This window comes from Lathyrus oleraceus, chromosome 5, assembly GCF_024323335.1.
Source record: "Lathyrus oleraceus cultivar Zhongwan6 chromosome 5, CAAS_Psat_ZW6_1.0, whole genome shotgun sequence".
Taxonomy (NCBI): Eukaryota; Viridiplantae; Streptophyta; class Magnoliopsida; order Fabales; family Fabaceae; genus Lathyrus; species Lathyrus oleraceus.
Genome location: NC_066583.1, coordinates 70,479,761 through 70,551,849, shown reverse-complemented (window position 1 = coordinate 70,551,849; position 72,089 = coordinate 70,479,761).

Here is a 72,089-nt window from a genome sequence, read left to right as displayed (position 1 = left end):
TAAATTATATAATATTTTAAAATGATTTAAAAGATTAATAATTTTTCATTAAAATTTCATCTTATTTTAAAAAAAGAAAATTTAATATTAAGTTAAATATGAAATGTTATAATTTAAAGTAAATTAAATAATTTTTTCTTGAAATAAGTTGAATTCATATATATATATATATATATATATATATATATATATATATATATATATATATATATACTATTTGATTAATCTCCCTGAGACGAGTTAGCTGACACTATCGTATTGTATGTAGAATGGTATTTTATTGTTTGCCCTTTCTTCTTCGCTAGGAAGTCTTTTATACATATCATACCTTCAAGGGCCACTTAAGAAATGTCCATTTGAATCCTATGTTTCAATGATGCTGATAACGCCCACCGTCCTCTTTTACTATCATGTGACACCTCCTTCATCATTTTCTATAACTCTCATATAATCATGAAGCTACCATGTAAATGTTATGTGTGACCATTCATATCGTCTACCAGCACTCTTATGAGACCATGTTCGACCTGTTCAAGTCGTCTACCAACACTCTCATGGTAGGGATTCAACTTGTTCCTCTTTTACAACTCAGCATTTGTCATACTTGACATGCTGTCTCTTCATACTCGGTCTCAATAACTTGACCTCGGGAATTCCGGGATGTACATAAAATGAAGTGTTCAGACAGAAAGTCCAGGAATTCCTTCTCCCCTTGATTCAGCCACCTCTATAGTAAGTTACCGTATGATAGTGGATTTTTAAAAGAGTAATAATGACAATCGTTTTCTCTCTCCTTGTCATGATGATTTTTATGGGGAACCAAATTGCCACTGTAGCGGTAAATTCATGACCATTAATCTATGGATAAACTTAATGTCAATAAAATCAGAGTCGCCACCGCGCTTTTATTGTTTCCAAGGGAAAAGGGAAAAGTACGAACAAAACCCAAAGATAAGAAGTTTTCAAATAAAAACTAATAAAATGCCAGAGATTACGGGTAAGGGGGTGAGTTACACAGAGGGAAGGTGTTAGCACCCAAAGTGTCCTAGGTACTCCTAGGGAGCCCTTTTTTGTGTGCACATGTTTTGGTATAAAAATATGTTTGCAATAAATAGAGTGTGGGGATGAGAAAAGAATTCATTAATTATATTTTTGTGTTTAACAAGACCTTCAGACTTGTGCCTACGTACCAACATAAAATAAGGGATCAAAACCTCGTAGTTCATGGTATCAATTTCAAAGTGAGTGAATTGCTTTTAATAAAAATTTAAATTTGAAAGAGGCATAAAAGGCCTAAAAGAGTTTGAATAAGTGTTAGTTCTTTTTATCTTTTGAAATTTAAGTCAAGTATAGTTAAGCTCAATTAAAAGTTTGATTAAGGAAAAGAAGTTTAAAAATGCAATGGCATAAGGCCAAAGATTCTAATTTGCAATAAAGAGTCTAAGTTTGAAAATCACAAGCAAAGAAGATTTTGAAAGAGGGGAGATATTTGAAATTAAAGAAGTGGGAGGAGATGAAGAGAGTAATCCTAAGCAAAAATTTAAAATTTAAGAGTTGAAAAGATCTGACCAATGGGATGCAATCCAAGAGACAAGAATGTCATATAGAAACCCAATTTTTGCTTGGACTTTAGAATCAAGCAATATTAATACACAAATAGCAAGATGAAGAGCAAGACATCAAATAAAGATAGTCATATCAAAGCTAGCAACTCCATGGTCTTCTTCATAATCTTCCCCATGTATCAGATGACACACTCCTTGAATGGCTCAGAATAAGACATTAAACACAGGTTCAAAGTAACATTTGCATCAATACTATGTAGCAGATGAACTCAGATGGATCTCAACACTTGCATCACATGGAAATTCAATTCACAAGCACTTGGTTTCAGAAAAGTTGACATTGGTTAAGTCCTTTTGCATAAGGAATGTTGCCTAGTTCTAAGTCTAAGTCTCAGATCAAATCCAACAGTCCACACAAACATTTTTTAAGAGTTTTTGTTGTTATTATGTACATTAAGGTCAAAAGGTCACAAACACAAACAAAGTACACAAACAAGTATATACAATCACAATATATGGCTCAAGTGAGCAAAGTAAAAATGACATTAAAATAAACAAGTTAAATGGTATGAATAATGGCAAATGATAAATGACTTGAATTTAAAGTGCATAAAGTAAATGACTTGAAATTAAAAGTTAGTCAAATGTTAGTTGATTAGAAGTTAGTATTGCTTTTGCTTTTCAATATTTAAGTCATTCTTTGGAGAACACTCAACCCTCTATTCACAAGCATGGATCCTTGAACCAAGTCATCTTCCAAAGGAAGGAAAAAAGGCTAAGTTCCCACACAATACCATGAAAGGGGGGAGACTTACAATCTCACTTACTAGAATGCTATGCTTTTGGGTCAAAATTTAGCGCTATGTTAAGCAATCGTAATTGGACTTATGTAGAAGTTACAACTATCTGAGGTCGGGCAATAGAAATTTTAGTGTTAATGCATGTTAGAGATATGGTATTATTAACCATACTCCTAAAACATACCACACTTAAAAGAAAATGGCAAAAGGGTGAACCTAATCTCATCCATACTTATATTGGTTTATGAACCAATTAGCCTTATGATATAGAGATATCATAGGTCAATGAAATGTATGGGATAGAAAGGGATTGAAAATGAAGAGGGAGGGGAAATGAGACAAACACAAATTGACCATAGGAGGACTTTTACCAAATTAAAATCATTCGTTCATTTTGGGAGATGAAATGTACATTTCATCAATCCCCTAAATCCAATGATTTTAATCCAACAAAGTCAAATCAACATTGACCAAGGCCCAAGCAATATAGTCAAACTCAACAAGTCAATGGAAATAGCTCAACACAATTTATTCACAATTAAACACATTAAAATCAATTAAAAATGCATTAAATTAAATTATGGTTGATCAAAAACCTAAAACCTCTTCAAAACATCAAATAAATGGCAAAGAGATTTATCATAGGTCAAACAAGGTCAAAGGACCTTGGAGAAAAAATTTCAATATTTTTGGAAACTTAAAAGTATTTTTAAACAATTAAAAGTATGCACATAAACAATTAAATTATGAAAAATGTTAATATTGATCCAAAAAATAATTTAATTCAGAAAATGAAAGAGAAAAATATTTGATTTTTTTTGGTGAAAGAACCATATTTTTTTGATCAATATTAAAATTAATATGAATGAATGAAAATAAGGCAATAAAAATAAAAATATGAAATTACAAAAAAACATGGACCACTTGATCTCTTTCATTAATTGAGGTGACATATCAAGTGGATCTGAGCGCGCGTTCCACCATACACCAAGTCAAATGTCCCACATGTGTGGTAATCACTTTGGACCCCCCAGATTAAAACAAATTGAAAGGATCATGTGGTTCAGAAGGATACCAACATATCGCCGGAGCCAGAGCTCCGGTCTTCTTCTCCGGTGGACCTCACCGGACTGGTCCACCCTCAACCATCACCAAAATAAAAAAGGAGGATATGAATTTAAAGAAAAAATGTCCAGGAACTCGAATCTGACCTCAATTTTATCTAACTCCAAGTATATAGAAAGATACAGGGAGTTGAAATTTGAGGATCATGATCTGAGTTGCTTCGATTTGACCTCTAAGCAACTCAATCTTGTTGCCTACATTGGTAGGAATTCAGACAACCAAAAATCAACAAGCATAATGGAGAATTGAGTGAGAATCGAAGAGATGGAAAATTCTGAAAATCACCTTCAATGTAGCTTCAGATTGGCACGATCTTGCTTTCAATTATGCTTGACCTACCTTCAGATGCTTGATAGAGTGGAAATGGATCCAAGAGAAGGAATGACTCTTGGAGTTTCAATCTCGTTTCAAACTTGATTTTCAAAGAAAATATTCAAGCTTATCCTTTGAATGTGAGGGTTTAGGGTTGCTGATTCAAAGCTTGCGCGCCAGGGTCCTCAATTCTGAGCAAGAGGACCTCTATTTATAACCAAGGAGATTGATAATTGGACACTTCCATATTTGGCCAAAAAATGGAATCTCACTTGCATGCTTACATGGGCGTGTGATAGGCCCATCAAATGATGCATTTAGGTCCAAAATCATGTGTAAGCAATGCTGACATCACGTGGAAAGGCCATGCATTCGTGTATGAGAAGTGGAACTTCAAATCTTCCAAATGGTCCTTCAACTTTAAGCCATGCAAAAGTCATTTATACTTTGTTCAAATGATATAAATTTGGACTTTTTGGAAAGGTTATATCAATAGGAACAACTTTTATGTTGAACACTTTTTCGTTTGAAGCTTGGATCATGATGAATTTTGAGGTGGAAGTTTGGAAAATTAAACATATCAAACTTTTTTCTAAGTATCAAGCCATATGTTCACTTCTTCCACCTTGAGTAACTTTTTCTATGGACTTCAAATGAAAAACGTTCCTTCATCAAAGTTGTATCTCTCTCAAATTCCTTCAAATTGGTCACAAATTTGACCTTATTTGGATTTAACATGAAGGAGTTATCCATTTTAGAAGTTGAGGAAAATCACTTGTTCAATGGTATTGGCCTAAAATGACCTATAATGCTTCCCTTTATCACATGTACTTGCAAGTTGAATTTGCACTTTCTACAAGCATAAAATTTGAAGTATACATCTTGAATTTAATCATGAAATTTGAATGGATTTCATCTCATAAAAATTAAGAAAGTTGTGGTCTTGGAAGTTGACCTCCAAATTAGGGTTTAGACAAAATGACCTATAATCTTTCACCATAAAAAATGACTTTCCGAGCAAAACTAGCTTTTGACCTCAACATGAAAGTTGTTTGGGATGTGATTTAGAGTAACTTTTCTCTTGGAATCATTTTCATATGACAAAAATTGTAGGATATAGGATCTAGGGAACCCTAGTTTTGACTAGTTGAATTCCTCTGGTCAACCACCATGAACCAACTTGCTAACTTGATATTCTTTTGACTTTTGGGACTCCTGGAGGGTCATATATGCATAAGGTGATGAAATTTGAAGTATCCATTGAAATATTTGATCAATTGGTAAAGAAACTTGTTGAAGAAGTCACATAAGATACCCAGATGAATTAGGGTTTCCAAAGCAAACCAACTCCAGACTCTTGATGATTTCTTGATCAAAATAACATGTGAAGATAATAGGGATCCATATATGATACCTAGAGCCATATTAAACCAATTCTTGATTGAGCTCCTTGCAATGAGGGTCTTAAACCCTAGATGTGAGCTTGATGGAGCATAAGTGAGCATGTGGGCTACCTACAAAAAGAGTTAAACTACACAATGACATATTTTTGGTATTTTGGTTAGTAAACAAATAAAAATGAAGTATGATACACTTAAGTATGCTTGGTGATCTCTCCCAATGCAAACCCAATGAATGAGAGGTAAGGAGGATGCCAAGGTGTGATCCCAATGCTAAGGCATATGATGAGAATAGCATGAGGGATCTTAGGGTAAAAATTAGGGTCTTATAACTGCCCCTATTTAAGGACGTTCTAGTTGAGGAGATGAAGGTTAAAATCTTCGCATCGACTCAGTAGAATGGGCTTAAATAACAACATATAGAAACAAATTTTGGTCCCTAAGAGACCTCATGATGCATATGATATGAATGTAAAAAATAATCTCTATGGAGAAGATGTTGCTACAAAGGAAAAGAATCTGGAGACACCGAAAGTCCGCAGGAGTATAACGCATTCCGTAAGGAAAGCTCACTGGGGAGACAGAGACTCTGGGGGAAAAAAGGTTGTGCGTAGGCCATGCTACGACTTTAAAACTGCTAGGGGGACTCGAGGGATTCCATGAAAATAAATCAATGGAAAGACTTAGTAGGGGAATAGAAGGAACATCTGCAGGAGCAATGGGTAGGTCAGAACAAAGCTGAAATACTCGAACCAAACAGAAATGGCGATCTCACTGAGGAAATACGCACTCAGACTCAACTGGGGAAGAAATGATCTTCAACAGAGGAGTAACAGAAGTATATTATCCACTATCGGTTACTGGTTAAGGAGATAACATAGTCGAACAGGGAGGACATCCGTTACCTGTTAGGGTAAACATATCAAGGATGATTCGCTAGGGGCAACAAAAGGTGTATTCATTACCAGTTACTGGGTAAGAATAACCTGCTGGGGAAAAGCCAAATAAGATTTACAACCACCAGTTACTGGGTAAGAATAACTTGCTGGGGAAAAGCAAAATAGGATATACAACCACTGGTTACTGGGCAGAAGACCACAAAGAAAGAGAATATCCGTCACTGATTAAAGTGAACATATCAAGGATAGACTCAAAGGGGAAGAATATCCGTCATCGGTTAGGATGAACATATCAAAGATAGACTCACCTGGGGATATTAGGAAGGATATCCGTCACTGGTTAAGATGAACATATCAAGGATAAACTGCCTGAAAAAGTAGGAATTATATATATCGGCTATTGGATAGAAAACCGGAAAGAGAATATCCGTCATCGGTTAAGATGAACATATCAAGGATAGACTCCGAGGGGAAACATGATTTACAACTACCGGTTATTGGGCAGAAGACTGCAAAGAAGAGGAAATTCGTCATCGGTTAGGATGAACATATCAAGGATCAACTCTCTGGGGCAAGAAAATAGGGATTACGACTACCTTTTACTGGGTAGAATACCAAAACGAGAATATCCATCATCGGTCAAGATGAACATATCAAGGATAAACTCATAAGGGAAAGAGTATCCGTCATCGGTTAAGATGAACATATCAAGGATAAACTTCATGGGAGATGTGAAAATGAATCCGCTGGGTAGAAAAAGGTTACTTTTGCCGGGTATTGGGGCAAAAGTGAAATACTTGCAAATTGAGAAGAATATTACCAATTACTGGGTAATAGACTCTCAGGGGACCAAAAGCATTTATCTAGGTAAGATCTAGAAATAAACGGTCAATCAAAGACTCAACCCAATGAGGATACAACTCAAGGGGAGTGATTCCATCTAGATAATCAACTAGGGAGGAAGCTAAAATAATGATCATTCACGAGGAAATAACTCAGTGGGGAATGAGAAAGGTTAAATTCTTTCTGCTTAAGGGGCTGACACTCTACAATTGAAAGAGGACAAATATACCAATACCAAATCTGCATGGGGGAAAAAGGATACCACCGTAGTAGAGGATCAGAGAAACTTCACAAAGTGCGTTATTAATGAAATGATGAAATCTATGAATGTATATGTATATGTATATGTATATATGATGATTATGCTGACAAAATGATCACAAAGGATACAAATGTCGCTGGTCTGAATCATCAATACAATTCTCAACCAATCCCCACAAGAGGGAAGCATCTGCTAGAGAGAGTCAGGTGCAATGGGATGCACAAGAATCATCCACCTCAAAGGCTTAAGCCTGGCTGAGGAAAGGGAAGAGGTTTGTCGAAAATCTGCACCACCAACTCTGCGGGGAATTTTAGGTCAACACCATATCAAATGGGAGACAACCTTACAGAGGATCGGAAATACTACTCAAGAGTCGGGGCTAACAGAGGTTAGGGATAACTCTAATGGCGACTTGCGGGGAACAGAATTTGCTGAATCTATGCAACTTGCTGCGATAATGCGCCTACAACTCAAGGGAGGCAATTACAAACTCAGTTGGGAAAACCAACAAAACTCGGCTGGAGATGTTGAAAAGTTGCTGAGGAAAGGGCAGAAATCACAACAACTGCTTAGGGATAAAACCAACAATGCTTCGCTTTTTAGGGCTTACCTATCCTTGGGCCGTTGTGGTCATCCTTTAGTGAAATCGATTGCTCTTTTAAAAAGTAATTGTTTTATTATTTAAGAAAACATGATTTTTTTAAAAACTTTTCAAAATGATCATAATAAAATTGAATTCTATTTAGCTGAATAAATAAGAGTAGCAACAATTGGATAAAAAGCTCAACTTTATTTAATAAAATGGTAGTCTGTAAATGACAAGACTCCATAAATCTTTACAAAAGTTGAAAAATGGTAATTTACATGGAAAAGGGTTACATTGAATACAATGACCACTACTCCTTCTACCGCCTTTAATATCCATTGTGCTCTTGGCTTTGGCTGAAGATGAATCATAACCAACCATTATGCTCAAGAAAGTCTTCATGACTGAAGATCAACAAGATGGAGTTACTTTCCACAATCCCTTATTTTTGCATAAATTTCCCTAGGGTGGGGTAATCAATTTATCGGGATAACTTTTCTGTTTTATGTCTCTAACTTTTGCCTGGATCGCCCTTTCGGGTTTTCAATCCACCGAGACGCTCATTTTTGCCTAAGCCGCCCTTTCGGGTTTTCAACTTTGCGAGTTATTCTTTTCTTTTTAGGAGAATTATTTCTTGACTGTATCGGCGTTCATAGGACACGTGAACTCTTCACCATCCATAGTTGTAAGAATCAAAGTGCCGCCTGAAAAGGCTCTCTTAACAACATATGGGCCTTCATACTTAGGAGTCCATTTCCCCCTAGAATCTGGTTTGAAAGATAGAATTTTCTTGAGCACCAGGTCACCTTCTCTGAACACGCGAGGTCTGACCTTGTCAAAAGCTTTCTTCATTCTTTGCTAATATAACTGACCATGGCACATGGCAGTTAACCTCTTCTCTTCAATTAAATTCAAGTGGTCAAACCTGGTCTGACACCATTCAGCTTCTGTCAACTTGGCTTCCATCAGCACATGTAATGATGGGATCTCAACATCTATCGGGAGCATAACTTCCATGCCATAAACAAGTGAGAAAGGGGTTGCCCCTGTTGAAGTGCGGATGAATGTATGATACCCATGCAAAGCAAATGGGAACATCTCATGCCAATCCTTGTATGTCACAACCATATTCTAAATGACCTTCTTGATGTTCTTGTTTGCAGCTTCAACAACCCCATTCATCTTAGGTCTGTAGGGAGAAGAATTATGGTGTGCAATCTTGAAGTCTTTGTAAAGAGTTCCCACCATATTGTTATTCAAGTTCGATCCATTACCAATAATGATCTTGCTTGGCACACCATACCGACATATAATCCGATTCTTGATAAACCTCACAACAACTTTCTTGGTTACATTCGCATATGATGTCCCTTCAACCCACTTTGTAAAGTAGTCAATAGCCACCAAAATGAAACGATGTCCGTTCGAAGCTTTGGGCTCAATCATGCCAATCATATCAATTCCCCACATGGAGAAGGGCCATGGAGAGGAAATGACATTCGACAGTGTTGGAGGAACATGAATCTTATTTTCATATATTTGACACTTGTGGCATTTCTTCACAAACTTGCAACAGTCATATTCCATTGTTAGCCAATAGTAACCTGCTCTCAACATCTTCTTAGCCATAACATATCCATTGGAATGAGTACCAAAGGAACCTTCATGGACTTCTGTCATCAATAAGTCTACTTTGTGTCTATCTACGTATCTAAGCAGAACCATATCAAAGTTTATCTTATAAAGTACATCATCATTCAGGTAGAAGTTGCCAGCTAATCTCCTCAAAGTCTTCTTATCTTTCAAAGATGCCCCTGACGGGTATATCTGACTTTGGAGAAAACATTTGATATAAAAATACCACGGCTTCTCATCCTTGATCTCTTCAACAGCAAACACATGCTTTGGCCTATCAAGACGCATCACAGTCAAATTGGGAACTTCATTCCAATATTTCACCACAATCATTAAAGTCAACGTTGCAAGAGCATCTACCATCCGGTTCTCATCTCGAGGGATATGATGAAACTCAACCTTTGTAAAGAAAGTTGAAATCCTCCTCTCATAATCCCTATATGGTATCAATCCGGGTTGATTCGTCTCCCATTCACCTTTGATTTAATTCACAACCAAAGCTGAATCTCCATGGACGTCCAAATACTTGATTCTAAGATCAATGGCCCCTGCAAGCCTCATAATGCAAGCTTCATATTCAGCCATATTATTTATGCACTTGAAAGCCAATCTAGCTGTAAACGGAAAATGCGTGCCTTGAGGAGTAATAATCACTACCCCAATGCCATTACCATACTGATTAACAACTTCATCGAATACCATGCCCCAACGGGAACCAGGTTCTGGCTCTTCTTCAAGCAATAGTTCATCACAATCTTTCATTTTCAAGTACAAGATCTCTTCATCAGGAAAATCATACTGCACTGACTGGTAATCTTCAATTGGTTGGTGAGCCAAATGGTCATCCAAGACACTACCTTTGATTGCGTTTTTAGATCGGTATTCAATATCATACTCTGATAACAACATCTGCCAACGGGAGATCTTCCCAGTTAAAGCAGGCACCACAAAAATATACTTGATTGGATCCATTTTGGATATCAACCAAGTGGTATGATTCAACATATACTGACGCAGACGCTTAGCAGCCCAAGCCAATACACAACAAGTCTTCTCAAGCATAGAATGCCGAGTATCACAGTTGGTGAATTTCTTACTGAGGTAGTAAATATCATATTCTTTCTTTCCAGTTTCGTCTTGCTGACGAAGAACACAACCCATACTTTCATCAAGCATAGTCCAATACATGATCAATGGTCTTCCTTCAATAGGTGGAGACAGAATCAGAGGCTCAAGCATATATTCCTTGATAATGCCGAAAGCTTTCTGGAAATCCTTGGTCCAATCACAAGACTGATTTTTCCAAAGAAGCTTGAATATAGGCGCACATGTGGTAGCCATGTGGGAAATGAATCTTGAGATATAATTCAAGCGGCCGAGAAAACCTCTAACTTGCTTCTCAATTTTGGGCGCAGGCATCTCTTGTATTACTTTGACCTTGGCAGGGTTAACCTCAATACCCTTCTCGCTGACAATAAAGCCCAACAACTTACCAGAACGACCACCAAAAGTACATTTATTGGGATTCAAGCGGAGTTTGTACTTCCTCAAACGTTGGAATAGCTTCAACAAATGCTCAACATGCTCTTTTTCATCAGTGGATTTAGCAATCATATCATAAACATAGACTTCGATCTCTTTGTGCATTATATCATGGAAAAGAGTGGTCATTGCTCTCTGGTAAGTTGCACCAGCATTCTTTAAACAGAAAGGCATCACTCTATAACAGAATGTTCCCCAAGGTGTAATGAATGCAGTCTTCTCCATATCTTCGTGTGCCATTTTAATCTGATTATAACTGGAAAATCTGTCCATAAACAAAAATACTTTCAATTTAGCTGTATTGTCTACCAACATATCAATGCGTGGCAGAGGAAAATCATCTTCCAGACTAGCTTTATTCAAATCTCTGTAATCAACACACATGCAAACTTTTCCATCTTTCTTAGGAACATGCATAATATTGGCCACCCATTGCGGATACTCAGCAATAACAAGGAAATCAACATCGATATGCTTTTGCACTTCTTCTTTGATCTTCACTTCCATATCAGGATGAGTTCTCCTCAACTTCTGCTTGACTGGTGGGTATTTTGGCTTCAACGGCAATCTATGTTCCACAATCTCAGAATCCAAACCAGGCATGTCTTGATAGGACCAGGCAAATACATATGAATATTGTCAAAGAAGATCAATCAACCCCTTCTTAACCTCTGGACACAATCGAGACCCAATCCTGACTTCCTTCACATCATCTTCGGAATCCAAGTTGACTAGCTCAATCTGCTCTTCGAACAGCTGAATGGCTTTTTCCTCGTGCTCAAGTAGACAAGATAATTCATCAGACACTTCTTCATCACTTTCTTCCTCAGCCTCAAACACAGGGAATTCAAAGTTTGGAGAAGGATTATGATCATTGTATTCAATGGGTTTAGAAACCAACCTGCATAATGATTTGATATTTTGATTTTAGAGACGTGAATTGCGACCAAATATAATGCAGATGGACAATTATTATTTACTTATTTATGTTTTTTTTTTGTGATTACCATTTTTCAAAAAAGCAAAAAGTAAAAATAAAACATCATAGATGTGGGCGAATCGAATTGCATTTTATTAATGATCAATTGAAAGATGCCAAACAATGTTCACTTCTCCCTTAGGCATAAGATAAGTATTTTCAAAAAATAATAAAAACAATTACTTAGAGCGATGAACAATAACAGGAACATCGACAACGGTCCAATAGTTGCAAGCTTTTCCATGCGTCACAAAATTGGTGCAATCTTCATCTTCATCATCCTCTATTACAGCAGCTCAGTGTTGCTCATTGCCATGAATGAACCCCCCGCTATTGAAACTGGGTTGTACATCTTCTACTTTAACCACAGACGACCCTTGTTGGAATCCCAAACCAGCACGATTCTTGTTCTCGGCACCTCTACCATCCAGCCCTACTGATCATAACTGCCATCTTCAACAACTTTTTGCGCGTCCTTAAAAGAGGTCATAGGTGCCTCAACTCTCTTTTCTTCAGCAATATATAGAGCTTGGAAGCTTCAACATATGAGAAAGACGACAGGTGGCTTACCAACAAAGCTTTCTCTCCACCAACGATAACGAGCTTTCCATTCTTCACAAATTTCAACTTCTGATGCAGAGTTGACGTAACAGCTCCTGCCTCATGTATCCATGGCCTTCCTAACAAGCACTTGTAGGCTGGGTGGATGTCCATTACTTGAAAATTAATTTGGAAGTCACTCGGACCTATCTTCACTGGAAGGTCCACCTCGCCAATAACAGTCTTGCGAGAACCATCAAAAGCTTTGACGATCACGCCACTGTATCTCATCGGAGCTTCTTGATACGACAATCTGGACAGAGTTGACTTCGGGAGTACATCCAATGAAGAACCGGTATCAACCAACACATTTGACAATGCATCCTCCTTACAATTCATTGATATGTGTAGTGCCAGGTTGTGATTTCTGCCTTCTTTGGGAAGTTCTTCGTTACAAAAGCTCAAATTATTACAGGAAGTGATATTAGCCACAATATGGTCAAACTGATCTACTGTCACATCATGTTCCACATAAGCTTGCTCCAATACCTTTTGCAATTCTTCTCTGTGCGCTTCAGAGACAACACCAAAATCTTGGAAGGAGTTTGGAGCGGCTGCTCCACCACATTAAATTCACTCTTCTTAATCAAACGAAGCACCTCATCATCATCCTTAGGCTTCAAATTGTTGGATTCACCAGACTGACACTTTGGAGCACTAACCAGATTTGCTACAGGCACCTCAACCTTCTTACTGACATCCTCTATATCCTTCGGGAAAACAAGCCCAAAAACACGACCGCTACGGGTCACCTTTGCTATGTCGGCAATATTCACAACAGAATTAGTCATAGGCAAAGGAACCTCTTGACCATTCTCTACCATTGTCGCATTATACTGATACGAAACAACTCTATCAAATGCATACGGGACTAGACCCGCTAACCGTATTACCAACGGCGATACCAATCTATTGCTGCTGCTACTGTTGCTGTTATCAAACTGAATTACCACCCGCTCAGGGGTCTTAAACACTGGCACTATCATATTGACATCATCTATATCCCTTGATTATTGAATCTGGATTACATTCTCATCCATCAACTTCTGGATATCTCTCTTGACAACCGAACACCCACAGGAGTTCACACTACAGATTGCACAACCGTCGTGATCATGTTCATAATCACTAATAGTGCACTGGGTCTTGTGCATCTCAACCAAAGATTGACGAATACGTCGCACATCAAATACTCGGAAACTCCCTGGACAACCATCTACCATATTAACAGAGGAATTACTATGAGTCGACAATGGGTTTGCTTTAACATTTGGCGCACGGTCCTCAAAGGACACCATCCCACTCTTTACTATCTTCTGGACCTCATATTTCAGCGGGTAGCAATTCTCGATATCATGGACGGGAGCCCCTTGATGAAAGGCACAATGAAGCTCTGGCCTATACCACATGGAAGTGGTTCTGGAATTTGTGGCAGATTTCTTGGTTGTAGTAGGTTCTTGAGAACCAAAGATGGATAAAGTTTGACATACGACATAGGAATCGGGTTGAAAGAGACCTTTTTCCTCTCAAAGTTCTATTGTTGTTGTTGATTATTGTTGGTGTTGTTGTTGTAGTTGTTTGTTCTTTGTTATGGTTGTTGTTGATGTTGTTGTTGAACTGGAATTGATTGATTGTTGGAAAATACTGGAATAACATACGATACTTGATGATGGTGTTGAAGGCGTTGCGTACTTCTTTTAAAATGAGGCCTCCTCTGCCTCCCCACTGATACTGCATTGGTTTCGCCTTCCTTCTTCCTAGTGAAACTGTTACCATACTTCTTGCTTGAAGATACCTCTTCCTTAGACAACCATCCCTCACGGACACCTTCTTCTAATCTCATCCCCATATTTACCATTTCGATAAAGTCACTAGGGGCACTAGCAATCATTCGCTCGTAGTAAAACGAGCTCAGGGTCCTTGAGAAAAATCTTGGTCATCTTCTTTTCTTCCAATGGAGGGTTGATCTGAGCATCAAGCTCTCTCCATCTCTGGGCGTACTCTTTAAACGTCTCTTTGTCCTTCTGAGACATCAACCTCAACTGGTCCCTATCCGGTGCCATATCCATATTATATTTATACCGCTTCACGAAAGCCTCACCCAAATCATTGAACGTGCGGACACTCACACTATCCATACCCATGTACCACCTCATAGCGGCACCAGTCAGACTGTCTTTAAAGTAATGAATCAATAACTGATCATTATCAGTTTGAGTCGACATTTTCCTGGCATACATGACAAGATGGCTAAGTGGGCAGGTGTTTCCCTTATACTTTTCAAAGTCGGGGACTTTGAACTTCATCGGGATCTTGACGTTGGGAACCAAGCAAAGTTCCGTAGCGCTCTTACCGAATAAATCTTTTCCCCTCAAGGTCTTCAACTCCTTTCGTAGCTCAAGGAATTGGTCTTTCATCTCGTCCATTTTCTCATAAACATTCGGACCCTCAGACGACTCAGAATGGTAGATGGTGTCCTCAACACGAGGCAGGGTGTGAACAACTGGAGGCGGAATAGACATTATCAGGCTAGATGCCGACATGGAAGCAAAAGTAGGCGCAGAACCTTCAGACACAAAGTTCTGCGACATCCCCCAAGGGAAACCGGTAGGCATAGTAGGCGTAAACTGAGTGGCAGACACGGTTGCAACTTCTCTGACTCTTCACTACTCGGTCTTCAAGAAGTTCAATAAGAGCATCTTTGTCCTTAGACTCAAGCTGCAACTCCTCATGCTTTCTGCTCAAAGCATGGAACCGCTCTTTCCACATATCCTTCTCTTGCTTCATCTTAGAGAGTGCGTCTTCCAACTCCTCTACATCTTGGTTAGGGAGAGTTAATGGCTCAACCACAACCATAGACACAGGTCTCTCATAAGCATACAACATCTTCAACTCCAAAGCTCTCTTCTTCAGCCAAGTAGTGTAAGCTTCCAAAGCTACACTGTTGCGCGGCGCAAGCTCGGATCTTCTTTTCCTATGCACATTATGCCAAGTGTGTATCATCTTCTGCTTCAAATGTTAGGGATCTTTACCCTCTTGATAGAAAAGACCTTCTAACTGAGTGTTATTAGGTTTGTCTCTCAAGGGGAACCCAAGTTGACGACGAGCCAAAGTAGGGTTATAGTTAATTCCTCCTTGTGTACCAATGAGAGGCACATTAGAGAATTCACCACAACTATCAATAATATCCAAGCTACTCAATGAAGAATCATACCAAACTATATCATCATTAGTGAGAGACATAAGTCTCTGAGACCACCTTAGACATTGTTTGTTCTCCACAAAAGCAGGCGTCTGAGGCAAGTGCAAAATAAACCACTTGTACAGAAGAGGAACACATCACACAATAACTCCATCACCTTTAGAATTCCTTATATGCAAAGAGAAATACATATCACCCAACAAAGTAGGCACGTGATTTCCAATCAAGAAGATTCTAATGGTATTAACATCAAGAAAACCGTCAATGTTAGGGAACAAAGCTAAATCATAAATGAGCAATACAAAGATAGCTTCAAAAGCATCCACACTACCGGCTTGAGCAAAGGCAGTAACTTTCCCAATAAGGAACTCAAAATTCAACCCAAAGATTCCTCCTTTCTTCACCCAATGAGCCTCAATCTCAGACTTCTTCAGATGAAGAGCTTCAGCTATAAGATGAGATCTGGGAATCTCCTCCAATCCACTAAAAGGCACTTTGTTAGAAACAGGTATTCCCAAAAGATGGGCATACTCCTCTAATGTAGGCACAAACTGATAATCGGGAAAAGTGAAGCAACGGTAGAGAGGGTTGTAGCACCTCAAATTTGCACCTACCTTTTGTACATACATTCTCATATTAGGTCATTAACATAATATAGTCCATTGCATAACATTGCATTGTCCTTTGCCCAAGTGCAAGTCCTCTGACAAAATTAGGTCAAACTGGTCAGGAGATCAGTCAATCAAGCAATCAAGTGCAATTTCCATTGAGACAAGGCCCTAGGGTTGGTCCAACATGTTCACATGACCTAGGGGTCCTTTTGAAGTGTTTTGGTCAAGGATTGGGTGCTCAGAAGTCTTCAGTCATTGCTCAATCCACCAGAAACCCTAGAAAGTCAACTATGGTCAACTGTGGTCAACTGTGCTTGATTTTATGGATTTCAAGGTGGGAGATGGTTTGAAAGGCTTAATTCATGTTCATATAAGTCTCATTTGTCATTTCAAAGATCAAGATTGGAGAAAATAAAGTCAGACAAAAAGTTTCCTAAAATAGTAAGTTGACTTGTAATTGGAAATTGCCAAAAATAGAAAGTTTTGCTCCTCAAATTTACATCATCATACAAGCTTCAAATGAAATTTTGTCCAACATGAAATTTGAAGATCTTGCTCTCACCTTTCCAAAAAGTCCAATAACACTCATTTATCATTTATGGTTGGCAAGTTATGATCAAATCATTTTCAGAAATTTTTGAACTTCAAAGTGGCATATCTTCCAAACCATTTGGCCAAATTGAGTGAGGTTTTTTGCTACAAGTCATATTTGATATTCTCTATCCAAATCCTTCATCAAAATTCACCAAAAATCATCCAAGCAAAATGGCCTTTTTCAAGTGGCATGAATTAAAAAGGAGAGGGGTGAAAAATGAGCTTTTAAAATAATCATTTCCAATGCATTATACCAATTACAATTGTTCAGAAAGTGAATTTTGGATGTGCTTAAGGCCCAATTTCGTGCATTAACATACACCCCATGCATTTTTGGTTGGTTTTTAGCAAAATGACCAAAACACTCCGTTAAGCTAATTTCACTTGACCAATTCATTAATCAAGCTTAACAATGTTAAACAGAATATATATTGATCACTTTCAGTCTGAAAACCCTAGCCACTATTCACCAAACCAGAAAAAATACATTTTCTCTCAAAAAACTCTCATTCTTCACTTGGAATTTTGGTTGAAAATTGTCAAAGGATTCTTGTTCTGGGCTTTGGTTCATCATTCACAAACCTCTTTGAAGCTTTTGCAAGCATCAAATCACGACTGTAAAGCCTTTTTGCAGCACTGTTCCATTGAGATCCTTTCATGGCAGCTGGGGATTTGGCCGTAACCAAGCAAGATTGAGCCACGATTCATCATCCATACACCTTCTGGAGCTTGAAGGAGCATCTGTTTCAGCTCAACACAGCCAAACAACCACTATTCCATCACTGTCCTTCAACCAAGGTAAAAGTTCGAATCACATCTTTGTCCAAATCATGCTATGCTTCTTGAAGGTCTTGCTATGCTGAGTACAATGCAATTTGAATCGTGGCAAATGGTTGATTATTGAGAGAGATACGTTGAATTTAAGTTTGGTTGTCAAATGTGTTTTTGCTTGGTTCTTCTTTGTTAGCTTGAATTGATGAAAACTAGGTTTAGATTAGGATTGTACATGGTTGGATGGTTCGAATGGTATGCTCTTTTCCAGATTCTGAGAAAATTGTTCATCGTGTGGATGAACAAGTTACTGTTGCATTAAACCCTAGTTTATGAACCCAGGCATCGTATTTGATCTCCAGATTTTCGCTTTGCATGTTTTTACTCGTTTCTGGGCCATGAAGCGTATGACTGAGCGCCACCTCACTAAGTGAAACGCGGCGTTTCACTTAGTGAGTCCTATTATTACAATTATGCCATTCCCGTTTCATTATTTTAATTAATTCATTTTCTTTTTCAATATTTATTTCATTTTGCATGGCCAAATTCAAAAAATCATAAGTCACTCAATTTTAATCCAAATTTGATGGGATTTTTTGTGAAATGCTCCTCTTGACCTCTAGTCTTTTATGGTCTTTTTTACAAATTTTTTGCACGTGTAGATTTTAAAAATGCCTAGGGTTTGTTCATGTGTGTGCACTTTGTGTATGCTTTGCCAAATTGCTTGTGAAATGATGATACATTATCCAATGCTTCTCAAATTGTTTGTGCTTAAACTAGACATGTTCATGGTGATTTTGGTGTAGAGTTTGTAATTTTATCATTGCTGGTTGTGGAGATATGAGTTTTTGAATAGGGGTGTGACAATTTGTGTCACACCATGCATGTCCAACTTCATGATTTTAATTACCCTGCTTATTGAACTCAAAATGGTCTGGATTTATGCATGAAGACACTTGTGCATGTTGAGAATGTGTGTGAATTTTTCTGGAATTTTTGAATGCATTTCCTATTTGATTGTTAATTTCTCCCCTGTTTGACCAAATTGTTGACTTTTGTGACACATGATGCCATATGATTTGTGAAATTCTAATGCTTAATTGGATGGACTTGAAATTTGATATGTGAATTGTAGACATCTTATAGTTTTTCATGGTTTTAGTCCCATTCATTTATCATGTGTTGTCTCTGTTTTATGATTAATTGAAGTTGGTGCATGTTTTGATGCTTTGTATGAGGATGCTTGACCTTGCTTTGACTTTCTGATTTTGATTGACCTACTTCCTTTGACCCAAATGAGCTGAAATTTGGTATGCTTATCATGTTGTGGATGATGATTGGTCATGATTTATTTGAGGATTTATTGAAATGTTTGTAATTGAATTTGAGTTGAGACATTCTGTTGACTTCTTTGAGGTTCTATATGCCATGCTTTGACCTAATTTGCTTGTGAAATGATAATGATGAATGATGTGAATGTGAAACCACTTGGGTTTGCTTCTTGATTGATTTGTCTTGACTTTGGACAATTATACCTTGCTTTTTTAAATTTTTTATCCCCTTTTGACCCTAGGCTTGTCCTAGTGGTCTTGTTGCTCATGTTTAAGCTTGGTTTTTCAGGTTAAGCAACAAATGCTTCAAAGAGATCAATACAAGTTGAATGAGTTTGATTGTTTATCATGAACTAACTTGTTTGTTTTGTAGGTTGCTTAGCTCACTTGTTATGAGCTTGTGCTTTGCACATATGCTTGACTGTGTTGTCTGTTGGCTTATGCTGTTTATTTTAACTTTGTGTCTAGTATACTAATTGTGTTTGACTGATTTCAGGTACATTAGTTGCTATTAGTTCTTTGAGAACTTTGCTTTGCTTTGCTTGATAGCAATTTGCATTGAGGTATAATTTCCTTACATCATGTAGTCTGGAAGACCTGGCCTATTACTTGGCCAGGCACCTGTCTGAAGTCCTCCTTAAGAGGCAATGTTTGTGACTGTTTACTTTTGTTCTTGCACATATTCAAAGACCTCCTAAGCGAAGAGGCATTGGCAGATATAAGGGATGTGCAATCCATCCCCTGCTATTCTGTGTGTCATCTGCTTTGCTCACACCACTGTGTTGATGCATTGCAGATATTAACCCAAGATCATTGTACATTGAGTCAGTGTCATATGTGTAGAAGGGTTCCCGCTTTCTGAACCCACACATTCTTGTCTTAAGCTCTCCCAGGCCAGGGATAAGAGCTGTGAAGTCTCATCTTCACTCACCTTTCATCAACTTCACCCTAACTCTCAATGTTAGGGTTAAGAGCTAACATTGCCCTGTTACAGTGGTTTGTTTGTTGAGGTTGATATGACCCCTCGACTAAAACTTAACCTTGATTGAGCCCGTTGATTGCATATAGTGTGTGCTATTTGTGCTTGTGTGTTTTCTTTAGCTTGCTTCCTGTGCAAGTTAGGTTTAGTTTGGCTTGCTTCCTGTGCAAGTCATGTTTAGGATAGGCTTGCTTCCTGTGAAAGTTAGCTAGAAACCTTGACTTAGGGATGATTTGCATGATAACATCTAGGCTCGAGTCGTAGTCTCCCTAGTTGTGTCTCCCTCTGTTATCTGGTTAGGCTAGTCCTGTGTCCCTCCGTAGGGGAACTACGTCGCCCTGATCCTCATACCAGATGAGGTACGTAGGCAGGAGATGAGCTGATCTCTCCGGGCGCCTGTGTCTTTGTTTTGTCTTTGCGTGTGTCAGGAGATGGATGTAAGCCCAACGATTGGCATTCTGTATCCTAGTGTTTGTTGTGTGCTTGGAAGCTGATGTAAGTCCATCGAGTGGCATTCGGGTTCCAGTTTTGGTGTGTGTTTCGGTTCGGATGCTGATGTAAGTCCAGTGATTGGCATTCGGGCTCCACGTTTGCCTTTGCCTGTGTCTGTTTTGTTTGCGCGCGTGTTAGTCGAGCTATGAATGCTCTGATTCTCTTTCGTCCAAAGGAGATACGTATGCATAGGATGCGATATCCTAGCGAGCATGTGTCGTTTCCCCAGTCCGAACTACTTTGACTCTGATGTCTATGCCTGATAGACTAAGTAGGCCCAGGATGCGATATCCTGCCGAGTCAGTCTTGTTTGTTTTCTTGTGTCTCTTTCAGCCAGTGTGTGTGTGTGTGAGCAGTGTTGTAGCAACCATTTTCCTTCCTATTGTGCGTGGATCCCGTCGAGTACGACGGATGCGTAGGGGTGCTAATACCTTCCCTTCGCATAACCGACTCCCGATCCCATTCTCTTTGGTCGCGAGACCATGCTTTTTCCAGGTTTACTCTGAGCGTTTCCTTTCCCTCTTTTGGGATAAATAACGCACGGTGGCGGCTCTGTTGTTCTTGTTTTCCCGCCGGTTTTTCGCGTAATGCGACAAGGGTCATAGAACTGAACCAACACACTCAAGAGTACTTCCACTACATCAGCAGATAACACAGATAAAAGCTTCATATAACGTTGTTTGAAGTCCAAGGGATCTAATACAAAAGATGATAACTTCCTTAACTCTTTCAAATCCGGACATCTAAAACTGTACTTCTTAGTGTTCCTTCGTCCACAATCCATGGTATAAAAATATTTGCAAATAAAACCTTATTTCCTTGAATCTATTTTTGGTGTGATGAATGTTAAGATGCGCATGAATGCATGAATGTAACAATCACAAATAAGGGATCACACACAAGGCAAATAGAGGTTAAGGGATGAATCAAGTCATTGTCAAGATCAATCATCCATTTTGGTGGATGATGATTTTCACCTTATCAACACCCAAGTTCCATTGATATTGACAAGACTTGATTGGATCAACCAAGAATCAAGGGTTTGTTGTGAGTCACGAGCATGGAGTCAGGTTAAGAACCATCCCAAAGGAGTGTACTAAGGATAAAACCTGTAGATCATGTTCTAAAAAGTTCCCAGAGTCTTAATTCCATCTATATGATATTATAGGTTAGGATGACTAACTCAACAACCCAGAATATTCTCAAGAGAAACTCGTCTGAGTGTAGTATCGCGTAACAACTGTTATCAAGTCTACACTTGAACAGTCTTCACACTACATCCTAAATAGGCCAAGTTGGGTTAAATGTTCTACGGTCTTCAGCTTCTCGGACCCCAAATCAGAGAAAGTAATGCCTAACCACAAATAACTTGTGTGACATCAATAGCTCCAAAAGGGTCCCCATTGAGTAGATGGGTCTCAAGCCAACTTGTTAAGGACTACTCCACACAAGTCGAACATGACTATACCATCTTCCTATCTTAATTGCACTCAAGTTCTGGTTAGAACTTATCTCACCACTCAGAGATCACCAAGCACAACAAGCAGATTATATCACACAAACAAATATACAAACATCAAATATACAATTATATACATATAAAAAAGTAGGCTAAACCCACTGGAGACTACTCCCCATCAGAGTCGCCACTTAATTTCTGTAGCGGTAAATTCATGACCATTAAGCTATGGATAAACTTAATGTCAATAAAACCAGAGTTGCCACCGCGCTTTTATTGTTTCAAAGGGAAAAGGAAAAAGTACGAACAAAACCCAAATATAAGAAGTTTTCAAATCAAAACTAATAAAATTCCAGAGATTACAGGTAAGGGAGTTGGTTACACAAAGGGAAGGTGTTAGCACCCAAAGTGTCACAGGTACTCCTAGGGAGCCCTTTTTTGTGTGTACATGTTTTGGTATAAAAAGATGTTTGCAATAAATAAAGTGTAGGGATGAGAAAAGAATTCATTAATTATATTTTTGTGTTTGACAAGACCTTCGAACTTGTGCCTACGTACCAACATAAAATGAGGGATCAAAACCTCGTAGTTCGTGGTATCAATTACAAAGTGAGTGGATTGCTTTTAATAAAAATTTAAGTTTGAAAGAGGCATAAAAGGCCTAAAAGAGTTTGAATGAGTGTTATTTCTTTTTGTCTTTTGAAATTTAAGTCAAGTATAGTTAAGTTCATTTACAAGCTTGATTAAGGAAAATAAGTTTAAAAATGCAATGACATAAGACCAAAGTCTCTAATTTGCAATAAAGAGTCTAAGTTTGAAAATCACAAGCAAAGAAGATTTTGAAAGAAGGGAGAGATTTGAAATTAAAGAAGTGGGAGGAGATGAAGAGACCAATCCTAAGCAAAAATTTAAAAGTTAAGAGTTGAAAAGGTCTGACCAATGGAATGCAATCCAATAGACAAGAATGTCATACAGAAACCCAATTTTCCCTTGGACTTTAGAATCAAACAATATCAAGACACAAATAGCAAGATGAAGAGAAAGACATCAAATAAAGATAGCCACATCCAAGCTAGCAACTCCATGATATTCTTCATAATCTTCCCCATGTATCAGATGACACACTCCTTAAATGGCTCAGAATAAGGCATTAGACACAGGTTCAAAGTAACATTTGCATCAAGACCATGTAGCAGATGAACTCAGATGGATCTCAACACTTGCATAAGATGGAAGTTCAATTCACAAGCATTTGGTTTCAGAAAAGTTGGCATTGGCCAAGTCCTTTTGCATAGGGAATGTTTCCTAGTTCTAAGTCCAAGTCTCAGATCAAATCCAATAGTCCACACAAACATTTTTTAAGAGTTTTTGTTGTTATTATGTACATTAAAGTCAAAAGGTCTCAAACACAAACAAAGTACACAAACAAGTATATACCATCACAATATATGGCTCAAGTGAGCAAAGTAAAAATGACATTAAAATAAACAAGTTAAATGGTATGAATAATGGCAAATGATAAATGACTTAAATTTAAAGTGCATAAAGTAAATGACTTGAAATTAAAAGTTAGTCAAATGTTAGTTGATTAGAAGTTAGTATTGCTTTTGCTTTTCAATGTTTAAGTCATTCTTTGGAGAACACTCAACCCTCTATTCACAAGCATGGATCCTTTAACCAAAACATCTTCCAATGGAAAGAAAAAAGGCCAAGTACAATACCATGAAAGGGGGGAGACTTACAATCTCACTTACTAGAATGCTATGCTTTTGGGTCAAAATTTAGCGCTATGTTAAGCAATCGTAATTGGACTTATGTAGAAGTCACAACTATCTGAGGTCGGGCAATAAATTTTTTAGTGTTAATGCATGTTAGAGATATGGTATTATTAACCATACTCCTAAAACATACCACACTTAAAAGAAAATGGCAAAAGGGTGGACCTAATCTCATCCATACTTATATTGATTTATGAACCAATTAGCCTTAGGATATAGAGATATCATAGGTCAATAAAATGGATGAGATAAAAAGGGATTGAAGATGAAGAGGGATGGGAAATGAGACAAACACAAATTTACCATGGGAGGACTTTTACCAAATTAAAATCAGTTATTCATTTTGGGAGATGAAATGTACATTTCACCAATCCCCTAAATCCAATGATTTTAATCCAACAAAGTCAAATCAACCTTGACCAAGGCCCAAGCAATATAGTCAAACTCAACAAGTCAATGGAAATAGCTCAACACAATTTATTCACAATTAAACACATTAAAATCAATTAAAAATGCATTAAATTAAATTATGGTTGATCAAAAACCTAAAACCTCTTCAAAACACCAAATAAATGGCCAAGAGATTTATCATAGGTCAAAAAAGGTCAAAGGACCTTGGAGAAAAAATTTCAAAATTTTTGGAAACTTAAAAGTATTTTTAAATAATTAAAAATATGCACAAAAACAATTAAATCATAAAAAATATTAATATTAATCAAAAAATAATTTTAATTCAGAAAATGAAAGAGAAAAATATTTGATTTTTTTTTTGTGAAAGTCCCATATTTTTGGATCAATATTAAAATATATATGAATTAATGAAAATAAGGCAATTAAAATAAAAATCAGAAATTACAAAAAAACGTGGACCACTTGATCTCCCTCATTAATTGAGGTGGCATATCAAGTGGATCTGAGCGCGCGTTCCACCATACACCAAGTCAAATGTCCCACACACGTGGTAATCACTTTGGACGCCCCAGATTAAAACAAATTGAAAGGATCATGTGGTTCAGAAGGATGTCAACATATCGCCGGAGCCAGAGCTCCGGTCTTCTTCTCCGGTGGACCTCACCGAACTGGTCCACCCTCAACCATCACCAAAATAAAAAAGGAGGACATGAATTTAAAGAAAAAATGATCAGTAGCTCGAATCTGGCCTCAATTTTATCTAACTCCAAGTATATAGAAAGATACAGGGAGTTGAAATTTAAGGATCATGATCTGAGTTGCTTCAATTTGACCTCTAAGCAACTCAATCTTGTTGCCTACATTGGTAGGACTTCAGACAACCAAAAATCAACAAGCATAATGGAAAATTGAGTGAGAATCGAAGAGATGGAAAATTCTGAAAATCACCTTCAATGTAGGTTCAGATTACCACGATCTTGCTTTCAATTATGCTTGGCCTACGTTCAGATGCTTGATAGAGTGGAAATGGATCAAAGAGAAGGAAGGAAATTTGGAGTTTCAATCTCAAAACAGTTGAGAGATTCAAACTCAATTTTCAAAGAAAATCTTCAAGCTTATCCTTTGAATGTGAGGGTTTAGGGTTGCTGATTCAAAGCTTGTGTGCCAGGGTCCTCAATTCTAAGCAAGAGGACCTCTATTTATAGCCAAGAAGATTAATAATTGCACACTTCCATTTTTGGCCAAAAGTTGGAATCTCAGTTGCATGCTTACGTGGGTGTGGGATAGGCCCATCAAATAATGCATTTAGGTCCAAAATCATGTGTAAGCAATGCTGAAATCAGGTGGAAAGGCCATGCATTCGTGTATGAGAAGTGGAACTTCAAATCTTCCAAATGGTCCTTCAACTTTAAGCCATGTGCAAGTCATTCATACTTTGTTTAAATGAGATGAATTTGGACTTTTTGGAAAGGTTAGATCAAGAGAAACAACTTTCATGTTGAACACGTTTTCATTTGAATCTTGGATCATGATGAATTTTGAGGTGGAAGTTTGGAAAATTAAACATATCAAAAACATTTCTAAGTATCAAGCCATATGTTCACTTCTTCCATCTTGAGTAACTTTTTCTATGGACTTAAAATGAAAAACATTCCTTCATCAAAGCTGTAGCTCTCTCAAACTCCTTAAAAGTGGTCACAAATTTGACCTCATTTGGATTTAACATGAAGGAGTTATGTATTTTAGAAGTTGAGGAAAATCACTTGTTCAATGGTATTGGCCCAAAATGACCTATAATGTTTCCCTTTATCACATGTAATTGCAAGTTGAATTTGAACTTCCTCCAAACATAAAAGTTGAAGTAGACATATTGAATTTGACTATGAGATTTGAATAGATTTCATCTCATAAAAATTGAGCAAGTTATGGGCTTGGGAAGTTGACCTCCAAATTAGGGTTTAAACAAAATAACCTATAATCTTTCACCATAAAAAATGACTTTCCAAGCAAAACTAGCTCTTGCCCTCAACATTAAAGTTGTTTGTAATTTAATTTAGAGTAACTTTGATATTGTAATAATTTTAATATGACAAAAATTGTAGGATATAGGGTCTAGGGAACCCCAGTTTTGACCAGTTGAATTCCTCTGGTCAACCACCATGAACCAACTTCATAACTTGATATTATTTTGAATTTTGGGACTCATGGAGGGTCATATATGCATAATATGATGAAAATTTGAAGTATCCCTTGAAATATTTGATCAATTGGTAAAGAAACTTGTTGAAGAAGTCACATAAGATACCCAGATGAATTAGGGTTTCCAAAGCAAACCAACTCCAAACTCTTGATGATTTCTTGATCAAAATAACATGTGAAGATCATGGGGATCAACATATGATACTTAGAGCCATAGTAAACTATTTCTTGATTGATATCCTTGCAATGAGGGTCTTAAACCCTAGATGTGAGCTTGATAGAGTATAGGTAAACATGTGCGCTACCTACAAAAAGAGTTAAACTACACAATGCCATATTTTTGATATTTTGGTTAGTAAACAAATAAAAATGAAGTATGATACACTTAAATGTGCTTGGTGATCTCTCCCAATGCAAACCCAATGAATGAGGTGTAAGGAGGATGCCAAGGTGTGATCCCAATGCTAACGCATATGATGAGAATAACATGAGGGATCTTAGGGTCAAAATTGGGGTCTTATAGCCACCATGACACAAGCTCGATAGCGTTTCTTAACCGTTAAAAAGCTTACTTCCATAAAAACCATTTCCTTCTTTTTTCCTTTGCTTACTGTTTGTGAGTCTCGTCCTCTTTTCTTCAAGACTTTTCGACCAGATTTTGTGTGCTTTCTGTCAATCGTTTTTGCAAGCACAAGCCTCAGGTATTATTCCTCTGCCTTACTTACTCTCTTTTATTTTTTTATTATGGTTATAATACACGAGTGTGGTGATTCGGGGCAAGTAACAATTCCCTTAATGTCCATGAGAGGAGAAAATTCTAGGATGAATGCATGAAAGAGTGTGAGGGTCGTCTAAAGCAAGTAGATTATTAAGGAAGTTTATGGTGATATTTCTTCACCTTATAGTAAAACTGACTTAGAGTCTTCGCCGTCAAGTTCTGTTGACATTTTGATGGAGATGACAGGGTCTTTTATTGACAAAGAAGTCATAAGTTACGACCATAACATACTTGACAAAAACTATATTTCAAAACTACGATTTAACAACAAGATTTCTTCAACTGGGGAACAAAGAAGATGTTATGCTGGAAACCTGTGTGATCGGTGAGAGAGTTTGCATCGCTCGACCAATGGGAGTATCAGATGAATACTTTTATTTATATCCAGGGGTAATCGAGGATTTTAAAATCCGTATTCCTTTTACTAATTTTGAATCAAATATCCTTAAAACCCTAAACACCGCCCTTCTCAATTCCGCCTAAATGAACGGGGCTTTATTAAAGCTTTTGAACTCATTTGTGAGGCAGTGAACATATTTCCTACTTTAGGGTTATTTTTCTCTTTCTTTGAGCTGAAAGGAGTGGATAAAAGAGGTTTGGGTTTCCATTAGTGGAATCCCACGAAAATTTTTCCTCCATGCCTACACTACTAATTACAAGGGTTTCAAGGATAAGTTTCTTCAAGTAAAAAGTGGGAAAAGGTGTCCTCATGTTATGCATGTGTTAGAAGGAGATCATCGTTTTCCTATCTATTGGATGGATAACTCATTACCGATTTCCAACTTTGATTATGATAAACTAAACATTATGGAATTTTGGGCTTTAGCGATTCTAGATGCTTTCCAGGTAGTAAAGGTCAAAGATTTACTAAACATGGCTGATGATCAAGAACAAATCTCTAATTCCCCGAGTAATGCTTATTGTCTCCTGTTATATTCTAGCGACCTCTTTACTTTATCCTATTTGATCTTATCTTTTCACTCTTTTTCCGCTGATATGACGAACCTTAAGCTGACAGAACAAAAGAAGCTAATGGCTGAAGCGAGAGCGAGACAGGGAGAACAATCTGCCCATAAGACCGACTTGTCCGACATCCAGACCCATGCTATTAATAGAAAGAAAAAAGATGCTAGGAAAGAAGACCAATCGTTTCGGAGCCCCAAACCACCTTTGTTCCCCCTTTTGGAGGATCAAAACCAAATTCTCCCAAGAGGATGAAAACACTGATGAGTGACCCTGTCAGTCATGCCGACTTGGCAGTCACTACCTTGATGCAGGATTCAGCAACAACCATCAATCTAATTCGTCAGCTGAATTCAAGTTTTGGTCTAACATCTTTGATGGTCTGAAGTTTCTTTATGATCATCTGAATGCGACAGAGGATTTCGAGAAGGTGAAAATTATAGGTGCTCAGCAGCTAACCTAAAACATTGAGGCCTAGCTGATGAGGTGTGTTGTTATAACCTGAATATTGTTTGAAGTAGGTGATGCTTATGAGAAAAATGAAATTTGTCTTACTAAGGATGTAACCTAATTGTAGGACAACCTTAAGGTTTAGACCGACAAGGTGGAAGATCTGAACAAACAATTGTTGGAAATGAAGAAGTAGAAGAAAACCACAGAATCTAAGTGTTTGAAACTCAAAACGACCATAGCCGACTTGATCATAGGTATTGAACATGCTCAGGATCTTAATGGGACATTGAAGAAATCCTTGCAACAGGCCCAGGTAAACCTTCTTTGATATGGTGATGAAGCTGTTGAGAGGGCTAAGGCTCAAGTGATATACCTCAAGCCTAACCTTAATGCATCTAAGATGGACTTCTTCAAGACCGTGGTAGATAGACAGCTTGTGGATAAAGAGGAAGCTTCCCCTAAAGCCAGTGTTTCTAAGGAGGTGACTACTGATGATTCGACCCCTGTCGCTCAAGAGGATGAATAACACGATGTTTAAGTTTTAAATTATTTTTATTGTTAGCCATCTGTGATGATGCACTTTTTGTAATGTCCGGTTAATGTTTGTTTAATTTCTAGTACAATGCTTAAGCCCCTTGGAGGCCTTTTTGGGTATATTATTATTATATTATATGCATATTTCTCCCCAATTGCGCGTATAACCCTGGGCATATCTTTAAATTGTCCATGTTTATGTTTTAGTGGCATGCATCAGAACCCGACCTTGTTGCATATCAACTCGCTCTTATTTAATTAAGTCATAGATCTTGAGTGAACTAATTTAATTGTTGATGATTTATACCTTTTGATTAGGTTAACAACAAATTTAGTCAGTTTTCTAGAGGTTCTTTAGAGATTCTATCAGGTCATAGGTTTGATTAACGTAACCCTACTAAAGGTTCTTATTTACATGGTCGATTTCATTAGGTAATAGGTTTTATTAACATAACCTGACCAAAGGTTCTTATTTACATGGTCGATTTCATTAGGCCAAAGGTTTGATTAACATAAATTGACCGATTTCATTAGGTCAGAGGTTTGATTAACATAACCCAACCATAAGTTCTTATTTACATGTTTGATTCCATTAGGTCATAGGTTTGATAAACATAACCCGACTAGAGGTTCTTACTTATATGGACAATTTCATTAAGTCAGAGGTTTGATTAATATAATCCAACCAGAGATTCTTATTTACATGGCCGATTTCATCAAGTCATTGGCGGTGTATGGCATGCTTATCACTCTTGGGACAAGTTCGACTTTACTATAAAAAACTGGAAATAATAACACATAATCATATGAATTGAGGGCACCTTATTAAAAACCCTTGCCATTGCAAGGGAAAAGAGTTTACCCCCCATTTTTATTTAATAATAGCATTACATAATGTTAACTATAATAAAACCTTAGGTTGAAAATATTCCAAGCCCTTGGTACTTCTATTCCTTCTAAACTCTCAAGTTTATAAGCTCTATTATTCAGCTTCTGTCAGACCCGGTAAGGTCCTTCCCAGTTTGGGGATAGCTTTCCCTTCTTTTTTTTATATATGTAACCTTCTTCAAAACCAAGCCGCCCTCTTGAAAACTTCTCGAACGGACCCTAGTGTTGAACCTTCTGGCCATTCTTTACTTCACTTCACATTCTCTAACATGAGCCATCCTACTTATTTCTTCTATGAGGTCGGCCGAATTATATAGTCCCTCCTTGTCAATACTGTTGTCAAAATTTATTCGACACCGGGTTGGGGAGTTAACTTCTACTGGTATCATTACATTAGCCTCGTACACCATTCGAAGTGGGGTCTCCTTAGTGATTGAATGAGGAGTAGTGTGATAAGACCATAATATCTCGTGCAAATAGTCGTCCCAAAGCCCCTTAGCTTCATCCAACTTTTTCTTCATCCCTGATAGAATATTCTCATTTTCCGTCTCTGCTTGGCCATTAGCTTAGGGGTGTTCAACCGAAATAAATCAGTTATGCATGTCGAGGTGCCTGCAAAATTCTACAACCGACGAGCTCGTATATTGCGTGCCATTATTAGATACAATGATCCATTGTAGGCCATAACGACATATGATATTTCTCCAATAAAAACGTCTTACCCTCTTTGCTATGATCTGGGGTACTGCCTCATCTTCCACCACTTGGTGAATTAGTCCACTACATCTATGAGAATTTTCAATTGTCTGACAGCTAAAGGAAAAGGGTCGAGAATATTCGATCCCCATTGGTAAAAAGGCCAAGGGGAAATTGCCAAATGTAATAACTCGGTAGGAGAGTGTATGAAGGGAACACATATCTTACATTTCTCACAACAATTTACAAACTGTGCACATTCCTGTAGCATACTCGACCAATAGTACCTGGCCCTAAGTATTTTTCCAAATAAAGATCTTCTCCCAATATGACTTCCACACACTCCTTCATGCACTTCTTTCATTGTAAGCCCATAAGTTAGACATGAAAGTTCCAAAATGCCCTTGCAGACAAGAGGTTTCAACTGAATCTTTCCTGATAGGGAGGTCAAAATAAATCCTCAATTCATAGATTGGAAACAAAGTCAACCATAAAGGTTCTAAAAATATTATCAACCATGAAGGTTGGAAAAATATTAAGGTTCGTCCACCATGAGGATTGGAAACAAGGAATTATCAATCGTGAAGATTGAAAAAAGGGTTCATCAACCATGAAGGTCTGAAACAAAAGATTATCACCCATGAAGGCTGGGATAAAAAATATTATCAACCATGAAGATCGAGAACAAAAGGATTATCAACCATGGAGGTTGGAAAAAGATTCATCATCCATTAAGGTTGAAAATAAAGGATTATCAACCATGAAGGTTGAAAAAAGATCATTAACCATAAAGGTTAGAAAAAGATTAATACTCGTCATCCATGAAGGTTAGAAATAACAAAAATTATTAACCATAAAGGTTGGAAAAAAAGGGTCATCAACCATTAAGGTTGGAAACAAGGAGCGTCGACTAAGAAGGTTAGAAGCAAGTATCTGTAAGACCCTAATTTTGACCCTAAGATCCCTCATGGCATCATAACATTGCATTTGCATTGCCTCAAGGATCTTTAGCATCTTGGTTCCCTTTGCCTTTGGGTGGGACTTCTTGAGATCACCAAGCATGCTTGAATTATACATCATTGTTTCTCTTACTTTTGTTTACTAACCAAAAGCATAAAAATGTGTCACTAACATCTTTTGTTTGAAGCTTGAGTATCATCCAAGACACTTTGTGGGTTCTATTTAGATGATCAGTCAACACAACGGAATGACTTGAGATACTTCCAACAGGTTCAAATGGGGTCTATTCGTCAGTCAAAACGTTAATCTTGAAGGAGCAAAAGTTTGTTCATGAGTTGTCATGCTTGCTAGGCGAGCAGAATGAGTCGCCTAGCGAGTCCCAAGAAAAGCCACCAGAATCACCTACGCTCAGAGGAATTTCTTGAACTGTCATGCTCGCTAGGCGAAACCCACGTGTTTAAAAAAAAAATGAAAAAAAGAAAAAAAGAAAAAAAAAAGAAAAAAAAAGAAAAATAAATAAATAAATAAATAAATAAAATATAACAGAAAAATTTTGGACTTGGGCCTCTCTCATTTGAGCCCACAGGTCCACAAAAATCAGGTTATAATATCAGAGTTTCAGTGAAACAAAAGGCCATTCTATTCCTATTACCCTGGCAGGAAAAAAGATAGTGAGAGAAGAGCTAACAAAGTTCAGAGCAACCTCCAGAGACTGAAGGGAGCTCATCTGCAAAGAACCAATTCCCTCTCATATAAACCCTAAGAGTGCTTTGCAAACCCAACCGGGCAATTCAATTTCATTCGATCTCTCCACTCAGGTTTGCCTTATTCCCATTACTTTATGCTTTTAATTTGAATGCTCTGAATGTATGAGGTATTATGGGTGAATTTGATCCCCTGTTGATGCATGTGTTTGACAAGAGGTTTAGACCTCATACCCGTTGTTGCTTTTTGTGAGCTTTTTGTGAATTTTAATGGCATGATTCATGTGGTTACATTTTGATTTGGGGGCAACTCTTGATTACCCTATCTTGTTTCTCTAACCTGTTTGTTGAGTTTTGTTTTGTGAGGACTCATATGACTTTTGCAGAGATGGCTTGCCTGGTGTTCCACTTTATTTGTGGGGTACCACCTGGAGGTTTATTCCGATTACCTGTACTGACTCACTTTCTTTGATGGTGCTAGCTTGAGAGATCTCTGGGTTTCTTATCTCTTTAATTGCTGTTACTTCGGATCTTTATCCGTACGGTAGATCTCTCGATCCCTTTACTTTTCCCGCATGTTACCGATTTCTTAGGTTTCGTATAGCCTCTCGTGGCATGTCATTTAAGGTAGCGCGGTTCCTTCATCTAGGACTGCCTTTTTTGCATGAGCATCCCTAAACACCCCAAACTCATTGGTTTTTCTTCTCCTAAGAACACGTTATCTCCTTCTACTACAGGCGAGTAAGTCTCCAAAGGTCGAGCATCCGGTAGATTGCGTAGTAACGTCGTTCACCCCAAAACACAACCCTTACCCCATAGGTGGTCGAACTACGTTTTGCTCTGATTTTCATCCCAGATGAGATACGTAGGCATAAGACGTGATGTCTTAGCGAGCACACTCCTCTTTAACCCATAGGTAGCCGAGCTACGAAGACTCTGATTCTCAAATTCAGATGAGATACGTATGCAGTGGATGCGACGTCCGTACGAGTCATTTTCTTTTGACCCTTCTTTTAGTAAGTAGTACATTAGATAAACATACACGCTTTTCTCATCCCTTCAATCATGTTTGCCCAAATAAATTTTCAAAAAAAAAACAACAACCTTTGCAACAAATGTGAAAAGGGCTCCCTAGGAGTACCTAGGATGCTTTGGGTGCCTAATACCTTCCCATTGCATAACCAACCCCCTTACCCAGATCTCTGACATTTTTACTAGTTTTTGATTCGATAAAACTTTTAGGTTTTTGTTCGATTTCTAACCATTCCTTTGGATAAATAGAAGTGCCGTGGCGACTCGACTTGTATGATTTACCTTGGATTTAGTCAATATCTCTAATGGTAACGAATACCCCGCTACAGAAAAGTGGCGACTCTGCTGGGGACGTGTATTCGCCTAGTGGGTTTTGCCGACTTTTCATGCTTGTTGTATTGTATTGTTTTGTGACATATTTTTGTGCAATTGGGATTATTGTATTGTATGTAATGATTGAATTGCTTGATATTATTTCCTTGTACGCTTGGTGATCTTTATGAGATGAGTTCTATACCTGAACTCGAGTGCACTTAGGATAGGAGAATGGCATAGTCTTGTTGACTTGTGTGGAGTTATTCCTTAGCAAGTTGACTTGCAAGTCCATTCACTTGGTGGAGGTTATGTTGGGATCAATAATGTCACATAAGTAAGTTGTGGTTAGACATTACTCTTTCCAATATAGACCTTAGAAGCCAAGGACCTTAGTTTACCAAGCCCATCTTGGCCTATTCTTAGGATGTAGTGCGAAAGTCATTCAAGTGTAAGATTGGATACGATTGTTACGCGATACTACACTCATAAGAGTCTCTCTTGAGAATATTTTGGAATACGAGTAGTCGTTTCTCCGATAATATCCAAAAGATGGGATGATGACTATGGGAACCTTTTGTAGAACATGTTTGGCAGGTTTAAACCTTAGTACACTCCCTTTGGGTGGTTCTTAACCTAAACTCCATGCTCGTGACTTGCAACAAACCCTTGATTCATGGTTGATCCATTCATGAATCCTTAATATCAATGGAACTTGGGTGTTGACAAGGTGTAAACCATAATCCACCAAAATGGATGGTTGATATTAAGGATAACATGATCCATCCCATGACCTTTGTTTGGTGTGCTTTGCTTGATCCTTGAGTGTGATTGTTGCATTCATGCACCCATTTGCATTCATATCATCAAAATAATAAGAAAATTTTCAAGGAACTTAAGGGGTTTATTTGCAAAATTTTCAGACATGGAAAGACAAAGAAGGAATACAAAGAAGTACATCTTCAGGCAACCAGATTTGAAAGAGTTAAGGAATCTGACATCCTATGTATTAGATCCTTTGGGTTTCAAGGCTCGTTTTGGGAAGCTTCTTCCTCTTTTGACTACTCAGGTGGATGAAGGATTGGTGAGTGTATTGGTGCAGTTTTATGATCCCTTGTACCGTTGCTTCACGTTTCCGGATTTCCAGCTTTTGCCTACACTTGAGGAGTATGCTTATCTTTTGGGTATACCTGTTCTAGATCAGTTGCCATTCAGTGGCTTGGAGAGTATTCCTACTTCTCAAGAGATAGCTAACATGTTACACATAGATGAATCTCTGGTTGATGCTCATATGACTACCAAAGGTGGAATTCAAGGTCTCCCTTCTGAGTTCCTCATTGCTCAAGCTACTATATATGGGAAGGCCATGAGTGAGGACGCCTTTGCAGCCATATTTGTACTTCTCATCTATGGATTGGTATTGTTCCCCAACATTGACAAGTTTGTGGATGTGAACGCTATTAGGATCTTCTCTAATCTTAATCCCGTTCCGACTCTGTTGGGCGATACCTACTTCTCTTTGCATATGAGGAATGCAAAGGGTGGTGGAGCCATTGTGTGTTGTTTGCCTCTGTTGTATAAGTGGTTTATTTCTCACTTACCGCAGACGGTCGCTTTCAAGGAGAACAAGGAATGTCTACGGTGGTCCACGAGACTTATGTCTCTCACTAATGATGATATCTCTTGGTATAACCATGTGTATGATGGTGTGCAGATTATTGACTCTTGTGGCGAATTCTCCAATGTGCCTCTTCTTGGTACATGTGGTGGGATTAACTACAATCCTGTTTTGGCACGTCGGCAGCTTGGGTTCCCCTTAAAGGATAAACCCAATAACATTCTGTTAGAGGGTGTATTATTTCAGGATGGTAAAGGTCCCCAAGGCTTGAAAGCTAGGATGGTCCGCGCTTGGCGCAAGATTCATAGGAAAGGAAGGAAAGAGTTGGGTCCTAAGAATTGCATCACTTTGGAGCCTTACACTGTTTGGGTTAGGAAGAGGGCGTCGGAGTATCTCATGCCTTACGAGTATCCGAGACCTACACCTATGATTATGGTTGGGCCTTCAACCCTCCCTAATCAAGGAGTAGAGGAGTTGAGAGACGAAGACCGTTCACGTGCCTGGATCCGTGAACGTGAAGAGTTACTTCAGCAGATTAAGGAGAAGGATGCGTTGATTGAGTTTCTTGAGCATCAGGTTATTGATGACCCTGATGATGTATGGACTTCTCTACTTCCTCAGTCTTCTAAGTTCTGGAAAAGGAGGTATGATCGACTCGCCAAAGAGAAGGCCGATATGGAGGCATCCTACGAGAAGGAGGTGAAGAGGCTTCGCGCATCTTATCTTCCTGTGTCCCGAGCTTTAGATGATTGTTTCTAGGGATCCATAGGATGATTATTTTCCTTTTCTCTTGTACATGATTGACGATGCTGCACTTCTTTTCCCTGATATTATATTTCCATATGTGATAAAATGCTTAATATTTCCAGAATTTGCAAATAAAACTATAAAGTTCCTTTGAAATAAAAAACAAATCATATGCACAAGCATTGCATGCATCATATGCATAAGCAGGTTTTGTTTCCGGTCCCTTGCCCTGTGGTCTAACTCTGTGTCCTTCATTTATTTTGAAGACAAGCTGACTCACCGGTACTACACTAGAGCCAATATTTCAAGACCATGGATTCACGAGGCAGGCGCCGTGACGTCCACCCTACACCAGAAATTGAAATTCGTGAAAAACAAGAAGCTGGTGGTGGTAGGGGGAGAAAGGGCTCTCCTGGTTAGCCATTTGTCTTCCTTCTCTTATATAGATGCTGAGGTTGAAGTTGGAACTCCTTTCCAAGCGTTATCTATTGCTGAGCCTATTGAGAAGAGAACTCCTTCATTTGCTTCCTACAAAGATGTAAAGTTGGCCATTGAGCGTGGTGCAACCACTGGTTTAGGAAAAATGATTGAGTTAGAAGACAACGAGTCCTGGGCTGGCATAGGTTTTTCTTCTGGTACTTTCAACAAGCAAGGGTTATTCAAGAGTGGAGGTTTCATCCACACTGGTCTAGATGAGGAGGCTGTTGCCGTTTTAGAAGAAGATACAAAGGATTCTGGCAATTTCATCATCCCTGGTGGGGTCTGCAACAATTGGGTCGCTGTGGATATTCCAACAGTTGTTCATAAGTCAACGTAATAATCACTTTGTTTGAAAACCCTTCTCCCATGCCAAAAGGAGGAGTGATAACATCGTTGGCAACATAAGTACAATGATATTTTCATTCAATAAATTCATGTTAAATGTTTGTTTTTCCATTTATTTTCCCTTTTTGCATGAAATTGGTGATCACATAAAACCCTAAAAATAAAATAAAATCGATCCTTTCATCTGCAAAATGATTTGCCTTGTTTGATTTCTAAAAGCTTTTCATATCCAAAATCATTATGCAGGCTGATTTCTAAACCCATTGAACATAATGACCCAACACCATCTCCCAATTTTGAATTCCCTGTATTTGAGGCAGATGAAGATGATGTTGAAGAGATTCCTGATGAGATCACCCGGCTACTTGAGCATGAAGAGAAGATCATTCAGCCGCATCTTGAGAATCTGGAAACAGTCAACTTGGGGTCTGAAGATTGTGTGCGAGAGGTAAAGATTAGGGCACTTCTGGAAGAATCTGTTAAGAAGGGGTTGATTAAGTTGCTACGAGAATATATTGACGTCTTTGCCTGGTCATATGAAGACATGCCAGGTCTAGATACTGATATTGTGCAACATTTCTTACCTTTGAAGCCTGAGTGCGTGCTTGTGAAGCAGAAACTCAGAAGAACTCATCCTGATATGGCAGTGAAGATCAAAGAGGAAGTTCAAAAGCAAATTGATGCGGGGTTCCTGGTGACTTCTATATATCCTCAATGGGTGGCCAATATTGTGCCCGTGCCTAAGAAAGATGGAAAAGTCCGGATGTGTGTGGACTATAGAGACTTGAATAAAGCTAGTCCGAAAGATGATTTCCCTCTACCACATATTGATAGGTTGGTAGATAATACAGCTAAATTCAAGGTCTTCTCATTTATGGATGGATTTTCCGGATATAATCAGATTAAAATGGCACCCGAGGATATGGAGAAGACAACATTCATCACACCTTGGGGAACATTCTGTTATCGAGTGATGCCCTTCGGTTTGAAGAATGCCAGAGCCACGTATCAACGAGCTATGACTACCTTGTTCCATGACATGATGCATAAGGAGATTGAGGTGTACGTTGACGATATGATCGTTAAGTCAAGATCGGAGGCTGTACTCCCTGTAGAGGTGGAGATCCCATCAATGAGAGTCTTGATGGAAGCCAAGTTGACTGATGCTGAATGGGTTCAGAGTCGTTATGACCAGCTGAATTTGATTGAAGAGAAGAGATTGACTGCCACGTGCCACGGTCAGTTATATCAGCAAAGGATGAAGAAAGCTTTTGATAAGAAGGTCAAGCCCCGTGTGTTCCGAGAAGGTGACCCCGTGCTCAAGAAAGTTTTGTCTTTCGCGCCCGATTCCAGGGGCAAGTGGACTCCAAACTATGAAGGTCCATATGTTGTTAAGAGAGCCTTTTCAAGCGGTGCTTTGATACTTACAACTATGGATGGGGAGGATTTCACTCGTCTTGTGAATTCAGATGCAGTCAAGAAATACTTCGCCTAAAAAAAATAAAAACTGAATAGCTCGCTAAGTTGAAAACCCGAAAGGGCGACTTAGGCAAAAATGAGCGTCTCGGTGGATTGAAAATCCGAAAGGGCGATCCAAGCAAAAGTTAGAGACACAAAAAATATATAATAATGATATATGTATCCCGCTAGATTGAGTACCTCATCCTGGGGCAATCTAGGCAAAAATTAGGGATTTGGCAAGTAACTGCATCCTGACAAGACTTTGTTCTACAACTATCATCCGTCAGAAATCCTTGCTCATTATCAGCCAAAGCTTCAAATACATCGGATTCAGAATTGGTGGAGAAATGGTCATTATGTTCAATGTAGCCCTTTTCCAATATATATCACCAATTTCAAATTTGTAAAGATCTATGGAGTCTTGCCATTCGCAGACTACCATTCTATCAAATAAATTTGAGCCTTTTATCCAATTATTGGCACTCTTATCTGTTTCTATTCAACAAATGTTTTGCATGTTTTTATTAAGAAAATATCATTGTTTTAAACGATCAAATTTTTTATAATTTGTTTTTAAACAAAGTGAACATTCATAATGACGAAAGGATACTTAGGAGATCCTCAGTGCTCTCCCAAGGGTGGTACGATCCCCAACAGGGTAAGATTTTTGTCCATATTCCTGGCATGATTGTATCTCCTCCCTCCAGAACCTTTTGTAGTTTATCCTACCAAGTGGATTGCTTGTTGAGAGTCACCTCTCTTCCCTTCAGCAGAGGAGCAATCTTTCTTCCTCAGCAGCTTGGATCTCTTTGGGCAAGAGCGGTATTTGGTGGTTGATCCCGATAAATCCTTTATCTCCTCGGATAGATTCCCCAGTAGAGTTGTTGGTGTGGTGGACCTTGTCTGTGATAACTCTCGTCCCCAGCTGGAATGATTGATGATTCATCCCCTGCAGAGTTCTTTGCTTCCTGGTATCTCTGATCCCCAGCAGATTGGATACTCCCCGGTGAACTTGGCTTTCTCTCTTGAGATGTAGTACCGCGTGGTTGATTCCTGGACCTGGTTGTGTTAGATATGTCTGTCTGTCAGCATACATCATACATAAACCACGCATATTCATGCATAATTATAACATTCAGATATTCATGTTGCATTCTTTGCCATATATCGTTGTTTGTTGTCTCCTGCTATTTGGTGATATACTTCCCCGAGCAGATGTGTGTGTCTGATCTCTCCATATAGAGTCAGCTCCATAAGCAGAAAGCGTCTATCCTTTCTTCCATATTCCCCACCGGGTTATATCCTCGTGGATGTTGATTGTTTTTGTTCCTTCCTAACACATATACTGGGATGGTTTTCCCCATTGAGTTATATCCTCACCGGGACAAGTCTTGATTTGGTGTGCCTATCTAGTTTGATCCTAGATCGGTCTCTTGAGACTCTTTTCCTGTTTCCCCGTGGTAAATGAATAATTGCTCAATAATTAGTAATTATTATCCCCGACGGAGTCTGTGGTTCTCTACCCTCATACCGATAGTTGTAAACCCTATTTCTTCCCTTTTTGCAGAGTAACTATTTTTGCTCATCTTTAATTGGTGACAGTTATCTTCATCCAATATTCGGTGATGATATCCCCTCATCTGCTTGGATAATTGCCCTGATTACGCAATTTATCCTCAGCGGGTCATCTCTCGTCTACCCTGTTGTTGTTGGTGACGATTGTTTCTCTCCTGAGTTGGTCATCATTATATACCTAGTTTTGGTATCCCGATGCCTTTTCTTTTCGGTCGAGTTATCCTTTATTAACCTAGTAACCGGTTGTGGATAATCGCCCATGCGAGTATATTATCTACGTTCTGACGGTAATAGATGATGTATCTCATGCACTCTCGGGTCTGAAGCCTTTTGTTCTTCCCCAGTTGAGTAAGATTCGTATCCCCTTTGTGGAGTCGAATATCCATCCTGTAATCGAGTTTGATTTTAGCCCTCTTTTGGATGATGGGTGTTTTGGGAATATTCCCCAATTCACGCCTTGGTTGGTCACCTATTATATGCCCAGTAACCGGTATCTCTGGTGTTCCTTCCTCTCTGTTCCCTATTATGAATTTTTGTCCCCTGTGGAGTCAGAATCCCTGAGTTGAAGTATACCTTTTAGGTTTTCCTCAGACGTTTTGAAGTTTTGATATCTCTCACCCTTATACCGGTCTTGGATATTCATCTCTTCCTGAGCATGTTGTATCTCTCACCCTCATACCTGGCGTTCAGATCACATGTCTCCTTGAGCTTATTACCCAGTAACCGGTAATACCTCGTCCCACTGCTTCCCCAGGAGTGTCCTTGTGGACATCCCCAGAAAAGTCCCTTAGTGGATTGTTTTCATCAGGATTTTATTCGAAGTATCCGCTGTGGATAGTTTTTTGCTGTATTGGCATATTCCCCAATACATGCATCTTCGAGTCAGCTTTAGTCTTTCCATTGGATCTTTTCCCTTTGGAATTCTGTTCCCCACGCTTTGAGTCGTGACCTGCTCACGCATTTCTTTCTTATCCCCATAAGAGTCCCCAGGGTCTTGGTCCCATGGAGTGAATTGCTCATATGGATTATCAGTGGCTTCTGATTTCTTTGCTTTTGTGGACACATATCTCCACAGAGTGCTACCATTTTTCATACCTACATTTGCATCATGAGGTCTCTTAGGGACCAAAATTCGTCTCTTTGTTATTATTTAAGCCCATTCTACCCCGTCGAGATGAAGATTTTAACCTTCACTTCTACGGCTAGAATGACCTTAAATAGGGGCATCTGTAAGACCCCAATTTTGACCCTAAGATCCCTCATGGCATCATAACATTTCATTTGCATTGTCTCAAGGATCTTTAGCATCTTGATTCCCTTTGCCTTTGGGTGGGACTTCTTGTGATTGGTTTGAGATCACCAAGCATGCTTGAATTATACATCATTGTTTCTCTTACTTTTGTTTACTAACCAAAAGCATAAAAATGTGTCACTAACATCTTTTGTTTGAAGCTTGAGTATCATCCAAGACACTTTGTGGGTTCTATTTAGATGATCAGTCAACACAACGGAATGACTTGAGATACTTCCAACAGGTTCAAATGGGGTCTATTCGTCAGTCAAAACGTTAATCTTGAAGGAGCAAAAGTTTGTTCATGAGTTGTCATGCTTGCTAGGCGAGCAGAATGAGTCGCCTAGCGAGTCCCAAGAAAAGCCACCAGAATCACCTACGCTCAGAGGAATTTCTTGAACTGTCATGCTCGCTAGGCGAAGCCCACGTGTTTAAAAAAAAAAAGAAAAAAAAAAGAAAAAAAAAAGAAAAAAAAAAGAAAAAAAAAGAAAAAAAAGAAAAAAAAAAGAAAAAATAAATAAATAAATAAATAAATAAATAAATAAATAAATAAAATATAACAGGAAAATTTTGGACTTGGGCCTCTCTCATTTGAGCCCACAGGTCCACAAAAATCAGGTTATAAATTCAGAGTTTCAGTGAAACAAAAGGCCATTCTATTCCTATTACCCTGGCAGGAAAAAGATAGTGAGAGAAGAGCTAACAGAGTTCAGAGCAACCTCCAGAGACTGAAGGGAACTCATCTGCAAAGAACCAATTCCCTCTCATATAAACCCTAAGAGTGCTTTTGCAAACCCAACCGGGCAATTCAGTTTCATTCGATCTCTCTAGTCAGGTTTGCCTTATTCCCATTACTTTATGCTTTTAATTTGAATGCTCTGAATGTATGAGACATTATGGGTGAATTTGATACCATGTTGATGCATGTGTTTGACAAGAGGTTTAAGCCTCCTACCCTTGGTTGCTTTTTGTGAATTTTAATGGCATGATTCATGTGGTTACATTTTGATTTGGGGGCAACTCTTGATTACCCTATCTTCTTTCTCTAACCTGTTTGTTGAGTTTTGTTTTGTGAGGGCTCATATGACTCTTGTAGAGATGGCTTGCCTGGTGTTCCACTTTATTTGTGGGGTACCACCTATAGGTTTATTCCGATTACCTGTACTGACTCACTTTCTTTGATGGTGCTAGCTTGAGAGATCTCTGGGTTTCTTATCTCTTTAATTTCTGTTACTTTGTATCTTTATCCGTACGGTAGATCTCTTGATCCCTTTACTTTTCCCGCATGTTACCGATTTCTTAGGTTTCGTATAGCCTCTCGTGGCATGTCATTTAGGGTAGCGCGGTTCCTTCATCTAGGACTGCCTTTTTGCATGAGCATCCCCATTGATTTTTCTTCTCCTAAGAACACGTTATCTCCTTCCACTACAGGCGAGTAAGTCTCCAAAGGTCGAGCATTCGGTAGATTGCATAGTAACGTCGTTCACCCCAAAACACAACCCTTACCCCATAGGTGGTCGAACTACGTTTTGCTCTGATTTTCATCCCATATGAGATACGTAGGCATAAGATGCGATGTCTTAGCGAGCACACTCCTCTTTAACCCATAGGTAGCCGAGCTACGAAGACTCTGATTCTCAGATTCAGATGAGATACGTATGCAGTGGATGCGACGTCCGTGCGAGTCATTTTCTTTTGACCCTTCTTTTAGTAAGTAATACATTAGATAAACATACACGCTTTTCTCATCCCTTCAATCATGTTTGCACAAATAATCTTTCAAAAAAACAACAACAACCTTTGCAACAAATGTGAAAAGGGCTCCCTAGGAGTACCTAGGATGCTTTGGGTGCCTAATACCTTCCCATTGCATAACCAACCCCCTTACCCAGATCTCTGACATTTTTACTAGTTTTTGATTCGATAAAACTTTTAGGTTTTTGTTCGCTTTCTAACCATTCCTTTGGATAAATAGAAGTGCGGTGGCGACTCGACTTGTATGATTTACCTTGGATTTAGTCAATATCTCTAATGGTAACGAATACCCCGCTACAGTATCTTTAATCATGAAGATTGAAAAAGGGTCATCAACCAAGAAGGTTGAAAACAAGGATCGTCGACCAAGAAGGTTGGAAAGAAGGATCGTCAACCAAGAAGGTTGAAAACAAGGATCATTGACCAAGAAGGTTAGAAACAACAAAAATTATTTACCATGAAGATTGAAAAAGATTATCAACCGTGAAGGTCGAAAACAAAAGGATTATCCACCATGAAGGTTGGAAAAATATTCATCGATCATGAAGATTGGAAAAAGAGGATCATCAACCATGAAGGTTGGAAAAAGATTCATCAGCCATGATGGTTGAAAATGAAAGATTATCAACCGTGAAGGTTGGAAATGGGTTATCAACCATGAAGGTTGAGAACAAAAGGATTATCAACAATGAATGTTGGAAAAATATTACCAAGCAAACGGGGCTTTAAAAGATGCCAAGTAAGTTAGATTTTGAGGGAAGTTCCAAACAAGACTAGGCTTTAAAATGTACCAAGCAAGTTTTATTTTGGAAATGGCAATAAAATATTGGGCTTTGATTTTCCTGATTTGCACACACGACTTCATGCTATGCTAGAGTGGAGTGACGTGATTAATACATGATGATGACTTATACAATGGTTAAACTAGATGCTCATATGGAGGGAGGTGGGAATTTTGGGCTAGGATAAGGGTCATACATACACGATTCTCTGCACCAACCTCAGTTGTTGTCACACCTCTGGACTTAATGAGAGAACTTGTACCTTCGTAACCTACCTCACACCTCTGGACTTACAAGCTATGAAGCAGTCTTGTCGTATGAATATCTCAAACTGACCCACCTTAGTATCTTGGAACTGTATCCTCTTGATTAACCATTTCCGGAAGTAATTGACTTCTCATGCTCTTGAGGTGGTATGCCCCAATACGAGCCTTGAAGTAATGTTGCCTCTGCCTGGCTGATTTAGGGAGATTTGTTGAATCTCGACGTGACTGACCCAAATTGACTGAATTATGAAGAGATTTATACTTTGGGATATCAAAAGAAATGTTCAATCTTCCCATTGTAAGCTTTCTTGAAGTCAAGTGCCTGTTCGCAAGTAAAAATGCTCATTTTGAAAATGATAATTATAATGTCATGCTCATGCAAGTTTTGAAACTCAAATATGCTCACTAAGATTATGACATATAATGAATGACTCACTAGTTAAAATGTCATATCAGTATCAATACAAATGACAAGCAAGTCTTTAGGAGTCAGCTTTGATGCGATCTTACCATAGTATGCTTTCAAAATAAACCACACTTCAACTAGGTCTTTTGAGGGTTGTATCATGGACGTGTTCACGATTTCAGAAAGAAAGGATATAAGGCTCAAAACCTATTATAACCCACCCGTTCTTCGTGATGTTCTCTAGTTCTACGTTCAATTAGCTTGAAATAAGCGTCCATCTTTCAGAAAAAGGATTTTAAATAGTTACAATGATGGTTATGGAACCCAATGAGAGTTTGGAGTGACAGTCACTCACCTTATGATTTTGTTTGCAACCACACAGATTTGCTCTTGCTGAGGAATTTTTTATTGATCCTCTCTTTTTCTTTTGTTTTGTTTTCCCTTATTTTTCCTGGACTGATCCTTTGGGTCCGCGGTCCATTGGGACGTCCTAACTTTTGCCTAAGTCACTTATTTTCAAGCTTTCGCCTTAGCGGGCTTTTTTTTTCATTTCTCATTTTTTTTTGTATTGGAGCAAATCCCGTGACATTTTTCTTACTTGATTTGTTACAAGGGTCATGAATGTCTCACTTATAGGTTTAATCAAAACATGCATGCTTATTTCATTACTATTATCATATGAAAACTAGACAAATTTTACAAATGAACAACAAATAACAAACAAGAAAAGATTACAAATGAGACAAGATCAATCAATATGATATTGCTGATATAATTAAACTTGATATTCATCCATAGAGGTAACCAAGTCTGAGCATTCTTCAGCAACAACTACATTCACCACTTATCCACTGTGATATAGCAACGAGTTAGTTATGACATTAGGCCCTGCCTCAGAGAAGGACAAGATCTTATGATCGATCAACTCTTAAACCTTGGCTTTGAAAACCAAACAATCCTCTGTATAATGTCCTATGTATCCGACATGGAACACACAAGACACATTAGGGTTATACATGTGATGGTAAGGAGAAGAAGCAAGCAGAATCTCCTTTGGCATAATTTCCCCTTGCTAGACAAGACATGGTAGCAACTGAGCATATGATACAGGGATCTGGTCACGCTGAGGATGCTTCTTACCATAATGTATGCCCTGACTCTAGTTTCTATTATCTTGCAGAGGTCGTTGATTATAAGAAACTTGAGCCTGTGAAGGCTTTTGATATTGAGGTTGGTATGCAAGTTGCTGATATTTGGAAGCAGCAATGTATGGATAAGGGTAGTATGACACATAAGCCATATGATCTTGAACTTGAGGGTAGACACTTTCTATCACAACACTTACCTCAGCCTCTTTCTTCTTAGCAAACCAAGGTATTCGTTACCATTAGAGATATTGACTAAATCCATTAGAGATATTGACTAAATCCAAGGTAAACCATACAAGTCGAGTCGCCACCGCACTTCTATTTATCCAAAGGAATGGTTAGAAAGCGAACAAAAATCTAAAAGTTTTATCGAATCAAAAACTAGTAAAAATGTCAGAGATCTGGGTAAGGGGGTTGGTTATGCAATGGGAAGGTTTTAAGCACCCAAAACATCATAGGTACTCCTAGGGAGCCCTTTTCATAAGTGTTGTTCTAGTCTAAAGGGTGTAGGTATATCTAAAGTACTATTTACTAAAAGGAAGGTTAAAAGAAAATGACTCGCAAGGATGTCGTATCCACTGCCTACGTATCTCATCTGAGTATGAGAATCAGAGTCTTCGTAGCTCGGCTACCTATGGGTTAAAGAGAAGTGTGCTCGGTAAGACGTCGCGTCTTATGCCTACGTATCTCATCTGGAATGAGAATCAGAGCAAAACGTAGTTCGGCTAACTACGGGAACAGGGGTCTCGATTGCAACTAGGGCAAGAGAAAGGGAAGGTCTCGATCGCAACGAGGGCGAGAGAAAAGAATCACAACAAGGGCGAAAACAAGCAAGGATTAGTTGTTAGTCGTCAGTCAAACTGGGCAAGACATCGCATCTCGTGCCTACGTATCTCATATGAACATGAGAATCAGAGTTGTCGTAGTTCGCCTAACTAGGGGTTAAGGATTGCCATTTGAACATGGACTTACAAAAGAGGACACCCGCTGTGTCAAAAGAGGGTGGGCAGTGTGTTCAACGTCCTAGCAGTAGGTGTCGCAGCTCGCTGAATCGAGTCTTAGGCAGTTACCTCTTTGCAATAGAACAGACTGACATGCCACAAGATCGGAGATGCACGGAAGGTCTAAAAATGGGGAAGCACTGCTCTAGAGTTGTCATGCAATATGGACCTATGTGTTAGGATTTACAAAGGGGAACATTTACCTAATGTTAACATGCAAAGAATAAGGGAATTCTACCTATGTTATCATACAAAGGGTTCTACCTAATGGGTGCTACCTAAACGGAACAAGAGTCGACGGATGGAGCGCGGATAGGAGTTAAGGATAAGGGTAGATGGCGATGCCGGAGGCAATCGACTTACAGGTAGATGGCGATGTCTGAGGCAATCGACTTACAAGAGGATGGATGAATGCGTGCTGGTTCTGTTAAGTTTTCAAAATGATTATTCGACGTTGGATCGAGCTTTTGATCTTATTTTGAAATGGTTATCGGATGTTCGTTTTAATTCTTGTATTAACAGGTGACTAAAGAAATAAAGAAATAAATATTATACACTTTATGGGAGAGGGGTACATTTGTTATGAATGGGGATTGTTCATGGCAAACAAACAATAAGAATATATGCCTCATACATCATACAAGTAGGCAACAATTATCAATCAGATCGGATAAATAAACAATATATAATCAAACCAAAGAATCAAATAATGGAGAATTTAAACAATGCATGGGAGTATGAACATGTTAAATAATCAAGCAATAGAAAGCATGAATGAGAGCAACAAGTATAAAAGATAACAGATGAATCAAACAGATGGAAATATGCACACGAAGGGTCCGCTGAATAATTTAATCAGGAAATGAGGTAAGGACCAAATAAAATCAAGGTAAAAGGAAATCATCATCCCCCCAAAAGATTTTAAAAATAACGAAAATTGGTACATAAATTAATTAAAATAAAACAGAGGTCAAAGCAAAAGTCAATTAATGAGACTAGGTTAGAAATAAATCAAGAATAAATAGTAAATTAATCAAGAAAATTATGAAAAATTAAACTAAATAAGGTGGGTTCAAGACATCATCGTCCCCCAAAAATATTTTAAAAATAACTAAAATTGGTACATGAATTAATTAAAATCAAACCGAGGTCAAACCAAAAGTCAATTAATGAGACTAGGTTAGAAATAAATCAAGAATAAATAGTAAATTAATCAAGAAAATTATAAAAAAGTAAAATAAATAAGGTGGGTTCAGGACATTATCATCCTCCAAAAATATTTTAAAAATAACGAAAATTGGTACATAAATTAATTAAATTAAAGCCGAGGTCAAACCAAAAGTCAATTAATGAGACTAGGTTAGAAATAAATCAAGAATAAATAGTAAATTAATAAAGAAAATTATGAAAAATTAAACTAAATAAGGTGGGGTTAGGACATCATAATCCCCCAAAAAGATTTTAAAAATAACGAAAATTGGAACGTGAATCAATTAAAACAAAACATAGGTCAAACCAAAAGTCAACCAGCCAAACTAGGTCAAAAATAAATCCAAAATAAATTGAAAATGTGAACTAAAATTCCAAGAAAATGTCAGGTTAACCATGAGATAGTGGTCAACCTTCATCCTAAAAATCACATGCTAACAATAAGTTTAAGTCATAAAAATAAAATCGATAAAAAAAGTGTGTTAAAATGGACCATTTAGAATAAATAATTAAAATAAAATATTAATATTAAACAAATACGAAAATAAAAATTATATAAAATTAAATAAAACGTTAAGAAAAGTGAAAACTATTTTTGGGTAATTTTATGGACGAAGCAAATATTTTAAATAAGAAAAAGAAATATGAAAATGGAAGGATTAATGGTGATGAACATGGTAAGCAAGCGTAAATATATCAAAACATGACCATGGAAGAGATGATTACCTAATGGATAATAAAAGTGGAATGGGATTGATATGTGATGAAGCTTTGCCTCCTTGCCACGAAATTCCAATGCTCCTTGCCACGAAATTCCAATGCCCCTTGCCACGAAATTCCAATGCTCCTTCAAGGTTAGGGTTTCAGCTTCTTAAATAGGGTGGATTAGGTGTTCTCATGGACTTTTTAATAAGTGATTTATCCATAAGAATAAAAGTGTGAAGTGAGGTGTAAAATGTTTTTATTTTGGGCCAAACTTAAGTGAATGGATGTCCAATGCATGGCCAAAAGAGGTAAAAAACGTGACTAGCATGCTTAGAAAATCTGATTGGGCCAGCCAGGCCCAAAATCTGCCTAGAAAATCAAGTCATGGTGCCCACTTTAAATGAATGTATCTCTCAAACCATGGATCCAAATGAGATGATTCCAAAAGGATGTGAAAGAGGACATGACAAGGTACAATTGTTGTGAAGAAAGTAGTTTCAAATAATGCCTTGAAGTGCAAGAAAACTGCCCAAGAAGTCTTGACAAATTTTGAAGATTTTGGACTTAGAAATTTTTCTAAGTGTCCTAAAAAAACGTCTCACTTTGACTAAGCATAACTTTCTCAATTCTAATCCAAATGGAGCAAACTTTATATCTCTAGAAAGCTTGGAACAAGAGGAAAAACGTTCATGTTGGAGAAATTTTCAAATGGAGCTTTTATCTTGATGCAAAATGGGCTTAAAGTGAGTGCAACGATCATGAAAACTTGCCCTAAATGGAAAGTCAACCATTTCCAAATTAAGTAACTTCTCCAATTCCTGATTAAATGATGAATCCATGATCCAAATTTGATCAAATTTTACATGTAGGATCCCCTAGGCATGGATTTTGAGATTCCACTCTCAAAATGTCAGGAGTTGACTTTTCTGGCCCCATAGTTGACTTTTCCCAAACTGTCTGATTCCCGATTCCATTGATCAAATGAAGCACTTCTAGCTCAAATAAAGAGCTGATTTTTTGTATGTAGACCCTTGTGGACATATGGAGGGATATGGAAAAGAGTTTCACCCCAAGAATCAGAAATAAACCGATTTTACACCAAACCCTAGTTTTAGGGCAAAATGATCAGGAACTGATTGCACTGATTGCCAATGGATCTTTCTGAGATAATTGTGAATCTTCCTAGGCCAATATGCCTCTCTAATCATGACATGGATGAGCCCCTCTACTTCCAACCAAACATTTCCTATTGCGGGTAGCCATGAAACCCTAATTTCTTGATTAAATCTAGATGAGCACTCTGATAGCTTTGAATCCTTCACTGATGAACTGAGGACCATAATAAGATACTTGGACCCCCCTGAGACCCTTGAGACTTGTATACTTAGAAAATGAAGTCCAATTCTTAATCTTGCTTTGTGTGGGCTCCTCCTGTTAAGGAGTGATCGATCAAAACCTGATCTCCATATCACTAATGCAGTATGCAATGAGTATGACCTAATATGATGCTAATGAAGTGTAAAACATAATCCCATGCTTCCAGGAAAAATGAAGGGTAAATTTTGGGGTATTACAGCTGCCCCTATTCAATCAACTGGAAACCCGAAAGGAAGACAGCAACGGCTTTCGCACTTTCGAGGTGTCAAGTGATTGAATACGATAAAAGCCCGAAAATTTACACTGAAGTGAAAAAATGAAGTAACAATGCCTGTCAGAATCGGCCAAGAGGTGGTCTTGAAAAAGAACCCGTCTGGTACGGTGAGAGTCGGTCTGAACACTAAAACAAGGAATGTTAGCCTGAATACCAAAATAAATGGTAACACAGAAATAACCATGGCCTGAATGCCGCTCATCAATGTGAATACTGGAAATGACTTCGATTTGAGCATCGGACGATACTTGATTATCAAACATCGGTCTGAACACCGGGAAACTGGCCTGAATGCCACTTCGGTCTGAATACCGGAAAACTGGCCTGGATGCCACAAGTTGCATCGACCTGAAAGTCGGAAACTTCTTCGATCTGAACATCAGAAGATATTAGATTATCAAACATCGGTCTGAACACCGGGAGACTGGCCTGAGTGCCACTTCGGTCTGAATACCGGAAAACTGGCCTGGATGCCACAAGTTGCATCGACCTGAATGTCAGAAACTTCTTCAATCTGAACATCGGAAAACTGGCCTGAATGCCACTTCGGTTTGAATACCGGAAACTTTCATGCCTGTCAGCATTGACAGAAATAGGGAAAATGATAATTGAGGCGGCGCGTGGGCCAACGACCCCTACTGGGAATAATAAAGATAAGTCATGAACAATCTTCAGTCTGAGTACTGGAAACAACTTCTGGCTTATCACTTGGGATACCGAGAATGCCTTATGCTTTACATGCGTATGTTTGAATTTTTCAATGGCGTAATGCTCCATGAAAGTGGAAATGCTACGCAATTTGGGAGGATGCAATGCAATATGATTCTACATGCAGGGATGCGAAATGCTTGATTAGAGAGAACGCCAAGCTGAGGCAAGGAATTCTGCTGGGGAAATGATCACCATCTTCTGGACCCTGGCAAGGCTGTTGGAGATGCACAACACAAAGAACTCTGTGGGGAAATGACCCGCCACACGGTGTTCTGGCAAATAACAAAATACCGAGGCTCTGACTGGGGAGAGAATGACACTGAAAACTTGCTGCTGAGGAAAGCGACAGTGGTTCTGGCAACCATAATCTGCGAGAAAGACGACTCAACAGGGGAAGCAAACACCAATACGGTACCGAGATTATGCTTCAAGGAAAGAGACCATGGGTCTAGCGTCGAGATCATCGATCTGGCATCGAACTCTGAGGAGCAACCGCTTCTTCCGGGAAGATACAGTCTGGCACTGTCAACTCCGCTGGGGATATACAGTCTGACACTGTCGACTCGGCTGGTGAATGTATAATCTGAAACAAATGCTTGGGGAAGTACATCAGTGAGAGCCTGCTGGGGATTGAAGAATCCAATGCTTGGACCAACTTTGCAGGGATAAGATACCAAATACCAACTGTTGAGGAAAAACATCCGCGATCATCTGCTGGGAACCTTGAGGGAATGCCCCGAGTGTACCTGTTCTGAATAGACAATCCAAAGCACTTAAAATTTACAGCAATTTTAAATGTTTATTAAGCATGTACCTGTACAACTCTTATGTTTCATGATGCAATGTTTATCAAAAATTCGGACGTCATTTTTGCAAACAAAACAGTAAAATGAAAATGAACACAGAGATATACTGAATAACATGATTTCATTGATTGAATGGCCTCTGAATAGGCATTTACATCAGGAAGCAATCCCTGGAAAGAGGTAATTGCACAACAGATAAAAACAAAAATTAATCTAATGGCAATGTGAAATGGATTTCTATCGGGTTCCAATTCTGCTATGACTCGCTCGTCTTCAAGATCCTCCAGATGATCAGCTTTCCGAAAAAGGTGATTGGACTGTTTCCTATCCTTCAAAAGTTTCTGTTTATCGACACGAGATGATATTCAGAACTACTCAGAATGCAGCCATTCTCTTAATCCCTAACTTTTTCCTGGATCGCCCTTTCGGGTTTTCAATCCACCGGGATACCCATTTTTGCCTAAGTTGCCCTTTCAGGTTTTTAACTTACCGGGTGTACAATCTTTTCATTTTTTAATCCCTAACTTTTGCCCGAACCTTTTTCATTTTCTTGGTTCGCCGGGATGCCCATTTTTTGTCTGGACTATTCTTTTTATCGTCCAGCGGGTCTATTTTATGCGAAGTATTTTTTAACTGCGTGTGAGTTCATAGGGGAAGTGAAGTTTTCACCATCCATAGTTGCAAGCATTAAGGCTCCACCATCAAAAACCTTGGTGACAATATACGGTCCATCATAGTTAGGAGTCCACTTGCCCCTGTGATCTGTCTGAGGAGGAAGGATCCTTTTCAACACCAAATCTCCGACTTGGAAGCATCGAGGACACACTTTCTGATCAAAGGCTCTCTTCATCCGACTCTGATACAATTTCCCATGACAAATGGCTGCCATTCGCTTCTCTTTGATAAGACTCAACTCATTGAACCTTGTCTGAATCCATTCAGCTTCGTCTAACTTGACATCCAACATGACTCTTAGAGACGGAATCTCCACTTCAACAGGTAGGACTGCTTCCATACCATACACAAGGGAGTAAGGGGTTGCCCGGTCAATGTACGTACTGAAGTACGGTACCCATGCAAGGCGAAGGGTAGCATCTCATGCCAATCTCTGTACGTAACGACCATCTTCTGCACAATCTTCTTTATGTTCTTATTTGCTGCCTCAACATCACCGTTCATCTTAGGACGATAAGGGGAATAGTTGTGATGTTGAATGTTGAAGTTCTTGCACAACTCCTTCATCATTTTGTTATTGAGGTTAGAACCATTATCAGTAATGATTCTTTCGGGCAACCACATGTCTGGTGACCTTCGCAAATGACGCTGCTTCGACCCACCTGGTGAAATAGTCGATGGCAACAAGGATGAAGCGATGCCCATTGGAAGCAGTCGGCTCAATCTTTCCAATCATATCAATGCCCCACATAGCAAACAGACACAACGAAGACATCACATTCAGAGGATTTGGCGGCACATGCACCTTATCAGCATAAATCTGGCATTTATGACATTTCCGAGCATATTTGAAACAATCAGATTCCATGGTCATCCAGTAATAACCTGCTCTCAACAATTTCTTAGCCATTGCATGTCCGCCGGCATGAGTACCGAAGGAGCCTTCATGAACTTCCTGCATTAACATGTCCGCTTCGTGTCTATCCACACATCTGAGCAAAACCATGTCGAAGTTCCTCTCATACATCACATCGTCTTTGTTCAAGAAGAAACTGCCTGCCAATCTTCTCAAAGTCTTTCTATCATTGTTGGATGCCCCTGCAGGGTACTCTTGATTCTTCAGAAAGTACTTGATGTCGTGATACCAGGGCTTGTCATCAACTACCACTTCAGCAACAAACACATACGCGGCCCTATGAAGGCGCATAACATCAATCCTAGGAACATGGTTCCACCGAATCATCTTGATCATGGAGGATAGAGTAGCAAGAGCATCTGCCATCTGGTTCTCATCACGAGGTATATGATATAACTTTACTGTTGTGAAGAAAGTCAACAGTCTTCTCGTGTAATCTCTGTAGGGGACCAGATTAGGTTGGAGAGTATTCCAATCACAATTTACTTGATTGATCACTAGAGCTGAATCTCCGACGATGTCCAGAGTCTTGATTCTAAAATCAATGGCTTGCTCAATACCTAAGATACAAGCTTCATACTCAACTTTATTATTGGTGCACTCAAAAGTCAGACGAGCGGTGAAAGGCATATAGGCACCTTTCGGAGTGGTAATGACAGCACCGATTCCACTTCCTTTGGCATTGACGACCCCATCAAACATTAAAGTCCACTTTTCATCTGGATCAGGTCCCTCCTCAACAACTGGCTCTTCACAGTCTTTCATCTTGAGGAACATGATGTCTTCATCCGGAAAATCAAACTTCATCGGCTTATAATCATCAATCGGCTGCTGAGCAAGATAGTCTGACAGAATACTCCCTTTGATGGCTTTCTGGGATGTATACTGGATGTCGTACTCTGTCAGTACCATTTGCCAACGAGCTACCCTTCCGGTGAGAGCTGGCTTCTCAAATATATACTTGACTGGATCCATTTTGGAGATCAGTAAGGTCGTGTGAGTCAGCATGTATTGTCTCAATCGCTTAGCAGCCCATGCAAGTGCACAACATGTCTTTTCAAGCATCGAGTATCTCGACTCGCAATCTGTGAATTTTTTACTCAGGTAGTAGATGGCATGCTCTTTCCTACCTGTCTCGTCGTGTTGATCGAGAACACAACCCATGGAATTATCGAGTACTGTCAAATACATAATCAACGGTCTCCCTGGGACTGGAGGCATAAGGATAGGAGGATTCTGCAAATACTCTTTTATTTTCTTGAAAGCCCTTTGTCAATCATCATTCCACCTGATAGCTTGATCTTTTCTTAACAATTTGAATATTGGCTCACACGTGGCTGTTAGGTGAGAGATGAACCTTGCAATGTAGTTCAACCTTCCTAAGAAACCACAAACTTGTTTTTCTGTTCTTGGCTTAGGCATTTCTTGTATCGCTTTCACTTTGGCCGGATCCACCTCAATCCCTTTTTCACTAACAATAAAACCCAACAGTTTTCCAGATCTCACCCCGAAAGTACACTTGTTCGGATTAAGCCTCAACTTGAATTTCCTCAAACGCTCAAACAGTTTCTGCAAATTCACCAGATGTTCTTCTTCCGTCTGAGATTTGGCAATCATATCATCAACATAAACCTCGATTTCATGATGAATCATATCATGGAAAAGAGTTACCATAGCTCGTTGATATGTTGCCCCAGCTTTTTTTAGACCAAACGACATCACCTTGTAGTAGAAGGTGCCCCATGGGGTTATGAAAGTTGTCTTCTCCATGTCTTCTGGTGCCATCTTAATTTGATTATAGCCAGAGAAGCCATCCATGAAGGAGAATACCGAGAACTGAGCCGTGTTATCCACCAAAACATCGATGTGAGGTAATGGAAAATCATCTTTAGGACTAGCTCTGTTCAGATCCCGGTAGTCAACACACATCCGTACCTTTCCATCCTCTTTAGGTACTGGAACGATATTTGCAACCCATGGCGGATAATTTGTAACCGCTAGAAACCCTGCATCCAACTGTTTTTGCACTTCTTCCTTTATCTTGACAACCATCTCTGGTCTTGTTCTTCTGAGCTTCTGCTTGACCAGAGGACAATCCTCTTTGAGAGGCAAACGGTGTACCACAATGTCTGTGTCAACCCCTAGCATGTCCTGATAAGACCAAGCAAAGATGTCAACATACTCTTGCAGCAATTCAATCAGCCCCTTCTTCACATTATCTTCCAAAGCAGCCCCTATCTTGATTTCTCTCTTGGCGTCCTCGGTGCCGAGATTAATCACTTCAACAGACTCTTGATGCGGTTGAGTGACCCTTTCCTCCTGTTTTAATAACCTGGCAAGTTCTTCAGGGAGTTCACAGTCTTCATCACCCTCTTCTTCAGCTTGAAAGATTGGATTTTCAAAGTCGAAGCGAGCCATAGCAGAACTGTTATCAATAGGATCCGGTGACGTGCATCTGCATGAGTGATGATATATGCTTATGAGTGTGAATAAGAAGTGGAAACTAAACAAAACATTGCGAAATGTATATATTTTTTTTAATATTTTTGATTTTTGAAAACTGCAAAAATAGAAAGACAGTGAACAAAATATTTGAATGCAAAAAGACGTCCTTTATTTATGATAAAAAATCAGGTATCCACATAGATGAGCCCTACAATGAGTCATCACGCCCTGGGCGGAACGTAAGACTTGGATATGCATGAATAAACAAAGAAAATTACTCTTTAAGAAGAGTGACTTGGATAATCTCTTCAGAAGACCAGTTGCAGAGAACTTTACTCGGGACCCTTGGACGCACCTAGTTGTCAATGTCGCAATCACTATCCCCATCTTCTTTGTTGATTGCAGAGACCTGGCCGTACTGAATGATGCCATCACTGGAGAAATTAATCGGCCCCTGACGAGTTTGAGGCGTTGAAGTTGTAGAAGTCAATGCCGACTGATACCCAATCCCAAACTTGTCTTCCTTTACAAGTAAATCCACCAGACGTCCCCAACCGGGATCAACACCTGAATTTACCAAGGCCTGTGCCTGCTTGAAGGACGACAAAGAGGCACCTGCTTCAACCTCTCTTCCAGTCTCCGAAACATAGGGTCCATACCATGGCCCATGCCAAAGTCCTCCTGAAGCAGGGGGAATTGATGATCATCATGGATGGGTTGTTGACCAAGGTTGCCATGTGGGATTGGGATAGGCCCCGGTCCATTGGGTCCATTAGCCTCTCCAGTGGGAGGATCAACCATAACCTCCGGTTGAGTAGTAAGGGGATTCCCCTGTACCAACAATCTAATCTCCTGCTGTCCCTGAGCCACTCCTTGGACCACTTCCATGAACTGATTCATGCGAATCCTCATCTCAGCGAGCTCTTCTTGTAAACCTTCCATTGCTCTTTGTTGATTCCTTCGGGTACCGTATCAGTGAATGCCTGAGTCAGCTATCCTACTAATGGAATACCAAACAAGATGAGAACACTGCGGCGGTACCTGTTATGCAAGACATGCTAATGAATATGCAAATGCAATGACATGTTTATCAATTTCAAAGGGTATTCTACCCCTTGATTCCAGTCTCACATTAGATAAACAGTGTAAGAAAACCCCGACTAGAATCAAGAAGAAGATATAAACCCCTAGGAATAGATAAACATAATGCATGCAATGCTTATGATTTAATTTTTATATCAAAGGAACTTTAGAGTCTTATTTGCAAATTTTGGAAATATTAAACGTTTATCACATACGGAAATATCACGTCAATTAATATTTGGAAATGTTTTTACGCCAAAGAAGTACAGTCTTGGTAACCAAATACAATACAAGAGAGAAGGAAAATGAACATCCTATGGATCCCTAGAAGCAATCGTCCAAAGCCTCCGAGACCAGAAGATAAGCTGCACGAAGCCTCTTCACCTCCCTCTCATAGGCTGCCTCCATATCTGCCATCTCTTTGGCAAGTCGATCATACTTCCTCTTCCAAAACTTGGAAGACTGAGGAAGTAGAGAAGTCAATGCATCATCAGGATCATCAATAACCTGGTGCTCAAGAAACTCTATCAAAGCATCCTTCTCTCTGATCTGCTGAAGCAACTCCTCTCGTTCACGGATCCAAGCACGCAAACGGTCTTCGTCTCTCAACTCTTCTACTCCTTGGCTAGGGAGGGTTGAAGGCCCAGCCACAACCAAAGGTGTGGGTCTTGGATACTCATAAGGCATGAGGTACTTGAAAGCTCTCCTCATAACCCAAGAGGTATAGGGTTCCAAAGCGATACAGTTCTTCGGACCTAGCTCCTTCCTTCCTTTCTTATGGATCTTGCGCCAAGCGCGGACCATCCTGCCCTTCAAGCCTTGGGGATCTTTACCCTCCTGAAAGAACACACCCTCTAACAGAATGTTATTGGGTTTATCCTTTAGGGGGAACCCAAGCTGACGACGTGCCAAAATAGGGTTGTAGTTAATTCCACCGCATGTACCAAGAAGAGGTACATTGGAGAATTCACCACAAGAGTCGATAATCTGCACACCATCATATACACGGTTGTACCAAAAGATATCATCATTAGTGAGAGACATAAGTCTCGTGGACCACCGTAGACATCCTTTGTTCTCCTTGAAGGCGAGCGTCTGAGGCAAGTGCGAAATAAACCACTTGTACAACAGAGGCAAACAACACACAATGGTACCACCGCCCTTTGCATTCCTCATATGCAAAGAGAAATAAGTGTCACCCAACAAAGTCGGAACGGGATTAAGAGTAGAGAAAATCCTAATGGCGTTCACATCCACAAACTTGTCGATGTTGGGGAGTAACACTAGCCCATAGATGAGAAGTACAAATATGGCCTCAAAGGCGTCCTCACTCATGGCCTTCCCAAACATAGTAGCTTGATCAATGAGGAAATCAGACGGGAGACCTTGAATTCCACCTTTGGTAGTCATATGAGCACCAATAATAGATTCATCTATACGTAACAGATCAACAATCTCTTGAGAAGAAGGAACTCTCTCCAAGCCACTGAACGGAAACTGGTCTAGGATAGGTATGCCCACAAGATAGGCATACTCCTCAAGCGTGGGCAAAAGCTGGAAATCCGGAAAAGTGAAGCAACGATACAAGGGATCATAGAACTGCACCAACACACTCATTAGACCTTCATCCACTTGAGTAGCCAAAATAGACAGAAGCTTCCCATGACGAGCCTTGAATTCCAAGGGATCTAATACATAGGATGTCAAACTCCTTAACTCTTTCAAGTCGGGTTGTCTGAAACTGTACTTCTTCGTATTCCTTCTTTGCTTATCCATGTCTGAAAATTTGCAAATAGACCTCTTAAGTTCCTTGAAAATTTTCTCATTGTTGATGATATGGATGTGTATGAATGCATGAATGCATGAATGCAACAATCACACTCAAGGATCAAGCAAATCACACCATACAAAGGTCATGGGATGGATCAAGTCATCCTTAATATCAATAATCCATTTTGGTGGATTATGGTTTACACCTTATCAACACCCAAGTTCCATTGATATTAAGGATACACAAGAACGGATCAACCACGAATCAAGGGTTTGTTGCGAGTCGCGAGCATGGAGTCTTGGTTAAGAACCACCCAAAGGGAGTGTACTATGGTTAAACCTGACAATCATGTTCTACTAGAGGTTCCCATAGTCATCATCCCATCTTTCGGTTATTATCGGATAAACGACTACTCGTATTCCAAAAATATTCTCAAGAGAGACTCTTATGAGTGTAGTATCGCGTAACAATCGTATCAAATCTTACACTTGAACGATCTTCGCACTACGTCCTAAACATAGGCCAAGATGGGCATGGTAAACTAAGGTCCTTGGCTTCTAAGGCATATATTGGAAAAAGTAATGCCTAACCACGACTACTCGTGTGACATTATTGATCCCAACATAACCTCCACCAAGTGAATGGGCTTGCAAGTCAACTTGCTAAGGAATAACTCCACACAAGTCAACAAGACTATGCCATTCTCCTATCCTAAGTGCACTCGAGTTCGGGTATAGAACTCATCTCACAAAGATCACCAAGCATACAAGGAATTAATATTCAAACAATTCAATCATTACATACAATACAGTAATCCCAAATTGCACAAAAATATGTCACAAAGCAATATACCATACAATACAATAAATATGAAAAGTAGGCAAAACCCACTAGGCAAATGATATTCCCCAGTGGAGTCGCCACTTTCCTGTAGCGGGGTATTCGTTACCATTAGAGATTTTGACTAAATCCAAGGTAAACCATACAAGTCGAGTCGCCACCGCACTTCTATTTATCCAAAGGAATGGTTAGAAAGCGAACAAAAACCTAAAAGTTTTATCGAATCAAAAACTAGTAAAAATGTCAGAGATCTGGGTAAGGGGGTTGGTTATGCAATGGGAAGGTTTTAAGCACCCAAAACATCCTAGGTACTCCTAGGGAGCCCTTTTCATAAGTGTTGTTCTAGTCTAAAGGGTGTAGGTATATCTAAAGTACTATTTACTAAAAGGAAGGTTAAAAGAAAATGACTCGCAAGGATGTCGCATCCACTGCATACGTATCTCATATGAGTATGAGAATTAGAGTCTTTGTAGCTAGGCTACCTATGGGTTAAAGAGAAGTGTGCTCGGTAAGACGTCACGTCTTTTGCCTACGTATCTCATCTGGAATGAGAATCAGAGCAAAACGTAGTTCGGCTAACTACGGGAACAGGGGTCTCGATTACAATTAGGGCAAGAGAAAGGGAAGGTCTCGATCGCAACGAGGGCGAGAGAAAAGAATCACAACAAGGGCGAAAACAAGCAAGGATTAGTTGTTAGTCGTCAGTCAAACTCGGCAAGACATCGCATCTCGTGCCTACGTATCTCATATGAACATGAGAATCAGAGTTGTCGTAGTTCGCCTAACTAGGGGTTAAGGATTGCCATCTGAACATGGACTTACAAAAGAGGACACCCGCTGTGTCAAAGGAGGGTGGGCAGTGTGTTCAACGTCCTAGCAGTAGGTGTCGCAACTCACTGAATCGAGTCTTAGGCAGTTACCTCTTTGCAATAGAATAGACTGACATGCCACAAGATCGGAGATGCACGAAAGGTCTAAAAGTCGGGAAGCTCTGCTCTAGAGTTGTCATGCAATATGGACCTATGTGTTAGGATTTACAAAGGGGAACATTTACTTAATATTAGCATGCAAAGAATAAGGGAATTCTACCTATGTTATCATACAAAGGGTTCTACCTAATGGGTGCTACCTAAACGGAACAAGAGTCGACAGATGGAGCGCGGAGAGGAGTTATGGATAAGGGTAGATGGCGATGCCGGAGGCAATCGACTTACAGGTAGATGGCGATGCCTGAGGCAATCGACTTACAAGAGGATGGATGAATGCGTGCTGGTTCTGTTAAGTTTTGAAAATGATTATTCGACGTTGGATCGAGCTTTTGATCTTATTTTGAAATGGTTATCGGATGTTCGTTTTAAATCTTGTATTAACAGGTGACTAAAGAAATAAAGAAATAAATATTATACACTTTATGGGAGAGGGGTACATTTGTTATGAATGGGGATTGTTCATGGCAAACAAACAATAAGAATATATGCCTCATACATCATACAAGTAGGCAACAATTATCAATCAGATCGGATAAATAAACAATATATAATCAAACCAAAGAATCAAATAATGGAGCATTTAAACAATACATTGGAGTTCGAACATGTTAAATAATCAAGCAATAGAAAGCATGAATGAGAGCAACAAGTATAAAAGATAACAGATGAATCAAACAGATGGAAATATGCACACGAAGGGTCCGCTGAATAATTTAATCAGGAAATAAGGTAAAAGGCCTCTAATACATGGCATACGAGATGAACAAGGGAGGATCAAAAGATCTCTTCAATTGCCATAAGCAATCCCTAAGTCAAATATCGATCATAAAGAAGTCAACTGAAAATTCAAGTCAACTTAAAAAATAATAAATAAATAGCAAATTAATCAAGAAAATTAAGAAACTTTAAACTAAATGAGTTGGGGTCAGGAAATCATCATCCCCCCAAAATATTTTAAAAATAAAGAAAATTGGTACATAAATTAATTAAAATAAAACAGAGGTCAAACCAAAAGTCAATTAATGAGACTAGGTTAGAAATAAATCAAGAATAAATAGTAAATTAATCAAGAAAATTATGAAAAATTAAACTAAATAAGTTGGGGTCAGGACATCATCACCCCTCAAAAAGATTTTAAAAATAACAAAAATTGGTACATGAATTAATTAAAATCAAACCGAGGTCAAACCAAAAGTCAATTAATGAGACTAGGTTAGAAATAAATCAAGAATAAATAGTAAATTAATCAAGAAAATTATGAAAAATTAAACTAAATAAGGTAGGGTCAGGACATGATCATCCCCCAAAAATATTTTAAAAATAACGAAAATTGGAATGTGAATTAATTAAAATAAAACATTGGTCAAACCAAAAGTCAACCAACCAAACTAGGTCAAAAATAAATCTAAAATAAATTGAAAATATGAAATAAAATTCCAAGAAAAGATCAGGTTGACCATGAGATAGTGGTCAACCTTCATCCCAAAAATCACATGCTAACAATAATTTTAAATCATAAAAATAAAATCGATGAAAAAGTGTGTTAAAATGGACCATTTAGAATAAATAATTAAAATAAAATATTAATATTAAAAAATACGAAAATAAAAAATATATAAAATTAAATAAAACGTTAAGAAAAGTGAAAAATATTTTTGGGTAATTTTATGGACGAAGAAAATATTTTAAATAAGAAAAAGAAATATGAAAATGGAAGGATTAATGGTGATGAACATGGTAAGCAAGCGTAGATATATCAAAACATGGCCATGGAAGAGATGATTACCTAATGGACAATAGAAGTGGAATGGGATCTGATATGTGATGAAGCTTTGCCTCCTTGCCACGAAATTCCAATGCCCCTTGCCACGAAATTCCATTGCTCCTTCAGGGTTAGGGTTTCAACTTCTTAAATAGGGTGGATTAGGTGTTCTCATGGACTTTTTAATAAGTGATTTATCCATAAGAATAAAAGTGTGAAGTGAGGTGTAAAATGTTGTTATTTTGGGCCAAACTTAAGTGAATGGATGTCCAATGCATGGCCAAAAGAGGTAAAAAACGTGACCAGCATGCTTAGAAAATCTGATTGGGCCAGCCAGACCCAAAATCTGCCTAGAAAATCAAGGCATGGTGCCCACTTTAAATGAATGTATCTCTCAAACCATGGATCCAAATGAGATGATTCCAAAAGGATGTGAAAGAGGACATGGCAAGGTAAAATTTTTGTGAAGAAAGTAGTTTCAAATAATGCCTTGAAGTGCAAGAAAACTGCCCAAGAAGTCTTGACAAATTTTGAAGATTTTGGACTTAGAAATTTTTCTAAGTGTCCTAAAAAAATGTCTCACTTTGACTAAGCATAACTTTCTCAATTCTAATCCAAATGGAGCAAACTTTATATCTCTAGAAAGCTTGGAACAAGAGGAAAAACGTTCATGTTGGAGAAAGTTTCAAATGAAGCTTTTATCTTGATGCAAAATGGTCTTAACGTGAGTGCAACGATCATGAAAACTTGCCCTAAATGGAAAGTCAACCATTTCCAAATTAAGTAACTTCTCCAATTCCTTATTAAATGATGAATCCATGATCCAAACTTGATCAAATTTCACATGTAGGATCCCCTAGGCATGGATTTTGAGATTCCACTCTCAAAATGTCAGGAGTTGACTTTTATGGCCCCATAGTTGACTTTTCCCAAACTGTCTGATTCCCGATTCCATTGATCAAATGAAGCACTTCTAGCTCAAATAAAGAGCTGATTTTTTGTATGTAGACCCTTGTGGACATATGGAGGGACATGGAAAAGAGTTTCACCCCAAGAATCAGAAATAAACCGATTTTACACCAAACCCTAGTTTTAGGGCAAAATGATCAGGAACTGATTGCACTGATTGCCAATGGATCTTTCTGAGATAATTGTGAATCTTCCTAGGCCAATATGCCTCTCTAATCATGACATGGATGAGCCCCTCTACTTCCAACCAAACGTTGCCTATTGTGGGAAGCCATGAAACCCTAATTTCTTGATTAAATCCAGATGAGCACTCTGATAGCTTTGAATCCTTCACTGATGAATTGAGGACCATAATAAGATACTTGGACCCCCCTGAGACCCTTGAGACTTGTATACTTAGAAAATGAAGTCCAAATCTCAATCTTGCTTTGTGTGGGCTCCTTCTGTTAAGGAGTGATCGATCAAAACCTGATCTCTATGTCACTAATGCAGTATGCAATGAGTATGACCTAATATGATGATAATGAAGTGTAAAACATAATCCCATGCTTCCAGGAAAAATAAAGGGTAAATTTTGGGGTATTACAGTCAACAAAGTTGGACGACGAGCTACCGACCATCTTCTCATAATACATACCTTAAATAGTGATCATGAATATATCAACAAATTCAGTGTCTGTCAGCGCAGGTCTAACTCGGGAAGCTATTTCACGCCACCTTTGAGCGTATTCTTTGAATGTTTTGTTGCTCTTGCGGGCTTGATTCTACAATTGTAACCTGGTGTGAGCCATATCTAGGTTATACTTATATTACTTCATAAAGGCTTCAGACAAGTCCTTCCATGATCTGATTTTATTATGCTCCAAGCTCATGTACCAATCCAAGTATGCCCCAGATAGGCTATCTTGGGAGCAATCGGTAAGAAGCTTATCATTGTCAACGTAGGATGCCATCTTCCTACAATACATAATAACATGGCTTATGGGACAACTTAAACCCTTTTACTTTGGTAATTATGGTACTTTGAACTTCTGTGGAAGCACCACTTTAGGAACTAAGCATAAATCCTTAGCATCCATACCGTAAGCGGAGAAACCTTCAATGGCTCTTATACTTTCATATAATAACCGATAGTCTGCCCGTCTGTTCTGATCTGAACCAAAAGAAATCTGATTGGCAGTCCAAAGATTAGTTTGATGATTGGGGAGTTGCACACCCTGAGAAGTTGTCAAGGCAAGGACTGGAGGAGAAGCAAACCGGGGATACCCTTGAGGATACATCAATCCAAGATTGACTACCTGACTAGTAGTCTAACCATACTGACCCCAATATGGAGCATAAGGTGCCCTAGGATAAACAAGTAAAGGTACAACAATAGAAGATACCCCAGGATAAGGAGGAGGTATCTAAACACCTTGATTCAAATTCTGGACAGTAGGTTGAGTAGCCTGAGGAGGAACATGAAAATAAAGGCGAGGGCCTTTGTAATCATCTTCGTTATCATCATGAGTTTCAACAGTAACTACCGCAGAAGTCTGAAGATTCTGTTCCTGGTTGATCTCATGGTTTCCAGCACTGTAGCGGTGTATTCTTACCATTGGAGATATTGACTAAATCCAAGGTAAATCATACAAAGTCGAGTCGCCACCGCACTTCTATTTATCCAAAGGAATGGTTAGAAAGCGAACAAAAACCTAAAAGTTTTACAAACAAAACTAGTAAAAGAAACAGAGATCTGGGTACATGCTCAGAAGCATCAGCACGTAGTGCGAGCATAAAGAACGACTCACTGAATAACGGGGGATTGGCTACTAATCCCTTCTATCCGTTAATTGCCTCAACTCTTGGAGGTCTTATCAAGTAATACATGCCTCATCTTGGAGGTCTTTGGCACAATTTTAAACAAACACAAACAGAGCCTCTAAAGGAGGACTTGCCAGAAAAATGCTTGCCAAAAAGGTGACAGGACTTCGAGACTACATGAAGTAAGAAGATAACTACCTAAGTGGTGTATCAACCACAATCCAAAGCTTAAGCAAAAGCAAAAGCAAGCAACGAAGGTACCTGTACAAAGACTAAACAGTTAATATTTCAGTTATAAAACCAACAGACAAACAGTGAAACCATTCTCAGTTACACAACTCAATGAACAATGCTCAAGCACATCAATTAGAACCTACAAAACAAACACAAGTTAGAACTCAAATCATTTGCATCTCACAAAGTGAGAACAAATCAACCATCAATGCTAAATGTCCAAACCTGAAACACAAAGCACAGTTAGTTTATGCACAAAACACTAGTACAAAGACTAGATTCAAAACCAAATCAAATGACTAAAACAGAACCCAATCTTTTACACAATGCACATTCAAACACTCTATAAAATGTCCTCAAAAGGAACATTATCAAATCAAAGAGCAAGTGTCCCAAATGGCTCATGCTATGCAATGATCACAAAATATGCACAAAGTGAACTTCCAATTTAGAAAATTCAAATCAAAACAGAAATGCATGCAATGACCTTGGAATTTTTTATACAAGTTCAACATGTCATGAACAAGCAATGTGCAAAAGATCAAATCCAGAAAGGTTTAAATGCTATGTGATAAAAAATGCAACAATTCAATGCCAAAAATGTGACGCAAATTGTTACACTATATCTCCATGTGTCAAAAACAATGATAGCATATGAGAAAAAATCCAAACCAGTGACCAAAAAATCATATCATGTGTGAACATCAAGCATGCAAAAAATGGGATCAAGAAGCTCAACATATAGAATTTCACAATGCCTTGAACACAACATATCAAATTAACACCACATGGATTAAAAAGTTCACACATCACAAACCAGACATCAACAATTCATGAAATTTACATCATAAAATAATAGACATTCATAAAAAACCAGGAAAAATATTGGAGTTCATTTGGATCATTTTTCTATTTTTTATGAATTTTCTAAAATGAACAAAATAATTGGAAAAACAAATAACAATGGAGGGAAATTCAAATATTTGAAATAAAGCCAGAAAATAACACAACCATTGGATAAGGCGCGCAATCAAGATCTAAGGTCCACATTCAAACAATCAAAATGCACAGTTTCATTAATGCGTCAGCACGCACAGTCAGCAGGTCAAACAACGCGTGGCAAGGTCAAACGAAACGCTACCAATCATTCACACACGCAAGCTCCACATGGCAAACAGTCAGCTAACACGCAAGCAAAACCCTAGCATTTACAGAGACGCCGGAGCTAAGCTCCGGTCGTCTTTTCCGACCACATACACGATGGCTCCGCCGTGCAAAATTCCAGAAATACACAAAGCCTATACCAAACGAACCGTCCTTCAACAAGGATTCCAAATATGCTAATGGATCATCCTAATTCTACCTAGGTTTTCTAGATCGAAGCAAAACATTTATGAAAAATCAAAACTTATATTCATTACTACATGCTCAATTCTCAACCATTTTCAAATCTAATCATATCTACATGCTCCACTAGTCAAGATCTACACATCTATATCAAAATATCAGCAAAAAGAGATGATGAATTTTGAATCACCTTGAAGTGCAGTTCTCTGTTCACGCGTGCTCAAGCTCTCAAAAGCTCCAGATCTACTCCACTGAACTTGCCTTGAAGCTTTGTGCAAGAAGCAAAGGTTGAAACCACTTGAATTCTCCTCAATCTCAATATCCGATCCACATGAGGAAGCTCTTGATCTGCATGGTTTCTTGATGAATTGCTTCAAGTGAATGATGAATCTTGCTCAGAATTGCACCAAGAATAATAATATGCAAAGAGATTTGAAGTTTGTGTGAAGAAAATCCAAATTCGAAGTGAGAGAAAATGGAGGGAGTTTTGAAATTTCAGATCTCAAATGCTTCTGTTATGGTTGTTAGGATTAGGGTTTGGCTTTTATATGCCATGCTAATGATGCTGCTAATCACACTTTCCATTTGTTAATCAAGATTAAGGAGATTTCAAGCCATTTGCAAAAATGCAAAATGAGCTCATGCGGCCATAATGCGCGTGATCCCTCCCATGCTAGGGCTTAAATCCACTCCAAATCAACCAAGGGTCATGATGGAAATGTCATTTTGCTTGCACCTAAAGTCAAAAATGAATTGTGAATAATTTCTTCAATTTGAACACATGTGAAATAGTGAGAACACAAGCCATGATTCCTTTGCATAATTGAGCCAAGTGAGGTCATTTTGAGAGGCCTTGAACATGAGAAGCATTTTTCAAAAAGAATGGACCAAATTGGAGCATTGTATCAAAAGTTATGCCATTTTGAATTTCCATGTACACCTTGTGATCAAATGACCATAACTTCTCAACCATTTAACATATGGACATGAATTAGGACTTTTTGGAAAGGGGAGACAAAGATCTACAAATTTCATGTTCACCAAAAATCCATTTGAAACTTCTTTGACATTGACAAGTCAAGTTGAATGTGGACCAAAAACTTACCAAATTTGGAAACTTTGAATTACATGTCATTTTCCATTTTTAGTAACTTTTTGCCATGACCTTTGAATCTTCAAGATGGATGATTAGAATGATGAATAGACCTTGTTTGAACATGATTGAGGTGTCTTAACTCATTTCCCCACCTCATAGCCCTCAGTTGACTGCACAGTTGACTTTTGGTCCTCAGATGACCTTGAAATGTCTTGACGAACTTGAGCCTTTATCACTTGGTGAAATTGCTTCAAAATGAAACCTAGCTCATGTAAGCTCCTTGTAATGATCATGTGGTCCTCATCCCAAGAAAATACCTCATCTCTTGCACAAAGGATCTTCTTGAAGCCCTTGACCTGAGGATTGCTTAAGCTATAACAAAAGATGTCAGTGACATATTTTTGTGCTTTTGGTTAGTGAATAAAACAAGAAAAGCAATGATATACAATTCAAGCATGCCTGGTGATCTCAAACCACTCACAAGAGATCCCTACCTAAAGGGAAAGGGAGCCAAGATGCTCAAAGATCCTTGAGGCTATGCAATGCAATGCTATGATGCCATGAGGGATCTTAGGGACAAAATTGGGGTCTTACAGATGCCCCTATTTAAGGTCATTCTAGCCGGAGAAGTGAAGGTTAAAATCTTCGTCTTGACGAGGTAGAATGGGCTTAAATAATAACAAAGAGACAAATTTGGTCCCTAAGAGACCTCATAATGCAAATGTATGTATGCAAAACAAACAAACTCTGTGGGGATATGTGTCCACAAAGAAGAAAAGACATCGAGAGAAATCGACAATCCATAGGAGTAAATCACTCCATGGAACAGAGACTCTGGGGCTCTTATGGGGATAAGAAAAGAAAATGCATGAGCAGGTCACGACTCAAAACTTGGGGAGTAAAGGACTGAAACCGCGTGAGCAAGTCACGACTTGACACTGGGGAAAAGAGTTTCCAAAGGGAATAAATCCATTGGAAAGACTCAAGCTGACTCAAAGATGCATGTATTGGGGAATACGCCAACACAACAAAACTATCCGCAACGAATACTTCGGATAAAAATCCGGACTCGAACTGGGGAAAGATTTGAACAAAGCATCCCTGCCGGGGAAAATGCATGTATTGGGGAATATGCCAACACAGCAAAACTATCCGCAATGGATACTTCGGATAAAAATCCGGACAAAAAAAACAATCCACTAAGGGACTTCGCTGGGGATGTCTTAAAAAAGACTCCTGGAGAAGCAGCGGGATGAGGTGTTACCGGTTACTGGGTAACAAGCTCAATGAGACATGTGATCTGGTCACCGGTATAAGGGTGAAACAACAACAAGCTCGGGAAGAATGAATATCTAAGACCGGTATAAGGGTGAGAGATATCAAAACTTCATAACATCTGAGGAAGACCTAAAAGGTATATTTCAACTCAGGAAAATCTGACTCCACAGGGGACCAAGGTCATAATAGGGAGCAGAAGGAAGGAACATCAGGGATACCGGTTACTGGGTATATAATAGGTGACCAACCAAAGCGTGAATTGGGGAATATTCCCAACACACTCATCATCCAAAAAGAGGGCAAAACGTAAACTCGATTATAGGATGGACATTCGATTCCGCAAAGGGGATACGAATCTTACTCGAATGGGGAAGGACAGAAGGCTTCGACCAAAGAGCGCATGAGATATATTATCTATTACTGTCAGAACATAGATAATATACTCGCATGGAATATTATCCACAACCGGTTACTGGGTTAATAAAGGATAAATCGAGCGAAAGAGAAAGGCATCGGGATACCAAAACTAGGTATATAATGATGACCAATCAAGGGAAGCAACAAACATTATCAACAAAGGATAAATGAGAGCTGACTCACTGGGGATACATTGACAAAGGCAACGATCCAGGAGACATATCACTGGTTACTGGGAGATATGCTCAAAAAAGGGGAGTAACAAACATCACCGGCAAACGGTAAATGAAAGAGGACCCGCTGGGTATAAAATTGCTTAATCAGAGCAATTATCCGAAAGAGGGAGGGACTATCAATACCGAATACTGGATAATGATAACCGCCAAAGAGGGGATTATATCTACCGGATACTGGGTAGAAAACCACGGAAAAGGACATTCGATTCCAAAACAGGGATGCGAATCTTACTCAACTGGGGAAACACAAAAGGCTTCAACCGAAGAGTGCATGAGATATACTATCTATTACCGTTAGAACGTAGATAGTATACTCGCATGGGAGATTATCCACAACCGGTTACTGGGTTAATAAAGGATAAATCAACCGAAAAGGGAAAGGCATCGGGATACCAAAACTAGGTATATAATGATGACCAATCAGGAGAGAAACTAATCGTTACCAACAACAACAGGGTAGACGAAGGATGACTCACTGGGGATAAATTGCGAGCGCCAGGCAATTATCCAGGGAAAAAGAGGGAATATCAACATCGAATACTGGATGAAGATAACCATCAAGGAGGGGATTACATCTACCGGATACCGGGTAGAAAACCACAGAAGAGTAACCGTCATCAACTAGGATGAACAACAATGGTTAACTTTGCGAAGGGGAGGAAAATAGGGTTTACAACTACCGATATAAGGGTAGAAAACCACAAACTCCGCTAGGGGAAGAAAGTAGGATTTACAACTACCGGTATAAAGGTAGAAAACCACAGACTCCGTTGGGGAGGGAAAAATGGGATTTACAACTACCGGTATAAGGGTAGCAAACCATAAACTCCACTGAGGATAAGGTGAATAATTACTGATTACTGAGCAATTATTCATTTACCACAGGGAAACCAGAGACAGTCACAGGAGACCACTTTAGTATCAAACCAAAAAGGCAAACTGAATCAAGACTCATCCTAATGAGGATATAACTCAATAGGGGAACCCATCCCAATATATGTGTTGGGAGGAAGCGGAAACAACCGTCGTCCACGAAGATATAACTCAGTGGGGAAATGGCAGGAAAGATAAACACTTTCTGCTTAAGGGGCTGACTCTATATGGAGAGATCAGACACCGACATCTGCTTGGGGAAAATATATCACCTAATAGCAGGAGACAACAAACAACGATATATGGCAAAGAATGCAGCATGAATATCTGAGTGTTATAATTATGCATGTATATGTGTGATTTATGTTTGATGAATGCTGACAAACAGACATATCTAACACAAACAGGTCCAGGAATCAACCACCCGGTACTACATCTCAAGAGAGAAAGCCAGGATCACCGGAGAATATCCAATCTGCAGGGGATCAGAGACAACAACATCTCTGCAGGGATGAATCATCAGTCTCAGCTGGGAAAGAGAGTTCAGCGCACAGGCAGAAACTGCCGCCAAAGCAACTCAACTGGGGAATCCATCTGAGGGAGATAAGGGGAAACTGGTGATCCGACACCAAGTACCAAACTCACCAAGGAAATCACACCTGCTGAGGATAAAAGATTGTTCTTCCGCTGAAGGGGAGAGTGGTGAACATCACAACAAGCATACCACTCGGGGATGAACACTCACAGATAAAATCCACCACACCAACTTCGCGGGGATCAGAGATACCAGGAAACAACAATATCTCTGCAGGGGATAACATCATCATAGATAAGATCCAACACACCAACAACTCCGCTGGGGATCTATCTGAGGAAAATAACATCATCATAAATAAGATCCAACACACCAGCAACTCCGCTGGGGATCTATCTGAGGAAGTGAAGGAATTCTGGGGATCAACCACCAAATATCGAACCTTCCAAAGAAAACACATCTACTGAGGAGGGAAAACCACTGCTTTGCTGAAGGGAGGGGAGGTCAATAACCTCAACAAGCACTCTGCTCGGGAGAAAAACCACAAAAGGCTCTGGAGGAAGAGGATACAGTCATGCCAAGAATATGAACAAATGTCTTACCCTGTTGGAAATCATGCCACCCTTGGGAGAGCACTGAGGATCCCCTAAGTATCCTTTCATCATTGTGAGTGTTCACTTTGTTTAAAAACAATTTGTGAAAAATTCATTTATTTAAAACAATGATATTTTGTCAATTAAAACATGCAAAACATTTGTTGAATAGAAACAAATAAGAGTGCAAATAATTGGATAAAGGCTCAAATTTATTTGATGGAATGGTAGTCAGCAAATGGCAAGACTCCATAGATCTTTACAAATTTGAAATTGGTGATATATATTGGAAAAGAGCTACATTGAACATAATGACCATTTCTCCACCAATTCTGAATTCGATGTATTCGAAGCTTTGGTTGACGACGAATGAACAAGAATATCTGACGGATGACAGATGTAGAACACAGTCTCGTCAGGATGCAGTTACTTGCCAAATCCCTAATTTTTGCCTAGATTGCCCCAGGATGAGGTACTCAATCTAGAGGGATGCATATATTCATTTTTTATGTCTCTAATTTTTGCCTGGATCGCCCTTTCGGGTTTTCAATCCACCGAGACGCTCATTTTTGCCT